Source organism: Plutella xylostella, chromosome 6 (genome assembly GCF_932276165.1).
Source record: "Plutella xylostella chromosome 6, ilPluXylo3.1, whole genome shotgun sequence".
Taxonomy (NCBI): domain Eukaryota; kingdom Metazoa; phylum Arthropoda; class Insecta; order Lepidoptera; family Plutellidae; genus Plutella; species Plutella xylostella.
In genome coordinates this window covers 8093418-8165506 of record NC_063986.1, presented here as the reverse complement: position 1 = coordinate 8165506, position 72089 = coordinate 8093418, and the positions used below count along the sequence as shown (strand labels likewise).

The 72089-nt window shown below is 35.9% G+C and overlaps 1 long non-coding RNA gene across 1 annotated transcript; it reads right to left on the bottom strand.

Moving 5' to 3' along the window:
* Positions 1 to 12230: 12230 nt before the first annotated feature.
* LOC125488685 lies at positions 12231 to 68795 on the bottom strand. Its single transcript, XR_007266398.1, has 3 exons — positions 67967 to 68795; positions 36258 to 36369; positions 12231 to 12488 (listed from the first exon to the last, which is right to left on the bottom strand). It is a non-coding gene; the product is annotated as an uncharacterized LOC125488685 (long non-coding RNA).
* Between the last annotated feature and the right edge of the window lie 3294 nt (positions 68796 to 72089).

Here is a 72089-nt window from a genome sequence, read left to right as displayed (position 1 = left end):
AACCACAAGCACCTGGATGCATGGTAAAACAAACAAGCCACGCAATAACCAGCCTATATAACTTTATGTCGCCATAAACCCACACAAGTATCCATAAAGGCATTATTACCTATTAATTTCACACCACATTAGCGAAACACACTATAAAACTTTAACATTTCGACGGTGGTCACCGTGACAGCACAGATTTCTGTCGGTGCCTGTACGCACCTTCTAGCGTGCTCAGTTGTATTCTATTGGTGGAAAAAGATTATAGCCTTTATATGGCCCAGTTTACGAACGCAAAGTCGTAAACGCAAACCATAAAACCGAAGGGCGCGCACGCCCCCTGTTAATCGTCCAGAAACCGATATTGCTCAGCCTCAAGATAGATTGCTTGATGGAAAACGCACGAATAACTTGCCATTTCAATGTTTTATGCGGTCTCATACTTGCGTAACCGTAGCGTTTACAGCGTAAACCGCTCTGCAGCCTTTCAACTTAACGGGTCAAGGCAGGCACCATTGCATGGGACACTGCAGTTCTACTTACTGTTACTAGCACATTATCCCCAGCTTTCATTGCCACAAAATCATTTCCTATATCTATAAATATTTTAGGACCTCCCTTGTCAACAGCACGCTCTAACATCCTAGAGCAATAAAATTTTCTAAACAATTTTATTCTGTCGCACCCTCGCAATCGTTAAACGTTTATTGACTTCAAACTGCGTGACTTTAAAAAGATACAAATTTATGGTCACTCAAACTGGAAACGATTATTCAACACTTCGTCGTAACTATTTTATTGCCCTAATGTAAACAAAGCATTAATTTAACAACACCTCAAAAATCCTATTTAACTACATTTTTATAGTTTAAGAAATGCGGATTGAAACGATTAACGCATAAAGAATTTACTCAAACGATACGGTATAGAAAAATATTATTAAACCAGAATCTCTACAGCTGCCTACAATCGAACTCAGCTAACCGGTTTATGGATGCCAGCAACATCTCTTGCCGAAAGCTTTAACTAATACAATGCAGAAAGCGCTGGTCACTGAGCTTACTATAAGTTGCGCGCGCATATCCCTAGATGGCAGTGCACGGTGCACGCGACAAGGGTCATGTTAATTGAATGCGATTCCGATAGATGGTGCTATTCGGAAAAAAAAAATACTACCTCATATTACTACTCAGAACAAAATAAGGGTTGTTATGAGATATACTTTTTCAATACTAACTAACTATCTGTGTGGTTAGGTTAACATAATTTGACGGATGGTGTTAACTTCTATAATAGAATACACATGACTGTACTCTGACCTATGCCTAGGTAAAAAAAGTCTTATAAAATCACTATTAGGGTATGAATAATTATTATTTGTACTTACATAAAGTCGAAGTCGAGTTGAATCCAAGGAATTACCACATTCAGCCGTAACAACTATGAACTATTTTTTTTCTTTCAAATTTCAAACAGTTGTCACATAATTATCAATAGAACTTAAATTATTTATATTTATATTACAGAATGCACAATTTGTACAGCTTTTCACTTTAAAACTCTTTTCCTGACTAATTCAATAAACAAAGTTAAACCCCACCTAGAAACTCAAATCTAAAAAAATACTCGCCTACAAACTTGTGTAAAAAGGTTTAAAGTTTATTGCACAATATTAGAGACTTTAACGATACCGACGGGGTAATAGTCAAAAGATTTTTTTATTGTATAGGTACAATAAGTCAATAATAGTAAACATATTTTGGTATTGTTTCAGGTTCTTTGTCGGATGATGGTGCAGATGAAACATCGGCCAAAATTCAACTATAGGTGAGTTGGTATTCCCTAATTTCAGTAGGTACTTACCCAATAGAAGATGATATTTACGAGTATACCTTATACCTACTTTATATTAATTAGGTAAGTAATAGGTCATTCATTTATGTATAGGTACTTAAACCTCATATAAACTATACGGTGTTAAAATTATATCCACCAAAGCCTAAAGGGGTGATTTAGGGACACATTCTCAATAACTTTTGTCCTAACTTTATATGATTCGCAAAAAAAAAACCTCCAATTCAATGTCCGTTACGTGAAATGTCAAAGTAGGTACATTTGTTTTTATCGAGTAGGTATCCAAAATTTGTTCAGAATGAAGAACTGAGTCAGCCATTTTGGCTTACTGAGTATACCTACCTACCACTATTGCAACTCCATACTACATATTATTATCTCTCAAGATACATACATTATGTACTCACGACTTTAATCCCCTCTGTACATTTTGTACTCACGTGATAGATCGCGAGCCGTATCGCCGTTTTTACCCGACTGCCGAAGGAAGAGGGTAATGTTTTTTGTATGAGTACAATGAACTTAGGTTACCTATAAGTCTAGAATCTAGATATGCACATGTTTGAATTCCAAATAACTCATGGTACAAATGTCAGCGCCGAGATTCGAACCCACATCGCATGGCGTGAGAAGCGGGCGCTTACCCGACTGAGCTGCCATCGCTCATCATCATCATCAGCCATTAATCATCCACTGCTGGACATATGCCTCTCCCAAGGAGCGCCACAACACTCGGCCCTCGGCCTTCCTCATCCAACCACTACCACTATATACCCGCCACCCGCCTAAGGTCGTCAGTCCAGCGGGCAGGAGGGCGTCCCACGCTGCGTTTGCCTGTTCGTGATCTTCACTCGAGAACTCGTCTAACCCAACGGTTATTGGTTCTTCGGCAGATATTACCAGCTTACTGCCACTTCAGCTTGCATATTTTGACAGCTACATAAGTCGGTAACCTTAGTCCTCTGACGGATAACCTCATTTCTGATACGATCCATCAGAGAAACCCCAAGCATAGCTCTCTACACAGCACGCTGAGCGACATGCCATCGCTCTACACAAAGTAACTTTTTAAAATAATATGTATGACTGTATACCTACTGTCACAGTCAGTCGCAGCAACGCAGCGCAGCAATATAATTAAGGTGGACCTTGGTTTAAAGTTCTTACGTGTAACAAAATTTTCACCACTCTCTGCTTAAGCCCCAGTTTCACCATACTCTATTAGATCATAAAAAGGGATTAGTTGTTGACTTTCGACACATCTATCAAGAATTTAATATGGAGATGACATTACAATGTAACAGGGGTGTTAATGATCTAACTGTCTATGGTGAAACTGGGCATAAGGCTTAACCGGTTGGTGTGGCAGGCTCAGCCGGGGTAGACCGGGACAGCTATCACTATCAGCTCCCGCCATCGCATCGGCACAACACTTTTTATCACTTGATTAAATCGCCGTAGCTACCCCTTTATGGCCGCTCCGTTAAATATTTCTTTGTTTGTTTTTGGAGGAGTATGCTTTACTTGATAAGCATCTCCTATTAAAAAGGCCATTGGATAAAGTTTAAGTCTACTATTCGTTATATGGAGGTGCTGATCATTATTGTGACACTAGTAAACTACGTAGCATCGAAGTAACATAAAATAAGACGGTAATTACTGTGCTATTAATGAGTTACTACAGATATTTAAAATATTTATGGCAGGCTCCAAGTCTACATCCTTGCTGCATAAATTGGGGACAATTCTTATATTATGAGTTTGTGTAGGTACAAATTGAGACCATACAATAGAACTCTTAACCTGGAAATGTTACCGTTAACAATCAAAGATTGAAAACTTTAATTACTTTGGTTGCGAAACGTGGCGATGATACTCGTAGTACGAAAGGGTTGACGTCTGACAAACAAACTGCAAGAGGTGGATCCAACCCGTTTTCTCGCCGATGACACCTTTTATTCTATACCTGAAAACTAAATCTTTTTATGTGTGACTGAAGTTGTTGAATGTGAAATTCTAAATTATGTATTATATTATTATGTAACCTACTGTTATTTTTGTTGAACAGAGTTTCAAATTACTTATAAGTAGTTCCAGATTTTCTCAGACGTCCTTATGTTACACGCTGTATATGGATCTGCATACCTACCTTTATGCAAAGTAACTATAAGATTTAAAACCAAAAACCTGCCCCCACACTTCATTGGTCGGATAACGAAGCACTCTTACACGAACAAAGAAAAATCTTCATTAAGACCACGATCCAAAGGCTATTATAGGAGCATTACACGATTTATAGCCAATTAAAATCTATATTGTAAGGGCCAATTAAGTTCTCGGTGCTTTATTGAAATGAGCTGTTGAGTTTATGTCTGTCTGTCCGTATGTAGACCGGTTTGCGAGTCGAGTAGGTGGGAATCCTAACTGATCCTACGGTTGAAGTGAATTACTTATTATCAGATGGGAATGAGCTTTTTATTTCCTACCGTAGTAGCTAGATAATAGTATATTAATAGATACCTAATAGTAATTTTAATTTTTTTGTGAAGTGGTTGAATTCCTGAATAGTTTTCATAAATCGTCGAGCATAACTAGGCGAGTAGCATTACTTTTCTCGGCTTTATTCATTACAACATACGTAATTATATGAAGATAATTATGATCAAAATAAAACAAACAATACGTAGCTTAGGCGAAGCCTAGTGTTTTTTTAAGTGTTTCCCGTAGGGTTTTCAAAATAAAAATATGCAAACCTAAAAACTAAGTAGAAAAGGTCTACTATATTATTAGAATTTTGCAATCCAGTCATTCCAACTCAACTGAATTGACTCCCAGTCAATATTCTAAAGTTGTTTTATTTTAACATTTAACATACATAATGCCCAATCCCCGGAGGTTGGCAGTCACAGGTGACTTGTCAGCGAGTCACCCGCTTTTCGCTGTACATTTGTGCTCAGGTGATAGGTCGCTTATTGTTGCAAAGGCAAATATACAATATACACGTCGGTACTGACTATTTGGATTCCAAGTTGATAATCCTGCTTAGCCATGATCAGTTGGAACTAGTCTGGTCGGTAGAGCCCTTGATTAAGATTGCAGTCTGTCGCTAGCTTTATGTGACATGTCGACACGATTAAATGTTTTACTAAGCCGTTTGTAATGCGGTTTTCCTGTTTCATTTGCATATTGTACCTACCACTGGTGATTAAGGTTGCTCGTGATTTACTCTGGCTAAGTAAATACATATTTATCTCCCTCTTATCTCCCAATATACCTACAGTACAACATATTTATCTATCTAGTTATAATGTAATTCACTTTCTAAGAAGACTTATAGTTTATGCCTAATTTGATATTATTTTTGGGTTTCCGAACTTAAAGTACTTGTGTAAACAAGTATTACTTTTCCTTATGTGGCTACGCAAAGAATGAACAAGTTTGGTAATAGAAAATAATGCATAGGATAAAAAAACAATTAATTTCAGTAAATATACCTTTTATTTCCTGCGTCATGTACTGTGGAAACTTAGGAGCCTAGCTGCCTAGTAAACAATTTTAAAAAGCCATATTACTGTACCCAAAAATAGGGCACATTTAATGAACAAGCTACCCGAACGGGCGAGTCTATCAAACAAGACTGTATAAACGTAATTACTTAGCATTCCTGCAACCATTGAAAAGGCCGTTCAGGTCAATACAACAAATTTTCAATTACGCCAGCATCTCGCAAATTCACCTCAAATGTAAAATGTTTCAGTAAGCTCGTTATAAATACTGCCTTCGCCAGCTACTCATGGCCCCTGAAAGCTGAAACTGTCGTTGGAATTGAGGTCTTATAGTGTAAGGTATAGGAGAGGAAGGTTTTTTGGGAAATGTATTTTCGAAATGCCTAGCTGTTCTGGTCTAGGTGTATAATTGTAGCCGTTAGAGGGCGGGAAGTGCGCAGCCAATGGGACGGCCGCGAGCGTCGTGGGCGGCGCTTCGGTGAAGATGAATGTTTTTGCCGCGCAGCCTTCGGCCCGGACGCAGCGTTTTAGCGGCCACTGAAAATATAAAAAAAAAGATTTTATAAAAAAAAAATGCATTACTGTAAGAAAAAAAAAAACACGCACTCACGCCTTGTACTAATGTACTCCCTTGCGGGGTAGGCAGAGGTGCATTGCTGCACCCACTTTTCGCCATAGTGTTATGTTAGTCCCAATGTAATTACTGTAAGACCATTCCAATATACCAATATTCCAATGGGGAGACTCGATTGGCTTATTGGAATGAGTTTATTCCGATTTAGTTAGATAATCCTATGAGAAATCAAGGAAGGACAAGAATTTTTCTCTTTGTTAGGAGACTAATTGTGTACCTTAATACTTTTAAACATTGAACTTCGGACTCGTTAATGTCTGAAAATTTCTAGATAATTTATAAATCGAAATGTATGGTGTCTTCCGTAGGAATCAGCGTTACACAATGAGTTTTAGTACATAAAGTAAACAAAACAAAACAAACAAAAACCCACTTGCGGAGTATCTTGCAGTTATATACCCTCCCACAAAGCAGATACATATCTGCTTTTCGTATCCACCTAAATATTAAATTGAAATTTCAGCACCTCCCTACATTAATTTTGCAGAGAAACTGAATAAATACCTACACCTTCTTAATAAAAACATTATTCTAATTCTAATTAAGACGCTTTTATTTCATAATTAATAAGGTATAAAAAACAGATTTTCAATAAAATATTGTAACATGATCTGAAGTTTCCACACATCTCAACGTGCGACCTCATTTAATGAGCTCGAAGTACCACAAACGACTCATAAAATGGTCCAAATAACCCTCGAAAATCCATAAATTTCCCGGACCGCGTCGTTCAGGTGATAAAACCGTCGGAATCGGTAATTCTCAACGACAATGCCCGTCGTGTCAATCACGGACGTCAAACAAAATATAAAAATCAATTTACAGCCATATTCAGCCATTATGTGGCAGTTCAAATGGCTTCATTACCGCTCGCGCTGTGAAGGAACCATGTACCCCGCTACAAAGCCACTTCACCCGGCCATGCTCCGATTACATAACGCATAAAAGGGATACTTTGTCCTTTGTTAATTCGTACCACCGTCTGCCCTTAACAATAAATTTGCGATTAGATAATATGAAGCGACTAGAAAGATTGATGTTAAGGTGAGCCATTTTGTATTTTTTTTTCGTATCGTCATTATTTACCTGATGCGGCGATTCGCACAAAAGACCCCGGGAATAATTCCGAGTCGGTCACAATGTAAGAGATACAAAGAGTGTTTTTTTTTGCGTGCGAAAAGTGATTTGACTCGGTCTTTTATTAATCGATGTGGCGTATGAAGAAATAGATTTGAAATGGAGCCAAAATATTCACGCGAATCTATTTGTAAGTATTAACAAAGTATCTCACTGCTGTTTTATGCATCCAACAATTAGCTATTATTAATATAACAGAATAATTAAAACAAATTATAAGTCAAGTACTTATAAGGGCATCATAAGAATATATGAAATTTCCTTAATAATTGCTATGAGGTAAGATATTTCACTACTTTGTAATCGAGACAAAGGTATATTTAATCGACAACAGGACGCATCGTTTTAAAAAATCTAAACCCGAAACATTATATACCTACGTCATGTATTTTAATAAAACAAATTAACTATTCAATCACAGGAATCAAATACAAAAACGACTATTTGTGAAATTTAAAAGCGGCAATTCCAGTGACATTTTTCTACAACATTTCATACATACATCAAGGCAACCCTTCAGACCAATTAAAAAGGACTACCAAAGTCCCATGTCTGACTAAACTTATTCTTTTAATTCCCATTAATTTCTTTCACGACATATTTATAGTTCCCTATAGTTACAATACGAGCGAGCGAGGCAGGTGGTCCGACCTTAATCAAGATGTTACAAAAACGGGATAAAAAATTCAAAAAATATCCACCATCTTTTATAAACTTTTTTCTTTCTGAATTATTGTTTTGTTCTGCCAAAGTTATGTGCTAGGAGTGGTTTAGTGATATTATTTACGAAATCTTAATTCATTTTAGTGGGAAAAGACAGTCATGAATATATTAGTCGTAAAGTATGGAGCATCCTTTGGAGACCAGTTGTAGGCAATAAAGTTACTTTATGAGATGTTAATTATATGGACAATGTTAATTTAATAGTCATGCAATGGGTCGGTAAAGGGTCCTTATACTTAACATTTATAACGTAAGGATTGTAGTAAGCACTACCTGTAATTTACAATATAAATAGGTAATAGTAGCCCATTGTGAAGGGAACAATTTTTATTTAAGAGATTCAGCTATTCAGTTATTTTAAAGTCGGTCTCAAACGAAATTTACTGAATATTTTGTCTACATTACGTACAGTCACTATCTATATTACACTCACTACATTACTATCATTTAGCTTAAATAATGAATACATAATAACTGGTAGATTAATATTGTAGGCTACAATTTCCAATATTTAAAAGAATCGACTTTCCAAAAACTCTACGACTACAGAAAAACACCCGAAAAAGGGAAAAGATTAAACGACCACCTAAATAACAGAAGCGACACGAACTTTGAACTCTCGCAAAAAGATTACGTTTGAGTTATAAGTGGCCGATGGCATCGGCAAGTCATTCCAAGTGTCGTAAAATAATTCAAATTGTGCCCAATGTTGTGGAAAACGGAAGTTACATATTTTGTCCCCCTCTGGCCTTCGGAGGACCGTGGCCGGAGGGTTTCCGCTTGAGGGACCTCGCAGATAGGACAGTGGGTAGAGATGGGTATGTTTGTAATGTCTTATGTGTAATATTGGTTAGAGATTGACTTCTGAGTACAAATAAATAAAGTTTCAGGTTTAGTAGTTTTTTAAGTTAGCAAAGATTGCAGACGGTTTTTCTTTATTTTCTCACTTTCATCATCATTACATAAAATAATCTTAACAATCGGACATAAAACCTACGCAATATAAGACGATAAGGACCAATTTTTCCATAGAACATTCAAAATGTCTACAAACAGATATCATACATAGGCTAAATCAATAACAAAACCAACTGCGCCACTCAAAATTGGCCAGCATGTACGGTCCATTCCCACGGCGCGCAAATACAATAGATAACAATCAAATGCAAATGGAACACTCGCATGGACCATATCTCACGTGACTACATGGCAATATTCAAATATATGACGCGAGGGTCAGTTGGGAGGACCCCTGAAGCGATGATATTTCCCCAGCGGCCGCTATGTGATGAAGAGTTAGGCCGTTTTAAATTAGCTTCATAGTTTTATGGTGGGTAGTGTGTTTGTACTAGTAGTGAGGTTTGTTGGTGTTGGGTTTAATACAGATGTAGGTATGTTGTATTGGCGCTGAACTCACGCACTGAAGATCATTGATTACTAGGTATTTTGGAGTGTTATTATTATAAGTAGAAAAGAAAGTAACCTTATTGAAAACCACTTTAATTAACCTTACATTGCAGCCTTATTGCTGAGAGAAATCTTATACAAGAGTGAAACTTCCGTAAAATATTAAAAGGGAATTTTACCTTAGATTTATTAATATTACAATACTTTGAAGTAGGACGATATCCTGAACATTTACGTGAATATTAATTTAGTCATTCAATAGTACCTGCCTGTATTTAACTTCATCATGCCCCTCAAGAGATGGCGCCACAGTACATTTTTACAACTGAAACGGTGAATAATGGTGATGCTCTTGCGCAATAATTCTAATTTACAAAGATTTTTTTGTAGATGGCAGCACGTGTTATTTTCAATGAAGCATTACAGTAGTCAATTGCTGTTTTTAACTTTTACACACAAAATTCTGTTTTCATCTCTTATATTTATTCTACGAACTTTTCCATATTTTATAGAAGTTACTAGTACGTTAGTATTCTCAAAATTTAACCAAATAGGTAAGCCAACTGAATAACGGACCAAAGCTTTAATCTCTCCTAAAAGTGAGTGCTGAAACGCACCTCTGCCTACCTCGAAAAAGATAAACTAGGGGTTTGATACTATAAATTGTATGTAGGTATGATACCGGAATACATATTTATACAAAAAAAAGTAGCCACGTGATACGCGATGTGAGAAGTTGGGCCTACATTATGCATGTAAAGGCGGGTAGGTGTTCAACATAAAATTATTCCAAGTAGGCGTAACCGTGACGTTTATGTGTGTGTTGAAGTATGTTTTATTTTCATGAGCTTCCTAATGTGTCGAGCTTGGGTTTGTCGAGTAAGCATTGTTAGGACTTTCGGTATCGTAATACCGAAATAGACAATCGTCAGGAATTAATATGTTGATTCAGAAATATGTTAAGGTAAAGCAAAACCAAATAATTTTATTGAGATAATTTAAAAAAAAAACATAGATTTCTGTTTAAGTACATAATTAGAAGTTAGAAGCGATGTGTAAATAAATTAACTGCAATTAAAAGGTTACGGTTGACGGCACTGATAGCGACATATTTCCAATATGCTCACTTTGAGATGTTTTTATTTTTATATGAAACTACATCCCAGAATAAATATAGAATTAATATATATATATATATATATATATATATATATATATATATATATATATATATATATATATATATATATATATATATATATATAAATACATATATACATGATATCCAGCCGCACTTAATCGAATAAATTATTCAACACCGACTTAAAAATATCAGCGACCACAATATGTAACATCTTTCATCGCGGGAACGATCTAAAAGTTTCCTCACTCGATGTTTTAATCTAAAAATACAGAGCCGGATTTAGAATAACCACCATCTTCCTCTACCTACTCAATAAAATATCTATTCTTTTCTAAGTTGAAAGGTTTTGAATACATAGCTGCTATCTGACGCATGAGGTAATACAAACTAACGTAAGATGTTAAGAATTGACTGACATATTTGATTACATAAATCTAAAGTGACTTTCACTTGAAGCTACTCATGGTACTCGAAAAAAAATAGACGATTGATCATAAGGTAGATTAAATTATTGTATTTTTGACAAATCATATGAAATAAAAAAAGGTTGGTTTTCCTTTAACATCCCAAACCTAATTTCTTAGCAAAAGGAGCTTATCAATAGTCGCTGAAACGGGACAAAGATAATACAAAATGTATGAAGCATAACTAATACACAATACTCTACTGAACATTTAGGGGACAACGACCAAAACACAATATTCTAGAGGTTACACAACGATACGCGAACCGAATACGCAGTAAGCAATAACGGGAAACATTGTAACAATTTAATGCTGTATAAACAATACAAACACAGGCTGTATGTAGGCGCCTCTGGCATATGTAGCGTACACAACGATATTTATTGTCTATGCTTGTGTGTTGCTGTCGTTACCGTATATCTGAGGCGGGGGCGTATGGGGGTGCCCTATCATGAATCCTGATATAAACCCTACCAGTTTGTTTTGGCCCGCAGAAATGTCTTTCCGCGCCCTTTCGGCGAGTCGTTTCGCTGTTTGCGTGAGAGGGGGCGGGGTTCATTTTACAGTGGTGTTGCCATAAAAGGGTTCGTTGATTGGACTGGGACGGTAGCTCTCACGGGTCAGCCGGACCCGTGCTGGTCCCCCTGTTAATGGGTTTAATCGCCCAAATAGTCCGTCTCGCCAATTTATGTTTCATTTTCGATCCCATTATGCACGCTAGGATTATACGTAGATGGACGTCCTTAAATTTTGAATGCGTAATGGTGTCGGGTATTGTCGTATCTATGTTTCATCTTTAATCTCCCAGTGTTGTTTGTTGATGTGGGTGTGCAATGTTTGGTTCAAGTAGACAGAGTACCTACAACCTATTTATTAATACTTTTATTACTTTCAACAGAAATAATAACCACCTACCTATCTAGGCTTTTTAAACATTTTAAAGAAACAGTATTTAGCCAAAATCTCAAAATGGCTCGCTTTTAAAGTGCCCAAGTTTGTCAAATAAAGTGGCTTTTAAGGCACCTATTAATACAGGTGAGGGTTTTACGAGAATTTAAACTGGGTATTAACACTGCAGCGGCCGCCTATCGCTTTGCCTCGCGCCAGCTTTTACCAGCTTTAACTGGATTTAAGCGGATTAAACCGGGCCTCGCTGGTTCAAGAGCGATATCGGATTGTTTGTTTATACATTTATATACTTTTATGTCGAGTAGGATTTATAAATCTCGGTACTTGGTACTGAACCTACTATCATTGCATTTTTTTGTGTTTCTTAGTCGAATTTTAGGGCAAAAATAAACAATGGTACCTTTTGATATAATTTTATTTTGCTCTAGTTCAGTACTTAGTATAAAAACCCTAACATAACCTATTTAGTATTCACAGTTTAAATGCCTATGCACTATAAGCTATAAGTTAAATGTTGATAAAAGTAATAATTGCAATAGAAGTGGAGCGCCCCAAGACCGGGGGCTCCATGTCTAAATCCGGCCCGCACCGCTACGCCGTAGCACTAACATATAATCCTTTTCGCTACAATAGCAATTTCAAACTTCCTTAGGGGCTTCGGATAATCTTTCTTTATATCGGGCTACGCCACCGCTACGAAATCTCCCATCCTCCTCTCACACCTGAAAAAGAAAGAGAAAAACGTAAGTCTGAGGAAAGAGCCAGTTTTCTCAATATAGGAGGGTGCATTAAGTGCGTTGTAATGTATATTTAAATTTTGCTCGGGCAATAATTTTCTTTTTTAATTTAATTTCTAATTTTAGTGCAGCCTCGAGTGGGGAATGGGCGATCAATCTTTGGTAGCAATTCTAAGGTAAATAAATACATAGAGGGAAGTGTAAAATTAAATCTTGGAGTCTGTTATGGATTGTTATTGCACTTCGCTTTCTGAATAGAAGCGGGTTTATTAGATTTGTGACGTGGAGTGTGGTTTTCTTTGTTATGTTAAGCATTTCACATTTGACTCGGTTCAGTATGTAATAACGTTGTGAATAAACCTGAACTGAATAAAAAAACCGGCCAAGTGCGAGTCGGGCTCACACAAAGGGTTCCGTAGCAGCAAAATTACAGTTAAATCAACCTATCTCAAAAACTATAAGAGATACTTTGATCAAACCAAAAATCGTTGAAAGAGTTAATTAGCATGCATCACCTCTATTTTTTTTAGAATTTTATACCCCGTAGTTATAAAAATAGAGGGGGGGGGACATACTTTTTACGACTTTGAGAGCTGATATCTCAAAAACCGTTCACTTTAAGAAAAATGTTTTGTAGAAAACTTTATATTATTTTAAAAGACCTTTCCATTGATACCCCACACGGGTATGTACACACGGCAACGTTAAATGGTTGGCAGGGCACACTAACGTAGGTAGTGTATGTGTGTGTCAGCGACGTCGACGTAATTATTTAGTTCTGGGCAACCCACACACGGATATTGTAAGCATGTAGTTGTGCCAGTGACAATGATTCATTGTTTTTATGATATGAAGCAAAATTTTGCAAGGCATTGTAATAGATTGAATGGCTCAGTTGGTATGATACAAGACTTACAATAATCGATATGGTGGTTCAAATCCCACTGAACTTTACAATATTCCTTTTTTGTTTTTTTTTATAGATTTAATTTATTTTTAAGATGGTTAATAATAGTATTGTAGTATATACGAATAAAAGCAACACAGAAAGTAAATGAAACAAGTTGTTAAGTGTTAAAATTACCAAATTTATTCTTGCCGTAACATAAACATTAAGGATGTTACGTTTTAGTTGTTTTTCGTTTTAAAACATAGTTGTAGTTTATATTAATAAGGAACATTTTCAATTAGCAGTTTTAAATCATAATAAACATCAGAAAAGGATGGACTGGCTGTTTTACTAAAGTAAATAGGCAAGTCATTAGTTATATGAATCAACATGTTAATTAGCTAGAAATAAGATAACTTATTCCAACCTCAGTAACAATAACATCATTAACACATTGGCTTACCCATAATTGTAAATAATAATAAGTCTTTAACAAAATAATTAAAATCTTATACAAATGGAAAAATAAAAATTACTGAGCTAACCCCAATAATTATAATTTTCACCACTTTTTCGCCATAATGTCTTACGTCCATCCTTGTCTGACTTAAAGGACTTTTCATCACTAAATATCACCACATTGTTGCACCAATCAAAGTTTAAAATAGTCAGTAGCAAAACGCACTCTGTTTCGACATCGTCGGATCTGATCGGTTAGAGCAATTTTCTTCGTCGGCTTCCGACACCGCAACCCAGCAGCACGCAAGTGAACCCGTACGGTTTGTAGGGATAGATTATGTGTTGTGGCCGTAGAACGGGTGCTGCAGAACGGATCAGCGCTATGTGCAGCTACGATATCTCGATGGCGTGGTGATGCATCCGTATAGACGACTACTGTCTACATGTCCCGAATCTGCGTATCGGTGAACCCATAATTGAACAGTTCTCCTCTGCAAACAAAAAAAAACAAATACTTAGCTTATACAAATACAAATATTCTAACAGTCAAATAAAATATTTACAATTCTATGTTACTTACCGTTAAACGTCTTGCGATTTCACTAATTGTAATGTTTTGTTCATATAAATACGATTATCTCCGCCTTTTTGAACATGGTTAAGTGACTTTCCATACTGACTGCGAAGAGTAATTAATTAAATTGACAAATCACAAAGTGAATCACTTTGCAGACGCAGAGGTGAATTGTCACTAAAACTAAAAACAAATTTCGTTTATTCATATTGTATGAGGGTAGAATGGTTTTAATTCTCAAATGAAGAACGAATCATATATTTTTGGCGAAGAGAAATAGTCGACAGCTATGCAGCTTGTAGTCATTTGTCAGTTTCAAATATATTAATTTTATACTCAACAGCGTTTAAATGAACGCAAAATTTGAATTAAGTTAAATAAAAGTAACCATCCGTGGACTCGAACTCACGACCTATGTTTCATTAGTCTAACATTCTACCAATGAGCTACGAAGTGTATAGACACAGGTAGTGAAATTTTGCTTCACATCAATTTTATAACTATTTCACTAACACTACCGGTTGATATTTTTATGTCACAGCTGGTATGCGGGCGTTTGCCTACGCGCAAACTCGTTTGTGCTGTTGTGTGTGTGTGTGTGTGTGTGTGTGGTTTGTTACTGGTGTGTAAACCGATTTCTGCGTTTATGCACACAAAGACAACGTTAGTGTGCACACATACACTACGTTAGTGTGCCCTGCCGACCATTTGATGTTGCCGTGTGTACATCGAAAAAAAAAATTTCATCCCTCAGTATAAGTACATGTATGGGGGGCCCCACCCCCAATTCTTTTTTTTACTATTTAGTGTCATATTTTTGTAGCGGTTCATACAACACATATTCCCATCAAATTTCATCACTGTAGTACTTATAGTTTCCGAGTAAATCGGCTGTGACAGACGGACAGACGGACAGACGGACAGACGGACATGACGAAACTATAAGGGTTCCGTTTTTGCCATTTTGGCTACGGAACCCTAAAAACGACCAGTTAACCTCAAGGATTTTGTTTATTTACGTCACATTAAAATAACATTAAGTATTAAAAAAATATTCCTGCATAAATGAATCAATAGTATTTAATGAAACTATCATACAATCGAACAAACACACAAAAAACTTAAACATCTATTGAACACCTAAAAAAACAAAACACGCCATCCGCGCTCTTCCGCATCATCACTAATTCCCTATTTAATTTCGCGACGACTTGAAATCATTACTTTCAAAGCCACTTTAATGGGTGATTTTCATAAAGTTGAGAATCCCTGGAGGAAGATAGCGGGGGTTGGGGGCGCGGGGCGCGGGGCGGGGGTGTTCCTTTCCGAGATAGAAAACAGCTCCGCGCGGTATAATGGGTTTTTGGAATGGCATCGTCCATCTTGCCGCCCCCTCGCCCCCGCGCCCCCGCGCCCCCGCGCCCCCGCCCCCGCTAGAAAGGATGAATTCTTATTTCCTCATCTCACCACGTCCGGGCCCGTGGTATTGCCTTTTCTTTGTACAACATAACAATGGCTGTTTTCAATTTTGGTAGTATTGTTTTGTTTGTAGGATAGGTTGGCGGTGCTGGTTTTTCGATTTTTGGCGAAACATAATAATCTTATTATTTCCTATGCCATTCAATAATCTCGGAAAATATCATTTAAAAAAATATACGTAGGTAAGTACTTGCTACGTCGCCAATTTAAGGTCTTAATTAGCTATAACACTAGAAATATGAACCTTTAAATCCAGGCTTTGGCATAGATAGCCTATGTAAAGATTCTTATGTTAGAACATAATAAGTAGGTACCTACTTATTTACCGTACTTACTACTTCAATATAGGAAGCAGATAGTAGGTAAGTACCTAAGCTACTATGTAACTACATTCATGAATATGACTATGAGCCAAAATAACTTGATACGTTGCCAAAACTTGTGAACTCATCTTACCTACTTATTAAATTAATGTTTTTAACTGAAGTTAGGAATATTTTTATAATAAGGTAATATTTGGTGACCTAGTAAGTCAATATCGATGACATACTTTAAAGGACAGAAAAGAAAATTCATGCTAATTACTTACATTAAAATTACAGTCCTGATATAATTATGTATTTGGAATATTTTAAATAATTCAATACACAGTAGGTACCTATATTATATAATCACAGAAACATAAAAATTAAAATAATCATGGAATACAGTGGTATCAAACCTAACCTAATAGTTAACACTGATGCCGAATATCATTGCTAAGCAAGACTCATAATCAGTCGGCGAAAATCTGCGTTCATTTACAAAGAACCATTAAGAGGGTACTTAACTCGTCTTGCGTCATAACCATTCTAACTTGACCCGCGTCGTCTTATACTGACAATGTGCTGGAAGTAATTTCTCGCAGGTCTCAGTTGGTTGGGGGGTGGTTCAGCAATCATAAGGAGGCTGGTTGGAATCTCCTCGGAAGGATAAACAAGTGCCGAGTGCGTGGAAGTATGGAGCTGAAATATTTGGAGGGATCTGGGAGTCTTACAGATAATAATAACAAGCGCGTGAGATGGAAAACGCGGTGTAGGTGACGCGGACTGAAAGTCGCTCTACTTTATTTATAGAATAGAATAGAATATTTTTGACTATTTGTGGTGACCTAACCACAAATAGTAAAAAATAGGAAAAATACTTATAAACTACGAAAAACGAACAATAAGCAGCCTTACTAAAAATTCTATTAACTGACAGAACTCATAAGACACTCAATATAAGATCTAGATTAACGAATCGGCTACATAAATGAAAAAAATATAGTTCCACATTTAATTTTGACAATATATTTTATTTAAGTACCCAGGTAGGTACTAAGTGGTAAGTCATGAAAATTACCTAAACTAACTAAATCTGAATTAGAGCATACTCCACACGGGTATGCTATAATGCGCAAATGGTACAGACCTAGTAGTTTTCCAGAGCGAAATTGCTTTTTGCATGTCAAACAATACGTTTACAACAAGCGGCAAGCATGTGTTTTATGCTTTTTGGGGTTTGTTTTATGAATTCTTGTAAGTATTCATTTTATTTGAATCAGTACCTAGGTATGATTTTTGAGGGGAGTAAATAGTGGTAAATTGGTATAATTATTTTTATACTTATACCAAATCTAAACAATCCAATATAATAGAATGATATAAGTACATACTACATACTTACCCTTAAAATTTGATTTGAAAAAAATATGTTGGATCTGTCTACCTATTTAAGAAATACCTACCTATATACCTTTTATATTACACAATACTTATAAAGATAAAGTCACCAACCATGTAAGCTTATAAAAACCATGTTTCACCCTAGTTGGCAATAAAATAATCAAGTACTGTCCGGGCTTATAGACTGCTTTATGCGTAGTTCGGGAAAAGTTCGTTTCCGTTTCCGTTGTGAGTCCTCGCGACCGCCCGGGGGACTGGGGAAGGCTACAGTGGAGGTGGAATTCTGACAGTGTTCACATAAGAAACATGTAACACAGAAACATTATTAATGCACTTAATATTTATGTAAATAAAAATATATAAGTCGAAAGAGAGGGCGCTTAGTATACAATTTTGGAAATTCGTAAAAAATATATAGGAATGATGACCACGGGTTTTTGCAGAACATACTTTAATTAAGTTATGTAGGTAGGCTATATCGACTAGCTTCGTCGTGATACTTACTGGATACCTAATTGATCATAAAATTAATGGTAATTTTTAACAAACTCTGGCTAACAACACTTTATTCAGATATTCCTCTAAGTACAGCAAAACCCGCTAATAGCTGATCAAAATTGTAAATAATTCTACACATATAACTAAATGATGATGTAAGATCGAACACTTCCCAGATAATACTATTCAAACTATAACCAGGAGACTGGGGGAGGTCTGACGTACTGTTTGCTTTTCTAAATAATAACGTAGCGTTTCACATAAACGTAAATCTAGTTCATTGCGAAAAGAACGGGGAAAACATGCAACTAAATCACGAGGTTTGTTTGCGCCCCAGCAGTAGAATACGGGATATTGTCGAGGGAAAGGATTGCAGGAGGTTCGGGTGAATGAAACACTATAGGCAATAACTGACAATATATAAATACATAAGATATTCGAGGACAAAACATTTATAACACTAAGTTAATATGAATTATTTATTAGACAAATAGACATTTATCGGTAAATAAGTGTAAAATTATGAGAGAACATATGTACTTACAAAAAATCTTTAGTTCTAAAATTTACATTACGTTTTATAATGATTCCAAGAAAAAAACAAGTAATACACAATTCTATGTACCTATTACGCTACCATAATAATTTCCCATTCTAATATCCACCTCTACAAGTTTTGAGACCGTTAGTGTAACTTTAGAGTAACTCCAAAGTCGAATATTTCAAAAAGGCAATCAAAGTACGGGAGTTCATAAAAGTTAACGACTACCAACACTCTATTCAAACTATAAGAGGTAGTGGGGCTTCCGCCGACTGGGGTCCAACCAGCTACTTGAAAATATATAAATAACATCATCGGCTTACCAAAACATGACTTTTTCATATATTTTGACATTGACTTTATAGAGTTCACAGTGTTAACTTCATACAGTTATTTCACCAGTTTCACCACTGACTGAGAAGAAAGTGTATATACTTTTTTTTTATATTCCAAATAAAGAGGCCTACTGCCAGTTTCACAGTTGAGAACATCATACATAGAACTTGAATATGGTCTTAAGCAGAATTGACTGAAAGGTCCTTCAGTAGTAGGTATTTGTTCAGGCTTACGTTGGTAAGCTACGAAGTACCAACCTACCTAGTAGTAAGTACCTACCTACTTAGTTTTACTCATAGTCAAAATTTAATTCCCATCTTTTAGGTAGGTAACAATCATTATATAAATTGAGAATACCTAGTTTTGACTCACTTAATTCGATCACCATCTGACGCGGTCTATCGCTACAAGAATAGGGCCGCGCCAGTAAAAACCTTAAATGGGCCGCAACTTTTTCTAAATGGTTTATTTGAAATCTTACCGTTTGCATTTCCAAGTTTTCTTTGAGGGTAGTCGTATAAATCAGTTTTATTGTGCGCCAGAATCGTCTCGCCTTTGATCGGGATGGCTTTTATGGCATGTTTGGCTTTCATGGAGGTGTTTGTGTGATATAGTTTGTTTTTAATGGTGAATTTTGGTAGTTATTTTAAAATATAGGAAATGTTTTGTTGGTTTTTAGGTGAACATGACGTGGAAGCTGGGTGCCTAGGTAGGTAAGTATAGTTACTTATACTAATATGTATATCTTAATGACTATGATGTTTAAATACTTAATGATAATTATATTAATAGACATAAGTATTGCTCATTTAATTACAATAAAAAGCTTCTTACCAAACTCTCTGAAAAGTAAATCTCTTAAAATCAGTGCAGGTTGCATACCACATTCGCCAAGTTTCATTCCCAAGTCTCCGCTCGTAGCACGTTCGTTGTATTTCCGCCCACAGCGTCCGTATCGGGACCCACCAGACAATCGGGTTTACGACGCATAAAAGTTAGTCTTTATAGGATTTTCGTATATAAAAGTAGCGTTTATGCCTTTTTAATTAATTGTCCTGTCGTTAAGAGGCTGTATAAGCGGTGGAGGAGACACTGATGGACAGACAACTGATATTTTGTAGCCTTATTGAGATGTTTGAGATGAATGAGCCGTTTATGAGGTATTAACATATAATTTTCATATAAGTAAGTTATAATATACTAGTTATGGATTGTGGTTGATAGGTACTGAGCTATGAGCTCGTGTTTCTACTATTTAGAAAGATCCAAGGAAGATATTATAATACTTAGGTAAATTTGTCTTTGCAGATTATGATAGGTAACCTAGCCTTTTTGACTATGAAATTATATTTTAATACCTACTTGATATGGGTATGTACCCATGTATAATCCCTACATAAATGTTAGTAAGTAGGTATGTATTTTTTTTACTCAAAAAATTAAACTTCAAAATTTCATCATCAGCCAATAAAGGAAGTCTTATTACCATATCTAATTAACAAAAATACAAAATATTTTGTAACAGGAACCCCATTAGCTATACCTATAGTAATTTAAATCAAAAATATAGTGTGAACTAACTCTAGAATTTCATATACCTACTAATGCGTTGGTATATCTGATATAATTTAAACAGTCAAAAAAACTAATTAAGTCTTTAAAAATGCTATTTCAAATGGATATTATAAATAAACGCCCATGGACACCAATCTGTTTTAATCTAAATTCTTAATTATATCCAGTTTTGTAGGCGGCTTGTATCTGAATGTCTTCATTCTTCAATAAATTAAAATTAATGATAAGTTAAGGGGCACCCATACACTTATATTCACTTGGAATAAAAGCGGCGGCCATTAGTCACAGCTTGAAATCCCACTAGTTTTATTTACTGGCAGTTCTATCCTTATAAATAAAATGTTAATACAAAATAATTCCTCAATACATCTGGCCAACATCAAAGAATTTCATACCTTAAGGTACAATGAATAAAGTTGAGAAGTCTCAATGTTTTTTTATTAAAAAAAGGTCGATTGGCTAGAGCCACTTGCAGCGTCTTAATGGCTTTACAAGAATACATACCTAACTACATACGACTCTGAATGATTTAGAAATCCTTTGAATCATAATCAACAATTTATCACAGGTGGGTTTCCCGTGTTCATTCTGACTCAAACTCCATAATATATTGTATTCAACACCAGAATTGATCGCGCTGACGCAACGAAAGTTCATTCACTACAATTCTTTTGTAATCAAACCTTTCAGTAAATTAACCGTCAACTGCGTGCGGCGGTATTTACGACGCAATCGGCGATCTTCCGCCATTTTTACCTCCAACGTAAACAAGTACTAGAGCTCATATACACAAATACAAGTGGCTATAAAATAAATGTAGCTGAGTCAGTAAGAGCGAGGCGGCGCAGTGCGCATGTGCAGTACATTCGGGCACTTTTATTGATTTCAGTAGCACTAACGGGCAATAAGAGAGACGTGCCGGCCTGTACCCTATATCCCTTCGGTATAACGTACTTCACAATTTCGCTCGGCCCGCCTCGTCCGACTTGTTAACTTTTAAACAGTTAATTTTTCTTTTCAGCTGCTGTTTTGATTGGATGCCTTTTTTGTTTATTTTATTTGAATACTATATATTATATATAATTGATGTTACCGTGAAACTAAAAATATTACCAAAGCAAACCTACTTACATTTATCCAAGGGCTACAAACACAATAATACAGACGCCACAATTTTAACAACGTCCTAGCTAGAACAGCCGCAGAATTAACATAGCGAGTCTCTTAAAACATACGAACCATGAAACTACTCTTATACAAACAACCTCAAACATTCCAACCCGCAACTGCACGGGTAGTCAATAAACACCCAGCGCACGTATTTTCGGATTAACTACAGAGGGAGTCGCCGATCTTAATTGCCGGCGTAGTTTTGCTTTGCCGGGCGTTAGGCAGACATGTTGTGGTCATTTAGACCTCTACGCGTGCACTGTAATATTTCGTTTTGCTGCGGCGGTTAAGGGTTGACTATGTAGTGACTTTTTTGGCGATTAGCTGAGGAAGTTCATTGTTTAGTTTACTTATAATGGTTAACATTGTAGAAATTCATAATATTCAACTGCACTAATACATATAAGCGTGTAATATTCTAATCACACTTTTAGGACACAAATAGGTGTATATAGCTAATGTATTCTTTTGCACATATTTTTTGTTTAACAGTAGTTTTTTTTGTACTATATTATCTGGGTAATGAGAAGAATAACATAAGAACAATTTCCCTCTTTCACTTTACCAAGCATGGTAAATTTTCCCAACGTTTTTATTCATAGTGCATTCATTTTGCACCAAATAGTGTTTTCTTCTATCGTCATCCCTAACAAGAAGCACATAATAATGCTTCAAAGTAATACAAGACGCTCATTTGCCACATTTCGTCCACGTAATATCACTTATGAGGTCGCCAGTCTCGCTACCGACATTTATTAAAACAACAAATAATATTATAAACATAATACCAAGGGCAGGGTAGCGAAATTATTTTTGGAACGTCTTCGATGGATATATATTATATAGGTATATAGTCGCATATTATTGCGCGCATAAATTTTAAAAAACAAACACGCACTCACGCCTTGTACTAATGTACTCCCTTGCGGGGTAGGCAGAGGTGCATTGCTGCACCCACTTTTCGCCAGAGTGTTATGTTAGTCCCAATGTAATAGGGGGCGGGCCTATTGCCATTTTACGGGCACATCCAAGACCTGATAACAAATATCTGTGTTTAAACAAATATCTGCCCCAGCCGGGAATCGAACCCGGGACCATCGGCTCAGTAGTCAGGGTCGCTAACCACTACGCCATTCGGTCGTCATTTTAAATTTAACAACTTACTACAATATTTACTCTTTGCAAGTTAACAATTAGTCCTCATACCTAATATCGGATATATCGAGTTTTCATATTTTATATAAACAAGCCATATATTTCCTCGCATCTCAGACACAAACCGCAATCATTCGACCAACAGCGCATCTGAGAAAAAAGTTAGCAACTGAAATTGAATCCCGTGAGTTTTACCTACGTACAATATGTCCGTGTAGGTTTTGGCCCGGAGGAAGGCAGTAAAGCGATGATTTCGCTACATTTGCCGCGACCGTAACGAGCTCTGGAATCGTCTTGATGGACGCTCCAAATGAGCTCTCACAACATAAAGAAATCCCCTTAAAAAGGGTAGCGACGGGGTGGAATAACAGAAAGCAGTGGTTCTCAAAGTTTCGTCAACTTTACTTTGACACGTATGGTATCGGAAGTACCAGTAATGAGGCGAAGAAAACCCAAAAGAAACGAAACCCACTATTAATAAGTTTTAAAATATGTTGCTCAATGAAAACAAAGTTGTTCTATTAAAAATATCTACTATATGGTGAATAGGGTGAAAGACCAAGTAGATATATGTACCTAGTTGATCAAAAAGCATTTTCATATTTCTCTCTCTCTCTCTCTCAGCCTTCCGTAGTCCACTGTTGGACATAGGCCTCTCCTAACGATCGCCACCCCAAACGGTCACCCGCCATCTGCATCCAGCGGCTTCCCGCTACCTTCCGCAGATCATCAGACCAACGGGTTGGGGGGCGACCGACACGCCGTTTCATATTTAGTAAACAAATATATAAGTATTACAGAAAATGCACAGGTACCTAATTATTATAATATTTTTTGACGATATTATTTTTGGTTACATATTTTTTTATTAGTAAGAACTTTCTTTCTAAAAGTTTGAGAGCCTAGATAATCCAAGTTAAATCGTGGCGGCACCGTCGTCGCGTCGTGCCGGGCGTCTAAGCCGGCCCCTCGCGTAAGAACTTAGTCCGAGAAGATCTCGACAGGGTTGTTCTAGAAGCGTGTAGATTCGTGTTCTCGAATGTTCGGAAGTTCCGTATTTTTAAAAATCGGATTTTACATATTAAAGGTTAATGTTAAGCACAAGTAGGTTAGGACACTGAATAACGTCCATGGGATGTCGCTGTAAAGGTACCATTAGACCAATATTATCGGCAACTGATGATTTAAAGGAAACATCCGTGAACCCCCAGAAATCGCTAGAAAAAGTACAAGTAAAAGTAGCATAGTTGGATTAATAACTTGCTTCGGTATCTCGCATCTCGATAATTATTATTCAACACGCTGCAAATTATTTTCACTCTAGCTAACGTTAGCACTCTAGTTGAACGGAACTAAGTGATGCATGCTTAGAAATTTAATACATCTTAGGGAAAATTAACCTGTTAATCATGCGCAACTCTGCCATTCACAATTCTGTTGTGAATTTTTTTTACATTGTATTTTCAGTAATTTTTCCCAATAGCTATACTAAAATATCAACTAAAGAAATTGAAACAATATTATACTTCTATACATTCGCATCCGTATGATAAAATCGTACAGTAACACCCCAACTCAGACTTTCCTCTTCGTTGGTCCGCCTCAGACACCCTCATCTCTTGCAGCGTGAAGATAACTTCCCGTGTCGAATATAGCAAACAAAGCGATATTTTAAGGCTTAAAATCCTACCAATAAAAGGAAGTGACAACAAAGTTCCCAAATTTACTATTTAGTATAGACCGCGAACCGTTTTTTAATTGGTATAATGCACCTAGGATACACATCTAGAGTCAAGATGTGCAGGTTTCCTCACAATGTTTTCCTTCAACATTAAGATCATGCTTTTTGTTTGTACCTATTTAATAATAATAATAATATGTGGAGACATCTCACATTTAAATTTTATACATGCAGCTATTTACACCCACGGCTAAATGAAGTATAGATTCTAATAGTATGTCTGTAATGAATAGTAGCGTTATTTGTTTTATTAGTAGATTCTCTGATGTATATACATATAATAAACGAAACAAGAGCAGCATGGTAATACCAGACATCAATAAAACATGACCAGAAATGGCCATATTTTTCGGCGAAGGACCAAAGATCAATTGTATTACGCCCATTATTATCTTCTCGACCCATTCGATTCTGCTGAGTCTCTGTCCAATAAATGCGATTTATTCGATAAAGAAATATATTTCATTTGATCCAGCAGACGTATAACTTTGGGAGGCCATTAGATAGGCTCCCAGTAAATCTTAAACGAGCAAACAAACAAGAGAAAGAATATCTCGGGTTCAGTAAATCGAAAAAGTTTCGGAGGAAGCGAATCGTGACCCCTTCGGAACTATGGGTGGGAGAGAATGGTGTTTTATTGAGTGTATATGTCTGTTTGTAGTGTACCTATGAGCAATTGTTGCAGACTTACTGGTAGTTAGGTGTAGGTACATCTACTACGTACCTATATATAATAGATACGTGAAATCTCCTAAAGCACCTATCGCATTTGTTAACACCTATTTATGTATTCAGACTATTGTGGATTTTACAGGTAATATCTCATCTTTTAAAATGTGACTTGCAAAACTGAAATTTCTATCTATTTGACTCGCGGTTAGGTACCCTAGCGGTATAAGCACTATCTAGTTAGAGATACCTACAATGGGTCACTTCACTTACATTTCAATGTTCTTCATTCAATACTCCCTCAAAGACTTACGGGATAAACAAAACAACATTTTTTTCTCCTGTTCGAATAAATAAAGAAGGAGAAGGGAAGGGTCGAGAGATCGGCAGAGGGTGCCATCCCTATTGCCAGTTAAAATTGAAGTTGGAGTTTCATTTGCATGTTTTAATCTGGCCCCGTCTGCGTTCACAGAACCGTGTTTGTTTAAGGCTGATTTATTTATTCTAATCTTTATTGATAATTAGCTGGAGGATTATTTTTAAGTAATGTTTCAGTAAAGCTTCTTATAAAATGAGTTATAGAAACTTCGGAATGCAACGCTGTTGTTTACAGTATATAAAATAGGTACTATAGTATTTATATGATTGCGACAAATAAGCCAATAATTGTACATAGGTAATTCATATTTTCATTAGTAAGTAGACAATTAAACCCAATACCCAGTCCCAGTAACCCAACCAAAAACAAGTCGATATGCAACTTTAAACCCGAACTTTTTCAAAAACACTCTCCGTAATTGTACAATCTGCGAGTTAGCGCGAGGTTATTCTACGAAAACAGCTAGTTCTATGTAGTTTATTCGCAATAAAGAAAGTGGGATCCGACGGGGTCCAAATTACAATTACGTGGGACATACGAGGCCATCCGAGTGACGAGTGGCCGAATGCGGGACTACCGGAATTATACATATGGGTACCCTAGTTGAGGAGGGCAAAGGTGGGTAGTTGGGACGCCATTGAGATGAGACTTATTTGTTTTAAAATTGATGCTGTTTGGGGACCTACAGGAGGGTTTTTTGGAGATTTCATGAGGTGCTTTTTATGAGGACTTTGAGGACATGTTCATATTCATAATACATAGCTAAATTAGCTAAGTGAAACTGCATTTTTTTAATACTAAATTTTAATGTAATAGTTATTATTACTAAACTGTATTTTAGTAACCCACTTGTATCATCAGGATAGTTATTATTAAAACTTGTTTTAATTGATGTAGTTAATTTTATTTAGACTACAACAATAAAATGAAGTAAGTAAGCAATTTCACAAAAGTACCAGGCATGCAGACGGCCACGGATCCATCACACACCTAAAACAAAATACGCGAACATAGAATCGTTCCTATTTTAAATCTGGAGCGAAACAAAGGCGCAAGTGATATTGCTGAGTTGGTACGTGAGTCTGAATATATTCCGTGCATTTCTTAGTGTGTTCGTACGAACGTTTGCATATTTACTCAGCACTCGTATGCCGCTGCACGATTATTTCAAACACTCCTTGCTAAACTCTTTTTCCTGTTTGTCTAAAATAATTTATATATGTATTTTGCAGTGATGCGTCTTCTACTGCTCGACTGCAGTTTCGTCGTGTTTTTCGACACATTGCGTGGTGTAACCTGTGTCAAATTCGCTCAATCTAAAAAAGAAAAATTGGCTCAAGTTTCAGAAATGACTAAACAGAAAATCCAAGACCTAACACTTTATCAAAATCCATAGAGATTCTAGACCGAAGTGATGTTTCCGTCAGCAGAACACTTCTAGACGACGGCCCACCAGGGAGGGATCGGGCTAGTTTTTCCAAGCATGTCTTATGGCCCCTCAGTTCGTCCCTGACCGTTAAATTCATCGTCCGTACTCGGCTAGGCCCAGTGTGTTATATTTATACCTAGTAATACGCCTATATGGGGAATAAAATAGTTTAGTTAAGTTAAGTCCTGTGATAATGAATTGTGATGATATATTTACAAATTAAAGTGATGATTACTGAAATACTTACTGATGGTTATATACAACTAAATTATAACATAAGAATATTAAGAACATACATGTATATTTAAATTTAGAAATATCAAAATCTAAATTTGGAATAGGTTTAAAAAATATTCTGTATTTAGATTTTTTTATTTTTTTATAATCAAGAACGGACTAGATAAATATTACCTACCTACCTTTTGATTTATAGGACTTATGCCAAATGCATTACCTATTATTCCGTTGAAAAAATACAAATTCTTAGTAAGAAAACTGAGTAAAGATATTTATTTCACTAAACGTTAAATAGTCTGCCATCTGCCGACGGCAGTCAGACAAAATAATAGCCCCAACACTTTCCCCAGCCTTCCCTTCACGTTCCCTTACAATTGCATTGTTTTAAATATCTCTTTGTTTTGTCACCTGTCGTTTTAAGCTTTGTTTTAATTTTAAAAGCAAAAAAAAATGCACCAAGTCACTGTACGAATGAAGTTGAAAATAATGAAGCTTAGTCATACAAAAGCTTATAAAAAAAGATGACCTGAAATATAATTAAAAGGAATTCCACATTAGTTAAACTGTTTGCTTTAATTTATTATTGTTATTTTTGTTTATATACTGAAATTAGATTGATTGAAATTGAAGTAATAGGTAGGTAAAATGTAGGCGTCTGCCATGGATTATACTGTTATTAAGTTTGCTTCAATTATAAATATCTGGCATACAAAACTAAAGATATAGGTACCTACCATATAAAGTCTATTGATAAGTGAAAATATTTATGTAGTTGAATAATATTTGGGATCACTCTGGGATGGATATTTCACTTGGCATTTGCATTTGTCCATTTATTATCTGAGAAAAATAAAATAGACTTCTATAATTCTCTCACATAATCTTTCTACCTAAGCCTACATATGGACCTGAGTTAGCTACTGTAGTAAGGTACCTACGCATGATTCCTACTTCAGTGTAGGTAGGTACCTATAGGCGCCATTTCATTGCGACAATGAATATGTATAACCCTTAAATGCGCCAGCCCAATAAAACGCGCGACTGGCAACGGAACCAGCGGAAACAATGCACTGATGGGTTAAAATTTAAAATGTCAACATAAATAAAAAGTGTTTTTTTTTTTTTGTAAAAGAACTTACTTATCAAAAATATGAACGGTTAGGTCGAAAACTCAAACTTAAACTATATACATTTTATGCTCAGCGAAATTAGCTAAATATCTTATAAAATACATAAATATCTTACTTTCCATATAAGTACCCAAGTATCAAACCTAACATTTGAAATCAAAACCAAACGAACTGAAAACGTAGCAAACAACGAATCGACATTAAAAAGTAAAGAAAAGGTGGAATTTATTTGTAATGGCCGACATACAACTGAGTTGGCATTACAAGAAAATACACTGCCTAGTCGCAAAGTCCATGACCGTTTCGCCTTCAGACGTAGTTCGGAGAACGTTCACGGAATAAAGAAACCGGGGTGGTCTAAAAGTCCCAAGCCGGATTCTTCGGTTGATCGTACCAAGAAGTGGTAGGGGACTTACGGGCCGTGGATTTCTCATATAGAGTTGTCAGGGCGGAGTCTCGTGATGAATTGGAAACATTCTGAGGCGGGGGGGACGGGGTGAGTTTTTTGAGGGGGAACAAGGGTAGCGAGGGGTAGGCGCGGGGCGCGCGGGGCGGGGCAGTGATTAATGGCGCCCGCTAGAGGGAGCCATGTTCATTATACCGACGGGACGATGTGTTACTTGCCTACTAATATATTTTGCTTTCGGGTCGGCACGGGTCGGTTATTAGTTCATTATTTTAGGCATTTTTATATCTTCCGCTGGTAAAAAATGACAGCTTGAAAATCGTGGTTGGCATCCTAAAATAGATGTTACTTTATTTCTATTCAAAGTCTCTTTTAACTTAATATTAGAAGGCCTATGCATATCATAACGTGGACATACAATTGTCTGTGCAATGTGTCATTACAAATCTGGATGTCTGAGACACTGAGTAAAATACCTTTATAAGTGGGACAATTTGTTGATCCCTTGAAGTTACACTTATCCAGGTTTCACTGTAATTGTATAAAATACAGTTTTTTATTTTATTTTATTAAATACAAACTTTAGAACCTAACTTCATTAATTACCAAATGTATTGGTGATAATTATAAGATATGAAGTGAAAATAATTGACTCCATAACAAAATGCAATCAAAATTTAATGCTTTAGGTGTATCTGTCGGTGTAGTAGCCAAATAAATGTAGCAAAATTACCTACTTACTACTTTTGTAATGACTTTGTTTCATACACATATTTATTTATTTATATACACTTTATTGCACACAAAATATTTTTTTACACAGAAGCATTTTAAAAACATAGCTAATTATTTGCGCCCAAAGGCGGACTTATTACTAAAAACAATTTCTACCAGCCAACCATACATATGACTTAAGTATCTAAAATTATAATTAAGTCGTCACCGATTTCCAATAGACTAATAACTTCACTCAACCACACTCTCACATCATAAATGCTTAGCCAGTCCATATGAAAATATCCCATTTTCTTTTACTTATTTATAAATAATTCGAGCCGCGCTAGCAGGGCAGGGGTTCCCAATATAATTCGGAAAGGGCACCTGCGCCTTGGAAATCTTCGCACGCTTGGCATCTTCTTCACGTCTCGCTATATAAGTGAAATACCGCTCTTAATATCTTGAAAATGCTGCGAAATTGTTGTAACGCACGTATAATGTGATATACTGCGTGTAGTAATGCCGTGTGTATTAACTTTCGTTAGTGTTGTGTGTTTACTTTGGGCTACGCTTTAGTTTACACATAAACTAGGTACATACGTTTGATAGGAAAAATAAATATTCACATACCTACCACGGGCATAGGTTAAAATTTTGTATTACCTGTCATATGATATTTTTAATTTTGAATTTTTGGTAACGCTATAGTTATAAGTCGTTATACAAAAGTTATTAACACTAAAGATTTTTATTCACATACAATTACCTATTTTATTACGTTAGCGATCCAACTCCCGTTTTACATTTAAAAGATATTTCAGTGGCTTTCAGATATTTGCACAAACACACCCCGACTCGGTATTCCATTCGCACGCCGCGTTTAAAATAGAAACAATAGCGCCATTAAAAATCCGCTCTCGGATATTCTGAACGTACTCGTAACGGACATAAATCGGCGGCTTTCTACCAAAACCCATTTCCAAAGAGCCTTTTCTATTCCGTAGCGTGCACCCGTTTTTCTTAGACGCCCATTATAAGGCGAGGGTTGGTCCCCCCTGCCTCCCTCGCTGAAAGTAGCTAAGGCGACGTATAGGCCGTTATGAAAGTTTATAAGAAGAATGGATGATAATTAAACACGGTTTATGCATAGCGCGTGCTTTCTAAACGTACTTACCTCGGTGTGGTTAAGATGGAGCTACGCGTGCAAAATTTGCTTAATTTTAATTCCTTAAAATAAAAATACCAAAAAAACTTGTTACGATACAAAATAAAAAATACTTACCTATTTTGAATTTAAAAATGCACAAAAATATTATAACAATCAAAACTATAAATATTATTTTTAAACGATCAGCACGTCTTAACAAATTCCCGCCTACACATTCCCTATAAAGAACAAAGAATGAAGCATAACCCTAAACCACGTAGTTCCCGCAGGGCTTCCCAAGCTCCCGACTTCGCGGATCTTCTATTTACATGTAAATACTTTGAAAAAGTAATTTGCGCCGTCAGCCAGCAGCCCTCGAGATTGCGAACATTAACCGCTGCCTCCTGGATCCAGGTGATGCATGATTACTGTTATGGCCGAATATAATTTTCGCAGCCCCACATCGCCCCCTTAATCCCCGCAAAAAGCCTTTCGGAATTATTCCTACAGATATTTACGGTTTCTTGAATAAATAAAATTATGGCCGCCGTATACGGGGATCTAAGTCCTGTGTAGTTTATTATTATGCCTATATTAAGTTGTTTATCTTTTTAATGGCGGCCGAGAGTTATATGGGTTGGCCCGATTTATGTGTTAGTGTTGGATAAGGAGGCGGGATGCGAGAGGAGACACAGCTTGATTACAGCGAGAGATTGGATTTTAAAATTTAGATGTTATTGTAGCGTAGGTTTTTTTTCACTCCTAAAAATATAACTTCACTTAACACTGTCTTGTGTTGATTTAAAAATAAAAGATCAGCAACTGCACTTGACGGGTTAAAATAGTGAACTAACTAAAACAAAATTGTCACGGTCACGGTACGGGCAGTTTTTTGACTAAACGGTAAACTTCAAACTTAAAATATCTTGTATTGTCTACTGAAGACAAAGAGCGTCTTTGCGCAATCTATTCATACTGAAGAACAAAGGGAAAGGGTGACAAAGGATGAGAAAACCTCTATAAAAACACAAAACAACCCTTTTCAAAATGTTACACAAAGAATTGGTTATTTTAGTTTTTACACGTTGTGCAATTTCTAAGAAAGTAATAAAGAAAGTTAACAATATACCTTTGTTTGTAACTACAAGAACAGGTAAAACTATTAGACATTCCTTTATAAATAAAAGACCACGACTATTTCGCCCGGTAACCGCATAAATGCAAAAAAAAAAACATTTCTCTTCATAAAAAGTGTCATGAATAATTGCAAATCGTGTATTTTTTTTTCTTCTGATCTTCGTGTGCCTTATCAGGCTCAAAACTGAAATATCTGTCAAATCTTATATGTAGATATGTGAGTAGTCACATATGCTTAATTTTTTCAGGCAAGAAGCACCCAGCGGTTGACGGTAAGTCGTTTTTTAGATAATTCCTTATAACTTATAGTTCTATCATTAAAACTAAGCTGAAATCACAAAAAACTACACCCGAAACAGTTACCCCAAGCCTGTGCCAGTAATACCACCATAAAAGCGGCCATTACTTTGGGAAACCCAAACAGAAAGTGCAACGACCCCGTGCATTCGTCACTCAAGGCCGCTAGTAAAATCTTTATGGTCTATAAACTCCTTGGGCTCGGTGTCAAGGTCTCGGCTAGACGGTTTATTGACCATTCAGAACAAGTAGATGATTTACAGCGTTTAAAGGAGCCATTGTTTTTGGAGCACGTGGTTGTGGACGGGTTAACATTTTATGGCACTTTTTGCGACGCGTCGTTTTAGTGTTGAGGCATGTGTCAGCTTTTTGTGTACTAGTGACCTACTGGCGTGAAAGAAAGGATGTGCAGATGGGTTAGTTGTATTTTTTTTAATACTCATGTAGAAAAAATATGAAAGAAAAGCGTAGGTACATATTGTTTTGTCGTTACGAAACGGAGGCCTCTTTCCAAAAGGAGGGTAGCAAAATTAAATAATCCATGCCGCTGCGTCAGTTTGCAGAAGAAAAAGCAATATCCAAGACGCAACTGCCTAATGACGATTTGAGGGCACTAAAGCCGCGCCCTCGTAAAGAATCACTCGAAACGCAGCCGTTCTGATTAAAAAATCACGACGCCTCAGTATTAAGGAAAACTTCCGAATGATTTAAAACTTTTAATAACGACATCCTAGTGAAATGACATTATACTTTCAAATTGGGAGTGAAAATTTAATTTAAAAGCGAGACAACTCGAGCTCGGGGGTGAATGAGATTTCGCGTCGTAAAAATGTACAAGCGCTTCTTTCGAGAGTTTCTTTTGAGTCCGAAATATTTATGCCGCCTAAATCTCTTGGAGGGAAATTCAAAGGCCTGTATTTATTACAAGAGACGGTTTTCACTCGTTCGAGGAATTTTAATCGGGAAACTTTCCGTTATGAATGCTTTTCGGTTGGAAGTTTCGCGTTATCTTTTATTACGCTTTAGGCTCTAATTAGGGCCGCTCAAATGGGCCGTAATGTAATTTTTAAACAGTCGAGACGAAACTCAGGAATTCAAAGACTATGTAGGATGAAAAAGTATTTTATAAAATATCACGGAGCAATAAAAAATATGAATGGATCTACTAATTATATCCTAGTTTGGGTATCAATGCCTTTCCAGTCTGTTCCTATATAAAACACCAATTAAACTGTAAAATAACCTTATTTACTTATGCCAAAAGATGTTGTGCATGATGTTTATCGAAAGTGATAGGTTTACTGGTTATTAGATATAAACTCTACCCCAGAGACAAGAAATTTCAGAGCAATGTAAACAAGTTATTACAAAATCATCGGTAAGCGGGTCTACTGGGTCAGGATTATGTACTAACCAAGTAATATCTACTAAAGCACCACATAATTTCAAAACCCGCGCTTACATTGAAAATACAACGTTGTGGACTATCTTGTTTGTGAATAAATGAATTTAAAATAAGTCCCCATTAAAAGTGCCGGCGTCCCAACGTTGGTGCGTCGGTTTCAAAGCATTTTCGTGTATTCTAATTAAAATACGCTGTCGTTTACAGTAACGAGGATGTTTTAGACTTGGTTGTTTGAGGTTGGACGGTGCAAGATTTTTTGTTCATTCTTGTTTTGTCTGCATTCCTGAAAATCGCAATTGAACAAAATTAATTTGCTGCATAATGACTGCAATAGCTGCGTAACAGTCAGCTATTCTTCATCTAGCAAATTATTATCTCCAACCAGTTAGGTACCTAATTGGAATCTTATCAAAAAACTGTTTTTTTTTGTCACAATAGATAAATGCTAAGACGACTGCTACTTGATGTTTTTACGTTTACTCCGCCGTTAAACGACTCTGAAACAACCAGTAGCGTTTTATTAACCTAAAAATTTAACAACTTCTGTGGTACCGTAAATAAAAAATGCAATAAAATCGTATGAACACATTGTGGGTAGTTAAGGCACGTGTTAAGGCTTGAAGTGACGTTTAGGGGCTATTTCAAAAACGTTAACAGTTTTACAACTAGCTCATGTCAACCACCAGGGTGTTAGTTGCGTGGCCCAAGTTATAAACTGCCAACGAATTTTGCCACAATCGGTGGGCTCTCTTATGGTGAAGGATAATGTTGCGAATCATCTTTGGAGATAAAAGGCGTAAGCTTATGGCATGCATGTATTTGTAAATGCTGCCAATAACAATCAAACTGAAAAAAATTGTACCTAATGGCGAACTGAAAATAAGAAATATGTATGTAGAAAGTTCCCACTCTAGAGAGCTACGTACAGAGAGTTCGCCCTCTCTATAGAATAGAACTGAAAAGAGTGTTGCTGGTCCGTTCCCGCTGGCGCCTATGACTTGACCCCAAAATAGGTCATCAACTAACTGTGGCCATAAAATTGACACAAGTCGAGCCATAAAGATTAAACACTTCAGCTTTATTACTTTACAGCTTGTAAACTTCAGAATTAGCAATCTCGCCCGTAAAATAAAAGCGCGCTAAGATTTATTAAATGCCCTTAAATTAGGTACTAAGTTTTTTTTTTTTTTTATTTCTTACATCTAAGTCCTGTGATGTGCCTTTAGAGGCATGTGGTCGTAATAGGTATGCTTTGGTAGGTGGTAAATGTAGTTGAATGAACTGGTCATGCCAAGATGTTTTTACGTAACACGACAAGAGGTTTTATGAACTTATGTTTGTTTATAACGAATTTATAATTATGTCGAAGGTTTTTATGTTCCAAGTGAAACAATCTATATCATAATAATCTACATGAATTAGATTTGCTTCATAAAAATATAAATTTTGATAGAAAAAAGTCAAACAAATTACAGTTATTTTAAGATAAATTAGGTACTTTACATATATCTGCTCGTATCCAGCTAAGTAAACTTATCAAACCTGTCTAGCTAGTTAGTAAGTAGACGATATCAGCATTCGTCAAATTTATGTTCTTTAATCTGGCAATTTATAGCCCTGTAGATTAACATTGGTAACACAGAAATTACTGCTTATTTTAGTGCGGGTTTCGAGCCCAGTATTATAATATAGTCATAACATTTAAATAAATCAAGATAATATTTGAAATATAGTTTTGATTACTAAAATTAATTTCAAGTTTGTGTTTTCCTATTAAGGTGTTCACCTACTTAAATGTGGGTAAGCTACCCTTTTTTCAACAATTATTTTAACTCTTTATTATTTAACATTATATGTACCTACCTATTACAAATCCGAAACTCCCTAGTAACATATCTGCCCTAGCTATACAAACCTATTTCCCCTCTTATGCTAAACTAAAATAGCATCAAACTACCGATCCAAAGTCCCTTAAAGCTGAAACAAAGCGCACTATGTCTTCATTGAGCCCCTGAATAAATCATTAGGTATAATCCCGCCCCCCCTCGAATGCTGGCGTGATGATAAGCCTAACCCCGGGTCCGGGGGTCAAAGCTACGACAGGTCCACTGATAACCGGCGATTTAATACGTTAAAAGGAGCCCTAAATGACGCACTTACCATTCGTTATGGGGCCGTGTGTGTTGAGGTAAAGTTATGCGCAGGTCAACGGTGCTGGCGAGGGAATTTTGAAAATGGAACTGGAGTTTGTTGATGGCCAGTGAATTTGTGAATTAGTGGAGATGATGATGTGAGGTGATTTATATCTTAGGTATATTTTTCGGTAATGAAATAATTTTAATTTATAGACTTTATTTTAGTTATAGATATAGGTAGTTTGTACTTTATTGCTCACCAGCAACTTATTGAACCTTCAAGACTAGTGTTCTATTTTCACATTAATTAAACAATACTATGCTGTTTATTCTATAAAATTGTCTTGAGGGCAGTTTTTATTTTTCGGATATGTCTGAAAGACTTTTGAACTCTCTCGTCACAACTTATGACAGTCAGTACCACAAAAAAACCTCTATTTGTTGTACTATTAAAAATAGATTTTTAAAAGTACAAAAAAGAATCCCTCCAAATGTAACGTAACAACATTACCATGTAAAATAGTATAAAATCATCATACAAACTTCTGAAGGCTTACAACCAGCAGCGCCAAAGGCTTTGTTGCGTGAAAACAGGTCGTTAGCGCGAAGCCTCCACCGCGCAACAGTTCCGGCTCGCACTCACAGATGGAAGCACCTGTATCAAATAAATTTTATTAGGCTATTTTATTGATTTTACGTTTATTGTAATAGGTACCTGGTTATGGAGTTTTACGAGTAATTTGTAATTTACGAGTCATCTTTAAGAATAGTATCTTGCTACTTTTACCAAAACGATGATTACTTGAATAGTCAGGTCTGCCAATTTGTCAGAAAGTCATCTTAATTATCAATGTTACACAACTTTTATCTGTCTCCTGTCTAATTCATCCGTAACATAAATATTATCCGTAGATGTTAAAGAAATGTTCAAGCAACTTCACATTTTATTATTAGTACAAACATGAGTTTATGCCAACCATCAGTTCCCATAATAACCATCACGCACTATACGTAAATATAATTATGATTCCTTCATTTATCTACTGTCTATAATCTAGTTAACCAAACTCATTTATTGAAGGTCCGATAACTATCAAAACTTGACACCAATAATACACGAACCACTCGAAAACAAAATTAAAAACAAACCGCCCCTATTGCGTTGCCAATGTAAAATCGTCATTGCTGAAATGGTACTCGACATAAATCGTTTCGTTTAATTTAATCAACGCCAGCGTAATTCTTACATTGGAAACTGTCAAAACCAATATAAGGAGATCTTCTTCCACCCTAAAAAAAGGCCTTAAAGCAAACCAGCATGCAACTGCATGGAGGTCAAGATATTTCGGTTATTCCGTAATTGAGCGAAAGAGTGACCATAATTTCAAGTAATGTGGGAATGGACTCACGCGTTTGTCTAACAAGTGATGTAACGAGGATAAAAAGTAATTTAATGGAGTAAAAAATTCAATTAAAAACTGGGGGAGTGTCAAGTACTTCTATCAACTAGTTTATACAATAAAAAAGGTTTAATGGATCTCTCATTTTAATTGGATCATTAATCATTTGCGGATTAAAGAGGACTTTTAAAGTGTGTGTACAAAATTATTCAGTAACCAATATACTTAAATAACTTAACTAAGAAAATTAAAACTAAAACTGGAGTATCAATTTATAAGTATGACAGGCTAATCCTAACGATGATAAACCCTAGTATACCTCTAGTTTTTATCACCGACATATTAAAAGTAATAAGAAGACTATCAGGCAGCCTACTTTATGCGAGTTAGTTTCAAATATTTAAAAAACTGTGACAGAATATATTTTAATAATAATAGCATTCCAAGTATGAAGTAGGGTGTCTGTCTCCCCTCCAAAAATAAGTGGCACACTCCACATGAGTCCATCAAACCGGAAGTGGACCGACTGATTTGTGATCGCAGTGAAAATATTATTTATATGTCAAACGGGACCGTGGTAATGTTCTGTGTAATTATAGAAATGTGAAAATGGCTCCCTAATCCCCTTATTATGATTGTATTTACTGTTGAAGTGTGTGTGAAATGTATGATTTCTGTCTATTTTAATTCTATCTACGATTGCTTTTGTTCGTTGATGCTTGTCATTTTATGCATCGAATATTGCTTATTGTGGTGAATTGTTATCTGGCCTGCTTTTGTTATAATACTTTATACCAAACTATACAAACGAAATGCAACGTAGGAATGATTTCTGCTTTGTACCTATGAGACACTATGAGTATAGTTGTTGATTTATTGGGATCGCTAACACACATTCAATTTGTATAATAATTATAAATAATAATCATCATAAGACATCATAGAGGAATAAATATTATTATAGAAATCGATTATCATCACCCACTGCCGCTAGATAATACTAATATACTTATGGAATAATAATTAATATATATTTTCGCCATCATTTATCTTTCAAAATATTACTTTATACTTTCATAAATTTCAGTTATAAGATAAATTAATGCAACAGATAACAAAGTACAATAGATAGACATTGAGTCCACAACAGCCCTTGCCTAGCTCGAATCTTTGAAACGATCAACGTTCACCTAACCTGACCTTTACGATGCACAATCAATTTCGAACATCTCCAAACAAATCGAAGATACGGCTCCCCCAGAATATAATCTTCCCTAAAAAGTAAATAAAGCAACAAAAGAGCTCAACCGATGTCAGATAATGAGTGCGACTACTGAACAGGAAATGGAATGGCGCAGGGGTCGCCCCGTCGTCGGTCCGGGATACTTCCACGCCATTGCGCGCTTTGTGGACACCCTACTCCGCGTCTGGAACACACCAGTGGTGATGGGGAAAATCGAAAATAAAAGTCTCATTTTGTTTGTTATGTGAGATCTGCAGAAGATCATACATATGCTTTAGAAGTGCTATGGTGATCCGAGAAGGGGTAGTTAAAGGTCATTCATAAAAGTGCCATCGGGTTTTCGCTGTAGTTTTTTGTAAGGCATTTTTGAATTAAAACTTCTTCATAAGCTAGATAAATGAAACAGAACCGTAAGGTCTGATCATTATTAAATGGACAGCTGTAATCATCTCGAGATTACCCATAATCGATCCCCAGGGCTAGCCACAATAATAAGTTGCATAAAAACTTCATATTTTGTTACAGAAAAACACAGCGATTTCTTTAAGGCAATTTCTAGGTGTGGAATATTATTATTGAAATGTTAATATGCATTATTATATTCATAACTACGCAATCAGAATCCCTTCTTTTACGCGAAAACACCCACGACTCAAGGAATAAATTTAAATACCTACCTATTTGGAAAATATACAGTCTATATACATATACATATACATATTTATGATGTATTTATTGTAATGGGTTATAATTTTCAATACATAAGATATTTGTAACATCCATTAATTATTCTGCCACACGATGACATTAACGTCGTTTATAATCCGATAAAAATACATAAGTACCTATGTATTTTAAAAATAAATGTCCGCAAGCTTCGATTAGTTTTAAAAGTACCTACGATTTTGATTTACTCAGTTTATGTAATGAATATGATTACAAATTCTCTCTGAAATAAAACTTCACATTAAGTATATTTATTAAAATTTTAATACCTACCTGCTGTCTAAATCATCATAAAAAATAGCTGAACCTACCTATTAGAATACTTAATACTATTCTCCAAGTCGTATTAAAATCGGTATAAAGTATAAATAGCGGGTGATATACAGAGAGCTAAGGTTTCCCGTCAGCATCCGAGGGTTACTCTACAGTACTCTACACTGATGAAAAACGAACGAACGAGAGCTGTCGAGCAAACGGCACGTTTAATTTAATACTATGAGCTTGTCGTGACTTGCTTCAAAGCTCTTCGAAACTTAGTTTTTCGTCACCTAGAGTGACCCCCGGGCACCCACAGGCCGAGACGTATCCGCCGGGCCGACGGCACTTATTTATTGGGTTCGATATCTGACGCAGTAAAAATGTCAGCGGCGGAGCGGCCATCGCCGCGCTATGTGGCCGCTGCATTGACACGACTCAGGGGAATGTATTTACTCTATCCCAGATTCTCACTTGTACTTGTAACGTGCCTTTGCCGAAGTCACACTCAATGGTTCAGATAATCATAGTGTTGCCATTCCTTAGTTCTGCTTAACTGTCAATCATTATCAGGTGTGAAACTGACAGTTTACCTCGCAGTTTCAACTCTTACCTACATAGGTAAGGTATAAGCACTAGGAAGTTTTATTCAGAGAGTCAATTAAACAAATAAATCATTGAGTAAAATAAGGTACTTACATTATTTCAACTTTTTTTATATTTCTGAGAGTATTAACCATGACAAAACTGATTCAGGAATTACCAGTAATATTATAATGTGTTTACTTTAGATACAACTATAAATCATAGCTAAATTACTTCTAAACACACCTACACACTTGTACTACACATATTTCATAATAATTTAAACATGTTTAAATGCTTAGACGGATTTCTAGATCCTAAAAACTATTTGATAATACCTACTGGCAACTTAGCTAGCGAAACACGTTGGCAATAACTTTACTCAGCACCACCGTTAGAATAGAAATGCATTCACTTGAAAATTATCCGTTTTGTATTCTAAATGTTAATTTGCACAAAATTACAAATTAGTTATTTAAAGTAGCAAATTCATTTTTATCTTACACTATCATCAATGTGCAAAAGCATTGTGTTCGTAATTATTGCAATCATCAAATATGTTCTACTCTCTTTAGTATCAAGTGACTTGTTAGCATAATTAATTGTACGTAATTAGTTATTATTATTGGGTTTTTTGTTTATTATGCCGCTGCCGACAGTACTTAGACTTCATCTCACGGCTTCTTATAAAAACTAAACACCTTAATTTGTTTTATGGTTTCATCAGTCACACTCTGTTACACGCTAATCAAAGCTTTCATTAGGGCCTTTTATCTATTTGCTTTAATAATTAAAATAGCTTTTCCTTTTAGCTACTCTTATGGATAAAATTGTCATGCATATTTGGCCTGTCCTTTACATTATTCCGTGTTATTGTTTGTCATAAAGGTTCAGTACAGTCATACACTCGCTATGCCACTCGCATTCCGACACCAACTTCAGATCATGTTGAGAGCAATTGCCCTTTAACAATCTCCGCTATAGCTGGTAGGTACTAGTTATTATTCTGTGGTTATAGCTAACAAAGCCCAGCGGAACAGTAGCCGGGTGCGTTCTGAAATTAAATGCATGAAGTAATCACAGACAAGAACGGAATTCCAATTACCGCTTTCAGATTTATCGCGACCGCTGATCAAATAATTAAAAATATGCTCGCCGCCGCGCGTAAATCTGGAATGTTCGCGAATTCAATTTGCGAAACGGAACAACCGGGTCAACCCTTCTGATGTCGTCTGTGACTGGGGTAGCTTGTGCACTCGCTGCTACTTATATAGTATGTTAGTTTGTGTTATATGTTAGGTATTTGTCATTTTGTACCAAATATGACCTTTACCGATGGATAAAACATTGCCTTTTCGCCGGCCAATATTAGATTTTGAAAATTTTGAGGTTTCGTTTGAATGTATTTAAATACTTTGCTGTTCTTTCCAGTTAAAACAAAAAAAACTGGTATTTGATTTTAGTTTGGCTCAATTATTATTTATTTATTATATTAATAATTTTCATCAATCAGTATTTATCATAACCGACACCAGTCAGCCGTAATAAGTCTTCGCCACTCGATATGTATTCTGCATGAGAATATACTGTCTCGCGGTGGCCGCGCATTAAACGTGGCCAGAAGTGTTCGCCAGAGAAATAAACCCGCTGAATTTCACACCAGCAACTGATCGCTTTGCCAGATAATTGCAGTGAGCACGAACAGATCGGCTTTTTTAATGACCTTTGCATGATGTTACCCTTTTGGCCGTGTTATGACATGATGTCCTTTCGCGAATGTGTTGACATGATTTTTTAAAGGAAATTCTGACGCATTTTGTATTTGAAATCATACTTTCGATCTGTGTTTTAGCCCGAGTCATTAGCGCATAGGTCCACTCGAATCCTAAATGTACTAACTTTTCGAAACACATTAAAAACCCTTTAGCAGTTCAAAGACAAACGTTCAGCATCTAGACATTCCTAAGTACTTACATAAGACCACACACACGTAAACTTAGATTATACATGTATTTAGTTGTACCTAATGGCCGTTTAAATGGCCTGAACTGAAAGCACTCTAACTAAACCAAATCCAATCTAAGTTGGGTAGGTTGGGTGTGGCAGCTTGATAAACGGGTTGGGAGGTTGAAAGTTGAAAGGCCATCGCTCCAGCAAAATACCACTACACTGCGGCGCTATCGATTTTTGATTACTTTTTTGTACCAACTGTAAGTAATTTTAGTACTCCCTGAATCATTAAAATTTGATGATTGATTGTGATTTCACACCTAAAAGCTAGGTGAGTGGGTCTTTTTCTTATTACCTCATGGAAGATATTTTAAAATAGTTTCTTTACCGGAATCGTCTTCGACTGGAATCTACTTAAAAGTTCTTCAGAAAATAATATCTACCAATATCTTACCTACTCAATATTTAAAAATATTAATTAAAAATTATATGTAGGTAGGTATAATGGGTGCTTATATGACGGTCGAATGGCGTAGTGGTTAGTGGCCCTGACTGCTATGCCGAAGGTTTGTTTAAAGACAGATATTTGTACTCGGGTCTGGGGTGTTGATATTTATATTTAATATCTATCTATCTATGTATTTGTGTAGATATATCAGTTGTCAGACACCCATAACACAGATTCTGCCTAGCTTGGGGTCGGATGACCGTGTGTGAGATGTCCCCACATATTTATTATTTATATTTAATATGTATCTATCTATGTATTTGTGTAAGTATCTTTATACATCCTTCTAGCTGTGCAAAGAGGCGTCCGATCTGCTGCGCCTCAAGTATTATTGATCGCGGCTCGTGTTGCTAAACCATTTGCCTGCACAATTGTACACGTAGCTCCATTATGTTGTATTAGAGCAAGTATGAAATATGCTGTTTTAATAACAAACAATATTAAAACGTATAGGTATTTTGGACGGATATCAAAGTTTTACAAATTACCTTACTTTGAAAGTCAGGTAGGTAGTTCTGACTTATCCACACTGGCCGTTATTCTGAATAACTTTTATATGGCTTTTATTTACTTGGATAACAAAATATACAATATTATTCTACCGTATATTGATTAACTATACATTATTTTGATAAACTCAACATAACATTTCAGCAACCCTTTTTCATCTTTTTTTAGTACGTACATACCTACATCTTTGTAGCAAATTGTGAACTGACCTATACTTTCCTCCGGGTAGGTCTTCGAACCCGCTTTCAATTAATCAAATACTTACTTCCCTCTGAAGTGTCTCAAGAGAACCAACCAGTTTTGATTAAAATAACTTTGATGTTTCAGATCATTTAGGGTCATTTAGTATAAGTCAAAATCTAAATATGGGACATCATACAATTAGTACGTTATTAACATTAATATATTACTATAAAAACGGTATTAAGTATTACTTACTATACTTTTCAAACATAGATTAACCCCAGTTTATAATCTAAAAATCTGCTCATAGAGACATGAATAAAAAAACCAGTATGCATGACAAAATAACGTAAATAATTCACTTCAAAAACAATTCAGTAAGCCCACCATTTATATAAAAACACTAAATGCAAAAATGTCGTCATAAAACGTGAGACTCGTTATTAAAACGTAAACACGTTTGCAGTAGTTAGTAGGCTTTGATAATTACTACCTTACAGGGTAGTTTGTTTCATTGCATGGTAATTTTCTTGTTATGGATCTTTCACCGAGTAGGTAATAAGTAGTTATTTAATATGTTAGAGTTTGCGTTTAGCTCGAAGTATAATTTACACGACTACTTACTTAAGTGCAATAAACAATGTTATTATTCTATCTTATCTTTATAACAATCAATTATGTACTTAATTTCTTGTCTCTTCTCATAGGTAAGTACCTACTTTCCCTATAGTAAAATTGTTGAACAGAAATACGAGTGCACTTAGATAACTTTACTCTTACATTAAACTCTACATAAGTTTGACAATGGAGTACCTAAGTCTAAGCCGCATCCAGGCCACATATCAAAAAGAACCTTAACTCAAAACTTGCACTATATCTACGCGACAAACTTGGCATGCTGCAGTAAAACTTCGTCTCGGTAACCCGGCAACTTTGCGAAGTGCTCGCTCTAGCCAGCGGCTATAAACAACCGAGGTGTTCTAAACTTATTAGCATTTACACGGCCCGAGTAATAGCACTGCACTTTGGGGAAAAGTTTAATTAGACGCAAGTGCTTTTAATACGCTTCGGAAATTTAAAAGAGGTTGGAGAAGCTTGGATTAGCTTGTCTGGGTATAAACGGTCTTATTATCTTAAGCTTAAGAATTTGTTACTTTGATATACAATTATCTAGGTACTATTTTATAATAGACCACACACATCTGACCATACGAAATTGATAAAGTATCCTTAAACTTGATCAATTTAATCGCGGTCAGAATATAAATTGATTACTTACAGTTCATAGTTGATAAGCGATACTAATTGTATTTTCATGCTTCGTTATCTATTGGATTCTTTCTTCTTCGCCTTGTGGGAATAATTATGCGTATTTTGTATACTCTTGCACTTGTATCATAAAATATACATTTTACAATAGATGTTAAAACATTTTCATAATTACTGAAATTGGTAAGTACTCACTTATTACTCGTTGACTCATGGGTCTGAAATAAATTCTTAATTTTTTAATATTAATTTCAGTCAGTTTTTTATTGTTTGACCGTAACATTCTAGTTAAACTTCGTAGCAAAATATTAAGGGCGTCCTGATTCGCTGAAACATAAATGTCCATGTTCAGCATTCAGCGTGATGCGGCGTGTGGGCACAAATTGAAACTTACGACGGTATTGTCGGCCTCTAGCCACTAACAATATTAACTAGAGCTACGTTTAAAATAGCAACTTCTTCTTCATAGCAAAACTTTAGCTAGTCTTTCTGTAGTGTTTGTCACCGACATGCAAACCAGAAAAATAGTACCTGAAGAAAACTTTCTTTCAAACAGCTGGAGATTGGTTTTACAAATAGGTACTATTCAATTTTTTATTCAGTTTATTCACATACAGGATGGAATGATAAGTCCAACATTTGAGGAATCCTGAAATATTCAAGTTACCATAGCTTATTGTATTTAAGGGAGACATTGCTTTATTGTTAAAAAGAAACAAAACATGCATTAGAGGTTCAACTTATTTTTGCACCCTGTATCACATGTTCTAAGTATGCTCCTTAAACAGTCACCTTACTGAGTTTAGCTCGCAGGAATCTAGAACATGTACCTAATTATAACAACTTGGCAAAAACAAATAACTTTGAATTAACCACACTCAGCCCAGAACGATTTACACACGAATAAGTCTCGCCCTGAAATAAATACGGCGTCAGTATATCATGTTATGAAATAAAATGTACTCGGTACTCGGTTGTAAAGGTGCAAATTAGAAATTATGAGAATGACGCGATTGCGCGCCCGCACTGCAACTTGTAATAAATCCTAGGATTTATTGAAACGTACTGCTACAAAAGTGTTTATTTTCTCTATTTCGCTATAAATGTAAAAAAGGCAGACTTATTCCTGTACGTATTTTCTACCAATCACTTATAAGACGGTGTAGAAGGCTTAGGTCTGGTAGGTTTATAAGGGAATTAACTCAAATTACCTACCTAATAATATGTAATAAGTTATCCTAATATTTTTTATTAAAAAAACTTTTTTAAACTCGACTACCTATAAAATCTCACGAGAAATCCTAACCCGAAACATTTGGAACGAGCTAAAAATAAAGACGCGGCCATAACAAAAACGTTGCGTAACAAAAAGTGAGGAATTTTCTCACGTGCATGTTACCGTCAAGGTTGCGATCGACCTTAGATAAGGCTGGACGCACATAGAGCAATGCAATGCTCTATCTAGCCATTACCAGTGACTCCGGACAGTTGTACGTGGATTCCATATAAAGGGTTACGGGCAACATTCGTCCAAATACTGTATGACTTAGATTAACGATATTAGAATAAGATGGTGTGTCACATACAAAAGCTGTCCGCATTTTGTTTAATGTCAAACCGTTTTATGTTCAATCTAATGACAACCATTGAATAAAGTCTCAAGTCTTCTAACCGAAATCCTAACTAATATTATAAATGCGAAAGTAACTGTGTCTGTCTGTCTGTCTGTCTGTTACTCTTTCCCGCCAAAACTACTGAACGGATTTGAATGAAATTTGGTATACATACGGTCTAGACTCTAGACCATTGGTACTCAACCTTTTTTATATAAGGGCCACAAACACGTTTAAGTCATGGTGCCGCGGGCCGCAAGCAATTTTTTTTTATCTATTATAAAGCGATGTAAACTAGAGCTTTATATCGAATAATAATTATAAATATTTTTTAAACGTTGTTTTCATAGTTGTATTTAGTACTCGCAGCGAATTTTCCTTTTTGTCGATTGTTAGTTAAAGTCATGTTGACTATTTTCTTTGACTATCGTGGTGTTCAGCACTCGGAATTCTTGCCAGAAAGTCAAACGGTAGGAAAATAATATTATTTGCGGGTTATGTAGAATTTAATATAGACAGATTTCATTGAGACAGATTTTTCAATAGTAGGTACGAGTATTTGTGCGAATTACGAAAATTGAGAACCATCACAGGAATCATTTCAGCTGTAACGGTAATAAGCTTCGACTGCTGTAAGTTAATGTTATATATATTTTATCTGAAGGGCTAGTACGGACCGCATTTAATACGTGACAAAAGTGTTGCAACAGAGTCATTGCATCGCCCTCACTCACATCGCGCAGCCTCAACAGTGAGAGCGACGGAGAACTTTTGTCACGTCTTATTAGCGCCATGTGCTACAGGGCCTGATTCACCTTTAGATACAAGTATTTAGTTTTTTGTCGATTGTTAGTTAAAGTCATGTTGACTATTTTCTTTGACTATCGTGGTGTTCAGCACTCGGAATTCTTGCCAGAAAGTCAAACGGTAGGAAAATAATATTATTTGCGGGTTATGTAGAATTTAATACAGCAAATTCGACGTAGAAGGCCAGATTTGTGAAAAAAATCGAGAAATGATTTTGCACCATGATATCGCGCCTTTCGCACAAGGATCAGCATTGTGAATGAATTAACAAGATATGGCTGCAGCTCACAGCTCTAGCTTATTTTTTTCCTAAACTCAAAATAGCACTTAGGGGCACTGTTTGCAATCGAAATGTAAAAAAAAAGATCTAGGAAAAATCACCGCGAGCACTAAACACAACTCTGAAAACAGCGTTTAAAAAAATGTTTTGATAATAGGATAGTTCGTTGGCGTATGTGTATCGTTTCTGAAGGAACAAACTTTGAGAGTGATAAAAAAAAATTGGATGAATAACAAACATGTTTTGTTTTAAGGGTATATTCCGATACTTTTTACACAGAATATTCTCTATTATCTCTCATGGCACGCGGGCCACTGATAAAGGCCCGGCGGGCCACATGCGGCCCGCGGGCCGCAGTTTGAGTATAGCTGCTCTAGACCCTGGGAAAGAACATAGGCTACTTTTTATCCCGGAATTCCCACGGGAAAACTTTTTAAGGCGAAGCGAAGCGCGCGGGTTCAGCTAGTTCATAATAAGAGCTCAGTGGTAGAAGCGGGGTGTTGTTTATCGAGATGTTTGTTTTGCACTGACGCTCCATCTAGTTTGTATTAAAATTTCGTAGCTGTATGAGGACAAAACATGACATGTGATATTATCAATAAGATTTGGAGGTTGATGTTGTTTTTTCGGTGATTGCTATGTAGGGTAATTGTAAACATCTGAGTAGATAGTAATTTTTCGATATGTATGTACCTACCTACCTAATTATAGAAATACAGTTGATATTAAACCTACATTATTTATTTACACATTAGAACTTGAATTTCATTTGTTGGAGTAAAGTTTCTTTGGCACACCATATATCCGTAGATTACTTCTTAAAATGTAGGTAAACATACGATTTATTAAAATATATTATCCGAGATAGGTACTGTAATAATGTAAACTATATCTAGACAAAATGTATTGTAATAACAACAATACAATACAATACAATACAATACAATACAATACAAAACACTTTATTTGCACCAAGAACAAAAATTACAAAAAAACAAAACTTAAAAATAAAACAGTACAAAAAGGCGGCCTTATTGCTTATAGCAATCTCTACCAGACAACCTTCAACAACAATGATGAAACTTTAACATTCACGTTTTGTTACTAAGTCAGGCCCGTATCTGATTCAGTGTCTGTTTACCATGAGTTGTGTGAGGCGAAATTTGCTTTATTTGCCGGAAATGTTGTAATTATTGCTCAGTGCTGAATAAATTTGTGTACTGTGGGGTTACCGCGAAGTCAAAACTAAGTAACATTTACAGGTACCTACTTGTGAAAGAAAATCGTTGTGAAAACAAGTCGGCCGTAGGGGGGGCGGTTTATTTGTAAAATAACTACCTACATATTTACTCGTTTATAATAGTCATATATATATTATTTTCATGCGTACCTATAGAAGATTTTGGTGGAATCTTTTGTCGCTGTACTAGTCATATAATAGTCACCTCTATAGAATTATAGGTTAGACGATTTTTGTGTAGTCTTCTATCACTTTACTACTCATAATCATCTCTATACCTATAAGTGCTACATATAAGTATCCTATAACTCCGTTCGGTAAACACAAGTATGTGCTACGCTAGAGAATTATTCATAGGCAGCTTATACGCAAAGGCTGCGCCGCGTGACGCCCAGATAAACCCGGGATGAATACATTTAAATAGTAAACGCCACACGGAACTCAAATTTACTGGTTGACTGGCCGCTTCTACTGGTTTTGCTTGTTTTTACCAGTTTAGTGGATTCAGGTGAATCTTATTCAGTGTTTTGCTTAATGAGAATGTTAGCCAGTTTTTGTATTGGTAACATTATATTGGAAGACGCTTTGTTGATCCGTAATCTGTCATTTTAAGATTGATAAAAAGTTTCATAATCATTAAATCAAACAACGAACACATTATCAAACAACGACCCAACAAAAATATATTTAAGAAACTGGCCATGTATACTGGCCTATATCACGCATACATAACAGACAAACATAGGTCCGAACCGGCCAGCTCATATACAAGCTGCAACAAAACAGGCGCGATGTACAACCAGCTCCATATTTCCCATTACTCACGGCCTATAACTCTCTGAGAGTTATAAATACTCGGCCACAGGACGGCAGACTGACACGGCTTAATGCGGCCATAACTCGCCTCACAAAGGGTTTGTTAGTAGAACTTATGAAGGACTACCTCATGCCTACGCGAATAGCGCGCTCGAACCACTGTGTGCTGTATTATGTTACTGTAGGTAAATTTATAAAGGAGATAGACTGTACCATGTTCTTGGGACCGTGTGTACCTACTTCACAGTTGAGTGTACGTAGGTAGGTACACAGCGGCTATATTATTAAGTAGGTAAGTGGTAATTCATACTTTTTACTTTATTTTAAATACCTACTGACTGAGCAAATGCAATATAACACACTTTCCTTACCTTAGCCTTGGTCTCAAGCTCTGAAAAAACAAAGGTATGTAGTACTTATGTGTTAATTAAATACATAATATATTGTTTACTTTTACTCTTGTAGAAAGTAATGCTTTATATAAAATCGGGGAGTAAATGGACTCCGTGGGTGAAAGGAAAAAAAACGGATGAGTCTTTATTGAATTAAATTGAACAATCACTAAGGGGCAGTTCTGCTAATTTGAAAGGTTAAAACAGTTAACGCTAACGTCTGACCGTTTCTTTTATTGATATTGTTTATCCAAGTGTTATTTTGCCACAGAAGCTTCAGGAATAGCTCATTAGTTAGCTTTTTGGCAAACTGTTTCCTTTACAATAATTTGTATTGTAAGTAGTATTTGTAATTCTACTTTCACAAACGTAAAAACGTAAGTATCCTTAGAATTTATACATACAAGAAATTGTGGAATGTGAGTTTATAGTTATATTGAAGAAAAATAAACAAGTATGATGATCAATAAAATTAGTCTAGTAGGTATTAAATTGTATAACTGATATAAAAATACAAACACAATATACTTACTCTGTACTGAAAAAAAAAAGGTTTTGATTGAAAAAACAAACGAAGCGTTGTGCTGCAAAAGCTTTCTTCTTAATCGAGCCAATTTTCTTACAAAAGGCTTGGTTTCGTAAGAAGGAGAAAGTTGAATCACGGAGTTAATAACGTAAACGTGATCGATCAAGACCAGCTCGGTTATCTTTCATCTGGAGTTCGCGATACCCGCGCTGGTCCCGCAAAGCTATTCCGGAATTGCATTGCAGTTTTTATAAGTTTCAATTACTTTCACCATTAGGCTCGGCCCCCACCATCGGCATAGGCAGTAGGGCATGCAATACCGGAACAATTTTCAATACCGGTATTGAGTTCCGGTATTACAACTCAATACCGGGATCCCGGTATTAATACCGGTATTAGACTTCCTTGTAATAAATGGCATATACTGTGTTTAAAGGTCGTATACATCAAAATAAAACAAGAAAATGCAATCATATTCTGTATTTTGTTGTAGATTTTTACGAGAAATCAGTTTTAGAGTTTAAATTGTAGAATAAACAATTTTTTTACATCCGGTGCCGGTTTACGCATGGTCAACAGTAGATTTCTAGCAGCCGAAAACTGCATTAAACGGTTGGGAACAAGTGCGCTTTCACAGTATATACACACACAAGGCTAACTAAATCTTAATCGCTTTATTTATAGCCTAAAAAAGTCCGATTCCGGTATTACTTCAATACCGGTATTAACTTTCAATACCGGTATTGAAAAAAGCGGGAATTTTGTACGGGATCCCGGTATTACGAATACCGGTATTGCGGTATTGCATGCCCTAATAGGCAGGCATCAGGATTATAGGTGACAAATAGAATTGTCCATTAGCTTCGCGCAATAAAGTAGATATTTCCATAATTCATTCTGAAGCGGTATTTTTGGGACATACTCCATATTATCAAGGAAAATTCTACCTTATTGCTATAAGTTAATGTGTTATGTCATTTATGTCCCAAAAATCCCGATGCCTGCCGACTCCGAAAGTAGGCGCCGACCCGACACTTAGACATGACTGTCTCTGCTTGTGCCATAGGGTTATCACTTATTATATTGAGTAATAAAATAAAAGTAAAATAGAATAATAATTAAATAATGTTAGTGTTAAGATTGCATTATTTTAAAAGGAAGTAAAAAAATCATTTCTTTTAATGAATAAAATCATGGGATCATGGGATACTAATGGTATTCCTACCCAAAGCAAATAGACAGTTCTTTTTCTCATCGCGATCATGATTCCCACAGGTATAAATTACAAATTTACTTTAGATAGAATATGTTTCATATTCCGGTTTTGGTAGGTAATATTATGTGTATTGAACAGGTAGCTCAATTATTTAAAAGTATTGCTGTTTATAAAAGCTTTTTAAAATAACATAGCTGCCTTAAATATTATGAAAATAGATTAAGAAAACCAACAGCGCCTAAAGCCGTCTAGAAAAACTTGAATAAATTTAAGATAACAGCTTGATTTTTGGTACAAAAGCAAAGAGGTCCATTTAATTTAATGCAACATTAAAATGATAAAGTAAATATTTATAGTAATAATGTAATCTTCAAATATAAATATCCGCTTCCAAGCCAACGAACTATGACTAGTTAGGTATGTGCTTACATGAAACCTTGGGAAAATTACTCTTATTTATTACACTGTACACTTTTCAAGGTTCTATTATGTACCACAAAAGGAACTGAGCGTCTAAGAACTGAGCTAGCACTGAGCGCATAAATTTAATAAGTATGAAGTTTATCATTATTTTATTTAACAATAAACAAATAATCATTTCTATTTATAATGACTTAACCCTAATAATAAATAATACACTATGTTACAACCTAAACTACCTATATATTGTACAAACTATAAAAGTTTTACTATTAGATACATATTTTATTTCTAAATCCATACTATAATTATTGTTTTCCCAATCAAACGAGAACTAGACAAAAGCTGCATATTCTAGAAATTGTTTCCAAGTTGGCACATATATAATTAACTAGGTTCAACCTATGTTCACTATTACACTGTTTTTTAGATTAATCTAACAGTAAGTGTAAAAGAGAAATAAAACGCAGCATACCTAACATAAAAACTAAAACAGACGTAAAACCGTGTTAATTACATCAACACACTGGCGATAAAGGACTCAATCTGGTCAAACAAGCCTCACTGCGAAATGAAATGTAATTAGTTCTCTCTTTGATCTCGTCTCGTATAAGTGCCCTTCTACCTGGTTCTCAAACTGTATTTCCATGTAAGCATAATGTAATTTGCTTATGTCTGCCCTACCTACTAAAAACATTTTTGACAGATAGATAGACTTCCTAAATGTTTTATCGTTTTAAATTATCGTAGGCCTCCTGAAGCCCCTGTAACTCCTAAAATAAGCAACTATATAAATTCAGTACTATGTAGGTAAGTACCTACCTACCTAATGTCAACAACTAAATTTTCATTTATGTCACTCGAAACAAACCGCCCGAATCATAGAGCTTTATGTCACTTTACAAAAGGTTAACAAAATTAAGTTGTGATATACTAATTTCGACTTTTTGACAGACACAAAGAGTGGAAACTCGTGTGTTTCATTCATTTGTAAACCACCCGTAAACTTAAAATACAGACAATGAATTTTGGGGAGAAAATATCTAGAGTCCCAGTTTGAGATGCGGTTATTAATAATGTCTCATGCACTAATGCGAGGCCGATGCGTCCCGCGTGCCACACAACATGGCGAACTGAACGCTAAGAGGAATTTATACGAGCTTCGTCTGCCGCGTGTGCGTCATACGGCTTCCTTGAGATGCGTGGACTGTAGCTAAGTAGACATATATTTGTGCAGTATAGTCGATGTACGGATATATTTCAGCTAGTAGGTACTAGGTACATATACTATGCAGACTTAGCTCACTAGTAAGAAAATTGATGTAGGTCGACGCGTCGGTGGCGTGGTGTATTTATTTATTTAGGAAGTAGTCGATAACTTTGAGTGCTGCGCAGACTTCTGCTGAGGTTCGAATTCCGGATTTCAACAAAAAATTCGGTAAGGCAAAAACGGCTCTCTTTTCTAAACATTTCATATAGGTACGTAATATATAAACACGCAGATATTTAACTACGCTATAAAATACTTACTTAATATTTTGGTTATTAAAATCAGGCGCGTTCATTTAAACCTACACTGTTAGGTATAAGGCATTGTAAGGCGGGGCGCACACCGCGCGTCAGATAACGCGCCTGACTCACGGCGCTGTAACTCGCGCGCGTTATTTACTGAGCGCTACGTGCCTGCAGCCGGCTCTTCTTGCGGTATTGATAACACTGCTTGGGACACTACTGTGAGTCGCGGGAGTTTCAAAGTATAATAAACTGACGAGCAATGAAAAAGTTCCAGTGGCATCCATAGTAGGTACGTAGGTGTCCTATGAAATTGAGAAATGTGTATCAAATTGAAGCTCTTAAAATTACGGGCTACTTAGGTTAAAAAACGTCTTCTTATTACATGCTGAAACTTAATTGTATTATTATAAAAATCACATAGTAATATTATAAACATCATGAAATCATAATCCTAAATTGATAATTTAAAATAGCTAGGTAATTAAAAATATTAGATAGAAAGATAGATAGATAGATAGAATATTCTTTATTTGTACACACACACATAAAAGAAACTTAAATACTCACAACTTTGTACAAAAATGGCGGTCTTATCGCTTAAAGCGATTTTTTCAAGACAACGTTAGGGTGGAAGGATATTTTGATTAAAGAGGGGTCAAGTGTACTAAAGAATAATAAAGGAAAAATTAAAATAATGATTTAGTTATTATATAAGTCCCTACAAACTAACCCCCTTATTCATAGAAAAGTTACAAAACGTTTTAACTAATAAACTGTTTTGTCCCTCTCCGACAGGGAACAATTTGTTCTTTGACAGAGAGGGACAAAACAGTATATTAGTTAAAACGTTCTGTAACTTCTCTATGAATAAGGGTGTAAGTCTATAAACTTACATGTATTTATACAAGATATAAATATTAGATGCCCCCTTTGATATCATAGCCATAGCCATGTATAAATAATATACTTAGGTTGTTTGTATTGTATAAAAATATAAAAAATATATTTATTTCTGTTTTCAAATCCGTACTCATTACAATGCTTGGGCTCATGGTAGGAGCACAGAGCCTCGGTACCTGGCACTACATGATTTAGCCGGTCGCGTTGCAGGCGATTTATGGTCACTGCTCCGTTTGTACTGAAACTACTTTAATCGCGAGCCTGCTGCTAGCCTTATTTTATTGGTTAATAATGGGTTGCACTATGAGTTATGTAATAGGGATTCTATTTTGCATTAATTATTATTCTATTGGTCATATCTTTTTACCAGTCAATGAAAATATGATGAAAAAGGATATTATATTACGATACGTACGTACATAATATTAAGTTTAAATGTAAGGTTATATTTCCCACCATTAATAAAATAAACACCCTGTACCAAGGTGATGAATAAACACAATATTTCAAGAAGAAAATAAAACAAGACTTCATATTCATTACACCGACACATAATACCGTGTCTCAAGTTAAAGGCCATTTCTCAAAAACGCAGTGGCTCCGAAGATAAAATCATGGCCAGTTGTTTCGTACAGAAGCGGCCGTAACTCAACTTATCATTTAATCGTCTCGGGGCCTAAATTTAAAACGCATCGCATGCAAATTAGTCAAGAGCGAGCCCGGCAATTACCCACACTTTTAAGCCAAAGGCATAAATCGAAATATGCTTTATGTACGAACAACAAGTTAAGAAATAAATATAAGCTGCCGTTCCGGTTTTGGGACCCACGCGTTTTTGTCCCTGTCGCCCGTAGGCGAGATAACGTTGAGTAGAAGAGGATGGAGCACAATGATGGATTGTTCGTTTTATTCGCGCTCGAAACCAGTTTATCATCTTCGGTGGGTCAAGAATTTCTTTTTTTTGCAATGTGGTAGGCGTCGATGGCTCGGTCCCATGTTATTCTTTGAATTTAGGGCTAAGTATGGCCGCAAAAAACGGAATTGTAGCTCCAAAAAGGAAATTGTTTAAAAATAAAACGTTCCATTTTCAAAATGTTGTAAACCATTTTCTGGCCTCGACTAATAAAGCGGGCGCAAGTGCTATTTATTGCAGTTGAAAAGTTTTCCGTTGAAGTCTTACAAGCTGAATTTCATAGGATTAAAATATAATTTTCAGATGGTATGAATAAAACGTACCTATAGGTGTACGTATTAAGTATACCAGTATAGGTAAACCTATAATATTATAACTCTACATATGATTCTTAATTGACCTATTTAAGTATGTACAATACAAAACGTGACGAAAAATATTATTATTCATGTGATATTGAAAACAAGAAAATAAACAACGTGTTCACCTGCATTTATTTATAAGCGTACTACTTTCAACTGTATATGAATTACAAATTTCAACACAACATCGTAAAAACGTCTCTGTTAGGTGTCAAGACACGATAACTCAAACTCATTAAAATATTGGCCAATTAAAGCATGAAAAAGTACTGGTTCAGTTGTTTGCAAGTCTCGCTTTGTCCAATTAAGGCGCAACCACCTGACAAACTGGAACCGCTGCAGATTATTTTAAGCGCAAGTTCCTGAAATTAGGCAACTAACATTATTGCACACCTATGCAAGAATCAAAAATTATTTCCCAATCATTCCACAGAAGGTTTTTCATCTGTGGCAAATATAAATTAAATTGACATTTTATTATTTTAGGCCACGTCTGTCGCATGCACCCGGACCGGTGGGCCAGAATTGTCACCGAGTGGGTGCCTAGTGATGGACGTCGGCGTCGCGGAAGACCCAGACGGAGATGGCGGGATGACCTCGACAGGTTTTTGCCTCAATGGCCGAAGGAAGCACATGATCGGGAACGGTGGTCAATTCATAAGGAGGCCTTTGCCCAGCAGTGGGACACTATAAAGGCTACATTAAAAAAAAATATATATATATTTTGTATTAATTGTTTCATGCACCTGGCGATTGCCAAATTGAAACTAAACTGACTGACTTTAAACCTATTATCAAAAGAATATTACCTATTATACATATTTGTAACAACGATCCTGGATCGCCGAAATAGCCTGGTGTCTGATACCGCAAAAGTCCACAGTTCTCGGTCGACTCGTCGGTAAACTCGTCGATCAACTGGTCGATCAATTGGCCCTCCTCATTGGCATATTTCGAATCGTACAATTTCTTTTCAACTTGCCGATTCAAGTTCTTGTACAAGTAACGGTATAGCTGTATAAGGATGGCGGAATTTTCGTATGGGGTGTAGTAAATTTTATTAATTGTTAAAGAAGAGAGTACCACATCAGCGCCTTAAGTATTTAAGGTATCGACTGTACTAAAATGGACGATCGTACTTGAATGGTCAATTCTAAAATTCATTCGGAAATTCTTTAAAACATTTTAATCACTACATGGAAGTACAGTCGAAGACATATCACAACCTACCTACTTAATAGTTTGTATTCTACTCTAACTGAACGACGACGCTTGAACAAAGGCTGAGTTTAAAAAATCACAGTCTTTCAAGAAACTTCGGTCCTTTATAGTAGTCCAACTTTATAATGCACGATCAAAAGTTCCTTAAATAATAGACCTAATGTTTTGTTCCTGAAGACCAAAGAAAGTATCGAAAAATATATATTTCTTATTGTTCTACCATATAGGTTAATTTTGATATTTTTTTTGTGAAAAGTAGAGTTTTTTTTTATATATATATGGTCAAGAAGGAAAAAAAACTTAATCACACAAAAACCATATTATTGTTTGTTTAGAATACTATCTATGGTACAATGCGGGTACACAGTCTCACACACCATGTTTATTCATTAACAATAATTCAATAGATTCACACACATTATGCAGATTAAACATAAATTACAATTGAACAGGCAATAGAAATGTTTATTCAAATATTCATTAGTTCCAATTCAATTAACAAGATACTAGTCGAGGACACATACGATTACGTCCCCCATTATGTATTACAGACATTATATGTGCATTTTATCGCGTCTACCACTTTATTAAATAGTATTTATTATGCTTCTGTATTCTGCATTAAAGATGTAGTACGAGATTTTACCTTCGTCACATACAATTTAAAATGGATCCAAGTGTAACACCAACAAAATACCACTAGTTATAAAATAGAGAAAATCTGAATTGGTTTATATACCATAATTACTGATTATTGATTGAACAATATATCTTTTGTTTGGTTTAATTATTACTTAAGTTCTTTATATATAAGTACTTAGCTGTTTTTGAAAGTTACTGTATTTTCGTTATTTCATATTTTTTTTGCTGTGTGTCAAATAAATGATTTCTATTCTATTCTATTCTATTCTTTTTTATCCCATGTATAAAATTTATAGTGAATAGGGGATGTCTAGCTTGCTAGTTCATCAACTCTGAACACCTCTTAAGTTATTATAATCGTGAGAATTATTCACAAACACAATTTAAACAGAAGAAACTATTGTAAAAGGTTTATATGCTTCTAAGAAAATCTACCAGCAAACCGAACGTAACTCCATTCTGAAACGTGCTTTCAGGTCTAGCAATTTCAGTCGAAAATGGCGCGGGCTTATTTGGCGGGAAGAGGGGCTTGATTTATCATGAAGCAATGCAGCAGTGGAGAGTGCAGTTAGTATTGATTTCCATTCGTAACGCCCCCCGCCCCCCCCGCCCCCGCGCCGCCCGCACAGCTTGTAGCTCACGCACCGAATGGCTGTTTGCCAGCCAAGTGTCCATGCCAGGAAATTATGAAAAAAAAACTCAGCATAGACAGAGCACGGCGTTGCGTAAAAATTGAATTTAGAACAGCGTGGACAGAAGACGATCTACAATCATATTATTTTGTTTATTTTATCCACGGCTCATAATCGAATTCATCGTATATGTGACCAACCGTTAAATCTTCAACTTACCTGGATCCATATAGGTCAATGGTCAATTTTATCACCACATAAACGAAGCGCCTAAAGTACAATCTCATTTACTCTCTTTGTTTAAGAACTCAGCCAGTTCTATCAGTTCATAAATAAGAAGAAACACAGGCACAGTTCCTGGCCATATCTTGATGATTAATGTGCCCAGTGGCCTCGACCAACCGACATAGTCCCTCGTCCCGGGTTCAATGCCCCGCATGTTTCGGAGGTTACGTAACTTCTATCAGCTGTTCGCGGGTTCGATGTTTTGTCTAGACTGAAGAATTTTAGTTTTTTTTGCAAGTATGTAGGACTGTAGGTATTATGTGTGAAATGTGATTAGGTATCGCTATCATTTTGTCATATAAATAATTTGTACATAGGATTTTACGATACTATTATGTAAGTATTTAACTGCCAAAACTACAAAATATGTGTAGTTTTACAACATACACATCATTACTCACGTCTTGTACCTTACTAAAGTAACTATCAGCCCCATTACTGAATAAGTGGTAGTAGGTTATTGTAACGTAATTAATTTTCAAAATTTAATGTGCTGAAAGTAAACGAAAAACGGTTATGTTGAAGTAATTTGGCATAATCCTACTTATGCAGCTCGGAATTTTAATAAAACGTAATTTGTTTGAGAGCCTAAGCGTGTAAAAGGGTAATTTTTCACCCTCACTGAAATATTTCCACCGTAATTTGTCAAATAGCTTTGTGATTTAGCTAGTTCACAAGCACGACGACGTAGCTAAATAATACCTACATTTTAGCTACTTAAGTTTCGTTATAGTTTTCTACATAATTTATTTTACTCAGAAAGTCCGAATATATATTCAGTCTAATTAACATATCTTCATAATTTGGCGGTCAACTCATAAGTTCACAGACGGGAAAGGGAAAAGTCGAACCAAGTATTCGATGAATATACATTTATTTCCTCTAGGTCGTCAACAGCTGCAATCTGCCGAAGAATTTCTCCTTTCGTCCGTTCCGTTTCAAGCAGCCACAACTCTCGGCTAACAAGTCGGCTGACACGCTGAGGGATTGCCCACCGAATGTATCGTGAATCGTATCTGGACAGAAATCTTCGTGTAACGGACCGCGCATTTGTCACCATCTTTCTGGAGACAACGTAAAAAAATATTCGCGCGGTTTTCGAAATTTAAAATTATACTTAAAGAATTCCTTTAGATTTTTTTTTATTTGCGTTCAACCTACTTTTCCGCTTCAATAGATGAAAAGCTTTTATAAAGTGTAATCTATTTTTAGTTTGCCTTCCTATTTCCCTACGTCCCTCCAGCTATTTTGAAACTTGTTTAATGTTTGTAAGAATTTCTAAAATTAGTTAACAGTTCGGTTTGTAAATAAGTGCGTGAGTATATAAAATGTATTTTTTACGGCCGTTGGACCAATGTCAACACGGCACTTAATATAAGTCGGAGCGACACTTTGACGATTGGTTAGTTGCACATAAAATTTGGATTCGATCGTCTTTTTCGGGCTCCCAACCAATCCATTGTTATTTACTGTGAGTGACTAACATGTAAATTATGTCATTAAATAGTTTATGTACCCACTTGGTTACTGTGACACCGGTTTTCTTTACATAACACTTCATAGTAACTACAAAACATGACTGTATTGGTTGAAATTTAAGAGCTAACATAGGTATATTATGATATTAGTATAGAATACATAAGGTATGTATATCTATTTTTGAATTATCTGTCAAGATGATAAGATATACGTTATACATACCAGCACTTTTTAATATTGAAGCTCACAAAAACATCCATTTACCTACCGATATATCAACCCAACAGGGGCTATAATATTCAGAGCTAAGCCGGAAAACCCCGATAGGTCTTCCGGGACCGCTCAAAGTAAATAAATATATAAACGGGGACGAAAAAATAAATAAATACTTGCGTTGCGTGAGACACCGATTCTTATCGTGCATTCGAGTTATTTATTTCGAGATCGAGTCGAAATTTATCGAGTAACAGGAACCCGTTCCGTGACTTCTCAGCTTCGTAAATAACCACCCAAAATTAATGGCGTTCTTCTTTAAATAGATGACTAAATACCACAACGCACGTTATATCAGTTACGAGCTTATTTATATTTGGTCGTGGGATTACGTAAGCATAGCTTTTCATTCCATTAGTATAGTTTATTAGGAAGTTTCAATGGTATAGGCTATAGGAGTTTGGTTGGTAAAGTTGATTGATGCGTTCACTCCCACAGGTGGTAATGGAAGGTCGAGTGGTACTGTATGGTGCATCTCATTGGATTGTTTATATACCAACATCATTGTTATTCTGTCTGTACTACTCTGTAGGTACAACCCTTGAGAAAATTTTGAATTCTCTCAGTCATTTATTTATTTATTTTATTATTTTATTGCACAATATACACAATATACGCACATTTCGACATGAAAAATAAGAAACGATCTTGTGAAACTTGTTCAACGCTGAAACCAGAGAAGCATACCTTTCAAGTTACTAATTTTAAAAAACACAAAAAACGGCTAACATGAAAACAATTTTTCATTAAAACAATAAACACATACCAAACCTTCCATCCCGGAAATTATCGCATTCGTAATTGTCAACCCTAGCTTACGGATACAGAGTATCTACCTACAGACAGAGACGCATGCAGATTTATATACTTTACATGAACACAGCCTGTGTTATGTGCTACAAGATTCAGGTTATTCCTTACTTGACTGTTTTTGGATCCTCATTTAAGTAGAGAATAAGTATATTATTGTTTCACTATTCGTATCATATTATATTGTATTGTTACCTTTTCTATACAAAATACATCTCTCACTTTATATTATCAAAAAAAACTCTGAAAAATAATTATTAGATTGGTTGGTAGATTAATGGAACAGGCAGCATTATCGCTGAATTGAAGATATTTCAGCAATAATGCCGCCTGTTCTATTTTCTAGTTCTACCTAAAAGTGGTGGTTAAGCAGTGCGTTTTTTTTTTAATTCGCGGTTCAAACTTCTAGGTGTAAGATGGTCCCGAGCCGGACCGCAAGATTTGGTACAACACCGAAATCCACTTACCCCGTGCCGAGCGTCTGGAGGTAGCTCCACGCACCGACAGTGTTTACGAAGTTCGTTCAATTTATTTAGTTCGTCATTACGGCACGCGGCATGGGCCCAACGCTGCGAGAGTCGGAATTATTACTAAGTGTCTCCGTAAACGAAACACGGAAGGTTATGGTGGATTGACGCCATATTTTCTAGCAGTTCATTCCCGGGCGTCTTTTGTTTTTCTTATGTCTTGATTTGATTGGCCGAATATGGTAATGCTCGATATTGTCAAGCTTGAACGAATGCTTTGGTATGTTCTTTGTTTTTGGTCGTTGTACCTATATCAAGTATTGTTATTATGAAACCAGAATATCTACCTTTAAAACATATTCCCATGTCGAGAATAAAATAGATTACAAGGGGATTATTCAAAAATAATTTCACAAGCAATTCAAATCAATACATTTTCCACGCACGATTTCAATATTAGAAAGTCAGGCAAACATCCAAATGGGTCCATGACGGATTCGAATTAGTTACCGCCAATTATGACCTCGTTAGAGGGGCACCCATTACTACCTCACCATCCTCATCAAATCATCAAAATATGTCATAAAAGTTTTACTATATCTGTCTGTTCGCACCTCTTGTGTACTTTGATAGATCGTTTTAATCGTATGTTTATTGATCTGTTTATTAATAATATTGATGAATGAATATACGAGAATGCTTATGTCATAATTTCCGAGTTTCTAAATGGTGCATTCATAATTATGTAATTTTTTTCATCATAGGGTAACTGAGTTTTTGTTTTGAGCTCAGTCGTTTGTTTTATGTCTTATTAATAAATATAATATATAAATAATATCTTGATGAATCCATGATTGATTATTAATAAGAATGAGTCATCAATTTGCATAAGGCACCCATTGTTCTACGTGTCTGACCAAACGTGTTAAAGAATCATTTCTCATCACGCATAAATCTCGTAAAATTTTAGTACAAACTCTGTTAGCACCTATTTAGCAATATGCATATTCATGTCCTCAATTATTCAGAAGTTTTATTCAGATAAGATGCTTCTGAAGCGGCTTCATTTAACCATGCACGACTGCAAGCAGCTGTCGATTATTCAAATTAAAGTCTTAATCGATTTAGCCTAGATTTAAACCTAGATTTTATCGGAATTGTGGCTGCGTGATATCGATTGAATTCGGCGTATAATTGAATAATAGATCGGAACGCTCACCTCCAAACTACGGAGTTGTATCGAGCCATTATGTGTAATCTCAGATTAGATACAGCCGCAGTGCTCTGATGGCCGTGCTGACCACGTAAAAAACTAGATTATAATATTATGTAGGTAGGTATAATTTGGCCGAAGATTGAGCAAAAACTGTGGCTAACTAAAGCTTATAATATAAAAAGATAAGTAACTACGAATATATTATAGTATGTAACAACTTAATGATGTGGCCCGAGTTTGCCTGATAAAAAGAAAATATTTTAACCAAATATTTTCTTTACGTACAGGATGTAACGACACAAGCTTAATGTCTTAAAGCCTTCCTAGGCGCCCGCGCGCCCTCAAAGCGTTTGTTAGGAAACACATCTCCTTTACGATAATGTTCGATTTTCTATTAAACTTGAAAGCGCTACGTCCCACATTTTTATCTCGAATGTTCTACGACATATTTTTCCGAAGTTTCCCGGCGCGAGCTTTCAGGCTGCGCGTATAAAGCTCTATTCACACATGGCGGGAGATAAGCAAGCTTTCACACCATTAAGCTGCGCGGCGGAGCCCGGAGCTTTTCCAGATTAGATTATACAGTCGATTTATGACGTCATTAAAGCTTTGATAATTACTCGGGACAGGCTGCGTAGGCGAGGCGCCGGCGGGGCGGGGGGGGGGGAGGGGGCTTGTACTGTTTGATTGGATTCCTGGCACTGCGAGGGTTAAGGGATTAAAGTTATGGAGATTAGTTCGCCGCCCGCGGCCGCTGCTCTCCGCTTATGTTAAAAGGTCTATAGAGATGTGCGTAGATAAGAGATAGCTTATTGCCAATTGTGATAGCACGCCGGTTTTAATTTCGTTTCGCGCACGCAACCGCTCGTTTGCGGAACGGCTCCTGATAGGTTTTTGCATACGCCGATTGGATTGCCTGTATTGGCTATGTATATTTTTTTTTGTATCAGTATCGAATACAAACAGAATCAGGGTTCAGCCAGAGTGTATGTCTCAAATAATAAATTTACCTAAGTATAATATATTACATTATTTCCTAACACGGAAGATTTGCATAAATTGAACAGCCTAAATGTATAATTTGCGTAAGTGCAAGGTAAGTGTAACGGCCACCTTTATAGTGTTTATAACTAAGTAGGGCCCCAGGTCGCCCATCTCCCGTAGGTACATAGTAAATTGTTGCAAATTGCGCTAAAAGGGATCAATTCGTGCTGTACGCGCCTTAAAATTATAATTTACGCAATTATGATCGTTATAATGCTCGTGTTACAGGCAATTTTCCTACCCATCGCCCCCGAGCTCTTGTGGAAAGGGGTCAAGTGTGAAACCGGCTCGCTGGCACAGTGATCTGCAGTTTTTAGGTTCCATTTTTCAGGCAAACTTGTGCTTGTGACGTAGTGCATGCTGTGTGTGAGATGAATGAGTAATACCTAACTATCTAGATTTTAAGAAAGTTAAATTGTGGTCCAGTTTTAGTAATGTCGAAATTTTGTAACTAACCAGATATTCTACATATAATTAATAATAATAAAATAATAAATAAATATGTGGGGAAATCTCACACACGGCCATCCGACCCCAAGCTAGGTAGAACCTGTATTATGGGTGTCGGACAGCTGATATATCTACACAAATACATAGATAGATACATATTGAATATATAAACGACAACCAGACATAAGGCAAACACAAATGCTCATGACACAAATGTTTGCCCTGGGCGGGATTCGAACCCGCGGCCCTCAGCTTCGGGTGCGTATTGCGACGTATAAAAACTAAATGTATAATTTCACATTAATAACGTTCACAACATATAATGAACGTTACGTATAACAACAAAATCTATATTTTCATAAGGTATAAGATTCAATTGGTATATCGTACATTTCATATAATATCAAAATAACTAACACTCACGAGGACTAATATCGATTCGTATAACATACATTACGTATATCAATTAAAATATATACTATAATTTTGTATAAAGTTCTTCTCATATCGCATAATCTGTGTTTAATTACCCAACGCCGTCAAACCCCCTAGCACCAAAACCTAAAGATAGGTGCGACGACGAGCAAAGCGAGGAGGAGCGTGTTAGGTGCACATGTTCGTCGAAACCAAAGCGGAGCGCAGCGAAGCGGAGCGGAGCGTCTCCCAACATAGCTTCAATAATAATAATGCTGTGAAAATCCCTAGTACCAAAACCTAAAGATAGGTGCGACGACGAGCATAGCGAGGAGGAGCGTGTTAGGTGCACATGTTCGTCGAAACCAAAGCGGAGCGCAGCGAAGCGGAGCGGAGCGTCTCCCAACATAGCTCCAATAATAATATTTTTTTTTGTTCATTATACATAATGTTATTATATACGGTGAACAATATATGTTATAAGCGTTATATATTTTAATCGATATATCAATTGAAATTATACTTTTTGAACGTTATTCTTTACAAAATTATGTATTTAGTAACTATGCCTTTCGTTTGTTATGCACAGTGATCGTTATACTTAATAAATTTATATCATATGGGCGTATACCTTGTGAATGTTATACCATGCGTTTTTATACCTCGTATTACTTACCCCTCAGCTTCGGAAGCAGCCTCACTACCGCCTTAGCTACGGTGCCGTCAATAAAATTCATGTATGTGTTTATTTGCGTTGTTTTTGACATGTTAAACCTTACTGCGTACTCTCTTCGTCTTATTGTATCTACTTCGTCTTTCATTAACATTTTGTCACTTGTGTCTGTAACTAGTAACTATACCCACTTAAGTACAGTTTTTTTTATCAGGTAACTCTAACTACGGAACCCTGAAAATGCATGTATTCTCGGAAACAAAAGCGCTTAAAGCAACTTCCTGCAAAGCCTTATCTAGCGCTAGGAGTTATTCACGAAGCCAGACGTAAAGTAAGCGAGAAATTGTATTCTGAAGCAACGAATCGGATATGAAACGTTGAAATATGCAGTTCCGTACCTCCATAAATATACAAAATAAAATATAATAGAAAATGTAATATTGACAATAATAATCGTGATCTTATTTGGTCTGATTAACACAAAGAAGTGGAAAACTAGTCGAAATATCTACATGCATAGGTAAGTAGATGCAAGTACAGTTACAGGTATACGCGAATCCGTAAAAACTATAAGCCGCCATAACTTTTTTTCAAAATTAATTCGAGTACGTTTAGTGCAAGCCATCCGTTATATATCATGTTATACCTGCATATTTCATACCAACCAACGAGGTACCAAAAATTTCATAAAACCGTACCTGAAAAACGCTTAAACTCAAAAACTAAACACAACATAAATTACTTGAGTTTATTCCGCGAATAGCTCCATTAACTATAATAAGGCACTCGCGGGGGCCCGACCCCTGTTTTAGATAATACACCCATGTAGGAAAGTAAAGGGTTAGGTAAGTATCTAAGTACCTACGCTGACTATCTCCCTACCTGCTAAATTGATTGTACAAGGAACTCATCGTTAAATCTCATCAATTTAAATGTAAAAAATGATAATATATTAGAAAAAGTGATCTTTTGACATTAACATTCATCGATGAGCTTATGATTTTCTCTACAGGGTGTTGCTAAAAGGGTATACTAAGCCGAAAGGGGGTGACTCATGGGGTCATTCTGAACAACTTTTGTTCTACGTTTTGAAAATTCACGAAAAAAATATTTCCTTTTCGATAGAAACTTTGTTGGTCACGTGACTTTTACTATGGGGAACGATTTTTTTTTGTATAGATGAAAGAAAGAAAGAAAGAAAATAATATTTATTGCCGAAACATTTGCAAACATGCGGAAAGAAACACTAGTACTAATCCTATTTCTAAACGTAATTATTCCTATAAATACAGACTTTCGGCAAAAGGTGCCATGCTCAGCATTTGCTGCCGTAAACAGATGTTTTGTGACAGCGCTGTTTTTCAGCACGTCCCTGGGTGTTGATTAGATAGGTACTTATCCTTAATTTAATATTTTATTTTTACAGTCTAATTTCCAAAATACCTATGCCTACCTAACTTAAAACTGGGTTCTAACGAACTTGAAAACAGTGCAAAATAGTTCCAACTTACATTATAATATTCAATCACGGAACTAGAGGTTCAATATCTCTAATATTAATCAAAAAGTACTGTCACTGAACGATGATTTTATTATCTAAAGTTCTTGCTAGGTATAATGCAATTTATGCAATGGAATTTGTGCAATTACAGTCATTTAAGCTGCAGGTAAGAGTTATAGAGATACGAGTATGTTTTTGTAAAATGAAAACAACTTTACATTTTGGTAGGTATATCTTTAATGTTTATCTACCTAAATAGTATGTAAGCGAAGTTTTATAATGTATATGTTATTATGTGTGTTTGAATGTACTTATATATGATCGTGTATTGTCCATAAACATATTTTACAATTCCGTTATTGTACCGAAGCAAACGCTTTACATTCCGAGTATCTTTGTACCGGATTGAATAGAACACTAAATAGGGCGTAATGAAATCGATACAAAAGACACATTTAAATCAGGTTACAAAGGCTAGTTAAATCATAATCATACTTCCTAAGCCTACGGGTTTTATAAGTTTGAGGCCCCATTGCAGCGTTGCCACGCGTCGGTCGTACCAAAAAGGAACCATCGTCCAAAACGTCTCAAAAATGTATGGCAGCGACGCACCGCAACGCTGCAATGGGGCCTCGCCCTAAGACTGCTATGATCACGGTCGCTAAGTGTGATCGAAGTGCGCTCGTGCTCATATTTGGCAGCGATATTCTGATCCTGATTCAACTAACAAGCGTTTCTGATGAGCTTCGGGGTTATTCTGTTACATCAATATTATTTTCTCCCTTTATAATTATGGTTAAAGGAAATCTTATAGAATTATTTTTTTTAATTCTGTATGGTACTTAAAATGCTTTGCTATTATAGAATAAGTTATACATAACATTACAAGCACATTTTTTATGTAACCTGAAAGAGTGAGTGAATACACGTTGTACAAAATAATTTATTGTAACTTTTAAATTAATTAGGTATTTCATAACTCCCAAAATAAAACAAAAAATTTCAAGCTGTCTTTAAAAAGCATCTACTGCACTGACAGTAACCAGTGCACTGACATAAGCCTCCGATAGTATACGGCCAATATAAACGATAATTTTGAAATACGGGCCCAATTGTCGGGGTATTACGGGGCCTGCCAACTGCCCTAATGAGGGCGCGTGTCGCTGATATGCAAATTAAAACTAACTCAAAACCACTAGGTTTATATGGGATTCACCCAATATGGGATTTTGAGGAAATATTTGAGCACTTTAGTTTTTGTTGTTGTAAGAGATGTAGTAGGTAATGGGGCAGCCATAAAATATAGAGGAAAAGCTAAATCAACCAGAATGAGATTTAATAAAGTAAAAAAAATATAAAATGCAGATATTTTAAGGCCACATAATGATATTTTTGTTCACTAGCTACTCAAATAAGATGAGAACCATTGACCCGGAATGCTCCGATAACTTAACGACTTATTATATAACGTTTTATCGCTCTACTTCTCACAAACAATATTTGCTTTTCCACATACCTGCTGAAACATTTACCGCAAAATATCGCGTAAAAACCACGTGTATGTCGATGTAGAGGTATTTTATAAGCACTCACACTAACTACAGTGCTAATTCTTAAACTGTTAAACACAAACTGAACTAAAATAACCTATTACAATAATATTTCTTTGTTAAGTTGTGACAAGCGTCATCATATTGTTGTCATTGCGAAATATCTGGACAAAACAGTCATAAATAAGCGTTATTAATTCCGTAAAATTTTGCAATAAAGGTGAAAGACTTTCTTTTAAAAAACACATCAGGTGTAATTATTCTGGCGCTTTGTGTTCGGACACGGCTAATGTCCCAGGCACCTTTCCCTGTTGTAGAACACGAGACAAAAGCAGTTGTCGTGGTTTACGGCGCGATAAAACTGTACCGACAACGGCAAACATTGTGGGCTGCTTTGCGAAATATATTTATTCGCAACGCATTATCGGAATAGGTGCTTTTACCTTAAAATAAAAATTTCTTTACTGACAAGGACGTTTTGCGCAAGCAGTTAACCCATTTAGGCACTTCCTTTATAACGTTTTCTATTGTCTCGGACCGTAAGGGTTATTTTTTTAGCGTTTTGTTCTTATGAAAAGGAACAAAATAACCGTTTTTGAAGGATTTTTTAACGTTGATGCTTCGGATTTTTTCCCCGAAGCGGCTCCGCTACAAAAGACGGGGCCGTTTTGTTTCTTCGAGTTTTTGTTTTGTTTTATTGAACTTAAATATATGTTAGGCTATTGTGTTAGAGCCGCATGGGTTGAAGTGAATTTTAGTCTTGAAAAAATCGTTCTAGTGTGTGCTTGGTTTGTGGAATATTTTGGTACTATATTAGAATTGAAGAACAAAAATACTTTAAGAATGTGATTTTATTTGTTGTGTTGCACCAGAGACTGAAAATAGTTTTTATTTAGTGTTATCATGTGAAATTCCTAGGTAAGTCCCTATGCATCATTAGACTAGCATAACTAAAAAGAGAATGCTTTATCATATCATTTATGAGTACTCGGGGCAGAGCGTGCTATTGCCTGATCTAAATCACGGGGTGTCCTGAAATTATACAAAGCTACGAGGTATAAATCGTGAAGGTGTTTATTATGAGTATAATATTATAATATTTTCTATTTAAATCCAAGAAATTGTAGGGTTATCAAAATTATACAACATACAGAGTTTATTCTTAGCAAGTTAATGCAACTAGGTAAAGGTACACAGAAAAAGGTACCTTCGTAAGGATTTGATAAAATATATACCTAAAAAATTCCCATATTATTAGGTACCTATATGGACTATCTTTGTTTAAAATACTATTTCAATGTACATTGATACCACCTTCCAACATATTTTAATGTTCTCTTGACCAGCCAAATCGCCAAACTTTTACTTTGCAGACTCATAAAATAAGTTTGCACTTAAAAATTGGCCGTCCATACATAAAGTGCGCTTTCAAGGCGTATCTCAGCAGATAAGGTTTCTCTGAAATTAAATTCTTCACAAATGGAGCACCAGCTCTTGTGTTTGGCAACCCTGGCGCTGGCTGCGTCTTCCCTGCGCTTCTCAAATGTAGCCTCCAAGATTGTATGTAAGTACCTGTAATCAGAAAGTTTTAAATGGTATTTTGTAAAACACATACTGCTCACGACTCTTATATGCGAAGTGGTAGTAGAATGTAAAAATTGACGTTCATCAGAAAAAAATATATTTATACGTGTGACTTTGAATGCGTAACCCGCTTTTCGCTGTACATTTGTACTCACGTGATAGGTCGCAAGCCGCATCTCCGTTTTTGATTGAGTACAATGCATTTAGGGATGGAAAAACGAAAGTGTATTATTATTCAAGAGTACTTTTGCGATAAGTGGAAATGATTTCTTAGTTGGGAAAACTTGCTTCTATTTGTAAAAGTTGGAACTGACCGTTTGAGCATCAGTGTTTTTATAGGTAGTTCAGATTTGGATCCAATCCACGTTGCCTAGCTACACATCTTAAAATGAACTCAGTAATGTTCCCAAAACATGATAAAAAATTGCGTTAAATCGTTTATTATGTCTAGTCATAGTACTATTTTGTCTACGCCGTAGCTCGTAGCAAAGATCGTAGCTTCGTAGCATTTTTCGGAAAAGCATATAATTATATAATATTTTTGTATTTAAATTCTTTAATAGTTTATGTAGGTAAGTACTAAAATTTATGATTATAATGAGACATATACTATAGTTTTAATGTAGATTCTGTAATTAATTAATTTACATTTTATTTGAATATGTTGCTAAGGAAACTAAAGTTTGAGTTTTAATTTACGTTTTATCCTTTTTACACTTGTGCAAAGTAAAACATTATAATATTAGGTATATATAAGTTTTTTCTCAAATGTTAGCTATTGTGCTATTTACTGTGTCAAATGTTAAACAACGTTTAAGATGTTGCTGCAAGGTGTTGCAATATACAATTGCATTACTTACATAATATTTTTGTTACCCAGTAACTCAAGCCCTCAAATTAATCTGACCTGATTTTTCACGCACCAAAATTAATCCTCACTTCCCTTTACCATTCCAAATCCTTTTAAAACAATCCGGGCAAGACCGAACCGGACCAACAGTTTGAGTGCCAGTGCGCGCACGATATCTGGACCCGAGGGTCGTAACTCAACGTCCGAGCCGGCGATAACTCCCGCCCCCGCGCCCCGCGCACACCCCGCACACCTCCGGAACATAAAGTTAATACAATATAAATCACAACCGCATAACTTATTGCCGACACTATTTTATTCCTATTGGGCGAATGCTTATCTCGCGAGGTGGTTGAAGGTGAAACTGTGCGCGGGATTTTCGGCTTTAATGTTTGGTGCTCTTTGCGTTCAGCAATTTCAGAGACTGACAACGAATTTAACTGGTAAAACGATATAAGTAAAGGTTCCTTAAGTTATGTCAAACTTTTTTAAATAATCCTTATCATCAAATAACACAAAATACATCCTCTCTCCTACAATAACACAAAATACATCCTCTGACCTCTGGATCGCTACTACATACTTTAAACTAAACTTTAATAACTTTCACATACCTAAGTACGACCTCTTTTCTATGTTTTTAAATACATACTTATAAAAAACTTAAACACAACGGCCAATCAGCCAACCGATCTCCAGTATTACTTAATCCTGTCCAGTGGATCGTGAAATCCAACGTTGTGTCAACGTTGACTCTCGAATGAACCGGTGGAGGCTGCACGAGAAGCTCTATCAATCAGCCGCTTAAAAGCTCCATCTTACTGTCCCCGCTAAGTGCAAACAGTCAAGAGCTTTTGGGGTTCCGTATGGTTTTTTTCAAGTATGGGAACTTTTACCATCATTTAAGGTTTGAATGAAGAATAACATTTTATTAGACAGGTTTTTATTCAGTTATCTTTACAATGAGGTACCTATATATTTATTTTGCTTATATCAATTCAATTTTGATTTTGTGGCTCTCTGATAATGACTAATACTGTCAATAACGGAGCGTTCGGAGATTGCACGGTATTTTACTTAGCCTTGTTTACCAGATTCAATATCTTTCGCAATACAAGTTGGACATAAAAACGACGTCTGTATAAGCTCCTATCCATCGATGGGATAAGCAAAACCTTAAGTGGAGACTGAATAAACCGATTTTGAATTACGTAGATCTCAAAACTGTTTACGATTGAGTTGCCAGACAATTTATAGAAGTTATATTTTTATGGCATTAACTTTTTTCCCTCTCAGCACGGAACCCTCCCGTGGTTTCCACGCCGGTACATCCCACACTGGCCCTTGTTCCGACGAAAGGGCTTTTATCGCGACGACGCAGTCACGAAGGGCCGACGTGACCAAAATAAACTATGCTTTATTTTAGGGATTAGTTTAGTACTGAGTCGAAGGTAAAGTACCTACAACATTAATGCGGGGTTACGTTAACAGGAAATGGGTTGATTTTCCTTTCCTCGTTATAGAGTGGAAATTTTGTAGCTCATTTCCTTTGTAGAGTTTGGGAATTCATTATGAAATTAAATTCATAAAATAACTATAGAACAAAGACGGATGAAGGATATAAAGCGTTATAGTAGTCATACTAATATTTATTT